The sequence below is a fragment of the Carcharodon carcharias genome (assembly GCF_017639515.1).
Source record: "Carcharodon carcharias isolate sCarCar2 chromosome 27 unlocalized genomic scaffold, sCarCar2.pri SUPER_27_unloc_1, whole genome shotgun sequence".
Taxonomy (NCBI): Eukaryota; Metazoa; Chordata; class Chondrichthyes; order Lamniformes; family Lamnidae; genus Carcharodon; species Carcharodon carcharias.
This window is the reverse complement of record NW_024470624.1, coordinates 5,762,403-5,832,276: the sequence shown is the minus strand read 5'-3', so window position 1 is coordinate 5,832,276 and position 69,874 is coordinate 5,762,403. Positions and strand designations below refer to the sequence as shown.

At 54.5% G+C, this 69,874-nt stretch overlaps 2 protein-coding genes across 2 annotated transcripts in view; both read right to left on the bottom strand.

Moving 5' to 3' along the window:
- LOC121273663 (ER membrane protein complex subunit 9-like) overlaps nt 1-4,661 on the bottom strand; it is a 21,398-nt gene extending 16,737 nt beyond the window's left edge. The window contains exon 1 of the mRNA XM_041180816.1: nt 4,484-4,661. The gene's annotated coding sequence lies outside the window, so the exon portion shown is untranslated. The remainder of the gene's footprint in view (nt 1-4,483) is intronic.
- Nucleotides 4,662-11,072: 6,411 nt separating this feature from the next.
- Nucleotides 11,073-67,265, bottom strand: psme2 (proteasome activator subunit 2). Its single transcript, XM_041180803.1, has 11 exons — nt 67,113-67,265; nt 61,532-61,564; nt 60,839-60,901; nt 58,692-58,775; nt 57,769-57,823; nt 56,302-56,399; nt 22,615-22,683; nt 18,431-18,498; nt 16,364-16,418; nt 14,451-14,537; nt 11,073-11,394 (listed from the first exon to the last, which is right to left on the bottom strand). Exons 1-11 carry the CDS (start codon nt 67,152-67,154, stop codon nt 11,311-11,313), a joined length of 738 nt encoding a protein of 245 aa, XP_041036737.1. The 5' UTR covers nt 67,155-67,265; the 3' UTR covers nt 11,073-11,310.
- Nucleotides 67,266-69,874: the final 2,609 nt, after the last annotated feature.

Sequence of the window (69,874 nt, the reverse complement as noted above, 5' to 3'; positions counted from 1 at the left end):
TTTACCAGGATGCTGCCTGGGCTGGAGGGTCTAGGCTATGAGGAAAGGTTGGATAGACTGGGGTTGTTTTCCTTGGAGCACCGAAGGTTGAGCGGGTACCTGATAGAGGTGCATAAGATTACGAGGGGCATAGATAGGGTGAATAGGAAGGCACTTTTTTCCATTAGTAGAGGGGTCAATAACCATAGGGCATAGATTTAATCTAAGAGGTAGAAGGCTAAGAGGGGATAGAGGAGAAATGTTTTCACCCAAAGGGTGATGGGAGTCTGGAACTCACTGCCTGAAATGGTGGTTGAGTCAGAAACTCTTGTAACGTTTAAGAAGTATTTAGATATTCACTTGTGTGAACTATGGGCCGAGTGCTGGAAAATGGGATTAGCAGAGAAACTTAACGTTTACAAAATTGCCCAACTCTATTTCCAATTTCAATGGAAAATAGTGTCAGATGCTGCAGCCAATAAAATCACTTCCCTTGCAAAGATCATTTCTCATTGGCAAAGATGAATGGAATTTAATATTAGACCTAACTCAGAGTAGTAACGAGCAGTTCAGGATGATCTCACATACAGTGAGTCTCACTTAGTGGAATGTCGTAGATCCATTGATCTATGTTGACCGGCGTGGACACGAGGGGCCGAATGGCCTCCTTCTGTGCTGTAGACGTCTATGAGTCTAAGAGTCATTCAGCCCCCTCGAGCCTGTTACACAGGAACAGGAGGAGTCCATTCAGTCCCTATCGAGCCTGCTACACAGGAACAGGAGGAGGCCATTCAGCCCCTCTTGAGCCTGTTACACAGGAACAGGAGGAGTCCATTCAGCCCCTCTCGAGCCTGTTAACACAGGAACAGGAGGAGGCCATTCAGCCCCTCTTGAGCCTGTTACACAGGAACAGGAGGAGGCCATTCAGCCCCTCTCGAGCCTGTTACACAGGATCAGGAAGAGGCTGGGGAAGAGCAAAGTTGACGTTTCGAGTCCTCATGACCCTTCAACAGAACTAAGTAGAAATAGGAAAGGGGTGAAATATAACATTCTGGTCCAGTCCTCCATCACCCCCTACTCCTCAACCCCCACCTATGGCACCTCCCCATGCAAACGCAAAAGATGCAACACCTGCCCCTTCACTTCCTCTCTCCTCACCGTCCAAGGGCCCAAACACTCCTTTCAAGTGAAGCAGCATTTCACTTGCATTTCCCCCAACTTAGTCCACTGTATTCATTGCTCCCAATGCGGTTTCCTCTACATTGGAGGGCCCAAACGCATACGGGTGACCGCTTTGCAGAACACCTTCAGTCTGTCCACAAGCATCACCCAGACCTCCCTGTCGCTTGCCATTTTAACACACCACCCTGCTCTCTTGCCCACATGTCTGTCCTTAGCTTGCTGCATTGTTCCAGTGAAGCTCAACGCAAACTGGAGGAACAGCACCTCATCTTCTGACTAGGCACTTTACAGCCTTCTGGACTGAATATTGAATCAACAACTTTAGATCTTGAACTCCCTCCTCCATCCCCACCCCCTTTCTTTTTCTTCCCCCTCCCTTTTGTTTTTTCCAATAATTTATATAGATTTTTCTTTTCCCACCTATTTCCATGATTTTTAAATCTTTTATGCCCCCCCACCCCCAGGGAGGTCTGGGTCATTCTTGCGGACAGACCGCAGGTGTTCTGCAAAGTGGTCGCCCAGTTTACGTTTGGTCTCTCCAATGTAGAGGAGACCACATTGGGAGCAACGAATGCAGCAGACTAAATTGGGGGAAATGCAAGTGAAAGGAGTGTTTGGGCCCTTGGACGGTGAGGAGAGAGGAAGTGAAGGGGCAGGTGTTACATCTTTTGCGTGGACATGGGGAGGTGCCATAGGTGAGGGTTGAGGATTAGGGGGTGAAGGAGGAGTGGACCAGGGTGTCCCAGAGGGAACGATCCCTACGGAATGCCGACGGGGGGAGGGTGAAGGGAAGATGTGTTTGGTGGTGGCATCATGCTGGAGTTGGCGGAAATGGCAGAGGATGATCCTTTGAATGCGGAGGCTGGTGGGGTGATAAGTGAGGACAAGGGGGACCCTATCATGTTTCTGGGAGGGAGGAGAAGGCGTGAGGGCGGATGCGCGGGAGATGGGCCGGACACGGTTGAGGGCCCTGTCAACGACCGTGGGTGGAAAACCTCGGTTAAGGAAGAAGGAGGATATGTCAGAGGAACTGTTTTTGAAGGTAGCATCATCAGAACAGATGCGACGGAGGCGAAGGAACTGAATGGGATGGAGTCCTTACAGGAAGCAGGGTGTGAGGAGTTGTAGTCGAGGTAGCTGTGGGAGTCGGAAGGCTTGTAATGGATATTGGTGGACAGTCTATCATCAGAGATTGAGACAGAGAGGTCAAGGAAGGGAAGTGTCAGAGATGGACCACGTGAAAATGATGGAGGGGTGGAGATTGGAAGCAAAATTAATAAATTTTTCCAAGTCCTGACGAGAGCATGAAGCAGCACCAAAGTAATCATCGATGTACCGAAGAAAGAGTTGTGGAAAGGGGCCGGAGTAGGACTGGAACAAGGAATGTTCCACATACCCCATAAAGAGACAGGCATAGCTGGGGCCCATGCGGGTACCCATAGCCACACCTTTTATTTGGAGGAAGTGAGAGGAGTTGAAGAAGAAATTGTTCAGCGTGAGAACAAGTTCAGCCAGACGGAGGAGAGTAGTGGTGGATGGGGATTGTTCGGGCCTCTGTTCGAGGAAGAAGCTAAGGGCCCTCAGACCATCCTGGTGGGGGATGGAGGTGTAGAGGGATTGGACGTCCATGGTGAAGAGGAAGCGGATGTTGATGTGACGTAAGGTGTCAGAGGAATCACGGATGTAGGTGGGAAGGGACTGGACAAGGGGAGAGAGAAGGGAGTCAAGATAGCGAGAAATAAGTTCCGTGGGGCAGGAACAGGCTGACACGATCGGTCTGCTGGGACAGTCCTGTTTGTGGATTTTGGGTAGGAGGTAGAAGCGGGCGGTCCGAGGTTGGGCGACTATCAGGTTGGAAGCTGTGGGAGGAAGTGGTGGGGTCATGTTCCAGGGAGAGGTAGGAGGAAGTGTCTGCGAGTTGACACTCAGCCTATATTTCACCCCTTTCCTATTTCTACTTAGTTCTGTTGAAGGGTCATGAGGACTCAAAACGTCAACTCTTTTCTTCTCCGCCGATGCTGCCAGACCTGCTGAGTTTTTCCAGGTAATTCTGTTTTTGTTTTGGATTTCCAGCATCCGCAGTTTTTTGTTTTCATCAGGAGGAGACATTTCAGCCCCTCTTGAGCCTGTTACACAGGAACAGGAGGAGTCCATTCAGCCTCTCTCGAGCCTGTTAACACAGGAACAGGAGGAGGCCATTCAGCCCCTCTTGAGCCTGTTACACAGGAACAGGAGGAGGCCATTCAGCCCCCTTGAGCCTGTTCCATAGAACAGGAGGAGGCTATTCAGCCCCTCGAGAGGCCTGTTACACAGGGAACAGGAGGAGGCCATTCAGCCCCTTGACTCTGCTCGCCGTTCAGTTATTTTCCAGAAACTTCCAAAAATGGTGATCTCCTCCAGAAACTCCAAGTGCCAATGGGTGGAGGAGGATCACCTGGTGGGGTCACCACCGGTTGCCGCCCCTGGACCCCGCCCAGTAATAAATGGAGGGAGGGAGCATTTCCCACCTATGAAAAGCCCCCTTTAACTTTTGCCATTGGGGCTTCCTGCATCCACCTCCCCACCCATTGGGTTCGGTGGAGGGAGTTCAGCTCACTGATTGGCTTACCCGCTGTCCATCTAAACCCTCCCCGGCGTCTGATTGGACAGCTGCGCCGTCGGTCAGGGTGAGGGGGAGGGTCCTGCCACCGATTGGTTCAAAGTCGCGAAGTCCCGCCCACCCCTTACTCCCCAATCAATTCCACCCTCAAATCCCGCCCCCTCGAGGCCACAGTGCTGATTGGTCCAGCTGTGTCACGTCGCCATTGCCCATTGGCTGCGGAGACCTGTCAGTCGGAGCGGTTGGATCGGCCCTCGCGCGAGTGACTGACGAGGGAGCGAGGGGAGGATGGGGGGTGCTGTTGGGTCCTCTCGGCAGGCCCATCGGGGATTAGTTGCCCAGCTGTCAATCCAGCCGCCCCCTGCTGCCTGATTGGATGAGCCCCGGACGCCGGCTGATCGCCGATTGGTGCCGAACCCAGTTTCGCGCGTGCACGCCAACCGCCCGGCGCCCGCCAGCCGGATGCCCCAGCCCTCCTGCGGTCGGATTGGTCGAGCTGTAACACGTTGCGCTCGCCCATTGGCTCCGAAGCGCGTCCCGCGCACCGATTGGTTGCCGCCGCTGCCAATCAATGGCGGAAGGGCAAGAGGGGAGCTGCGAAGGGATAAGCGAGGGGAGAGACCAAGAGTGGCGGCTGCGGGAGCCGAACAAGGGAAGGGCTGCCCGCTAAGGTCGCGTGCGAGCGGCAGACGCACCTTGACGGGCATTTATTCCTTCACTTACTTTTCTTTGCTTTGCAAATTCAAAGCCGGACGCCCGCTTTGTCGTCCGGACGATCGATAGTCTGGAATGGTCGGCGCCGTCAAAATGGCCGCCTAGGATCCGGAGCCGGGGAGAGCAGCCATTTTACCCCATCTGACCTTTGATCCCCCAGTGTCAATCGGGGTTGGGCGGAAGGCCGCCCCCTTCTGTCCTCCTCGTCGACTGGCTCACGGCTCCGTCCATCGTTTGGGCCCCCACCCCTCTTCTATTTCATCGGTTGGCGATTGGCCGAAGGCTGACACGGAATATCCCTTCGATTGGCTGGCCTCCACGTCAATCAGGAGAAAGGGCCGGCGATTGGTCGGGTGGTTCTGTCACTCGAGTGACGTAACAATGGTGCTGGGGGGGTGCTGGCGGGCAGGATGGATAGGAGCCAGCGAACCAATGAGCCGCAGCTGGGGCAAGAATGGCCCTTCGGGCCCAGAGAAGGCACGAGTCTTCCCAAGGGACAAGTGGGAGACCATGAACCTGGGTGAAGCCAACAAGAGGCCATTGGTTGCAGCCAAGGGCTTCTATGTTTGGTCATTAATGGTGCTCAGAGCTTGAGGGGTGGGGGTAGAGACAGAATCATTGAAGGGAATAACATAATAGAGCTCAGATGGAGGTCATTCGTGTCCATGGACGAACTTTCCAGTCCAAAGACCCCCCCTTGTCCAGATCTTGGTTCCTCACCTTGTGGCACCCCATCCACCAACATTCACTCCCTCCACCACCGACGCGCAGTAGCAACAGTGTGTGTACCATCTACAAGATGAACTGCAGCAACTCACCGAGGCTCTTTCGACACAGGGACCACCACCACCCGGAAATTCCCCCTCCGAGCCGCACTCGCCAGCCCGACTTGGGAATATATCGGCCGTTCCTTCACTGTCGCTGGGTCAAAATCCTGGGAGCTCCCTCCCTAACAGCATGGTGGGTTTACCTACACCACAGGGACTGCAGCGGCTCAAGATGGGCAGCTCACCCACCACCTTCTCAAGGGGCAATTGGGGATGGGGCAATAAAGTCTGGCCTGGCCAAGGATGTCCGCATATTGTGAAGGAATAACTAAATTAAATTAAAAATCCAAGTATCTTTTAAATGTGATGCTGGTTTCTGCCCCTTTCAGCCTGTGAGGCAGTGAGTTCCAGATCCCTGCCACTCTCTGGATGAAAGGAATCATTCAACTTCCCTCTCTTGCACTAGAAGCTGGAAGGAGCGAGTGGCTATGGTGGAAAGAAAACTGGGCATGCGGGAGTGACGCTCCTTCTCCATTGTGGGTAAGAACCTGGTCATCAGGTGTGAGGCACTCTCGCTGTTGCTGTACGTGGCGCAGGCCTGGCCCTTTCCAAACTCCTGTGCGATGGCGATCAACTGAGCCATCTTTCGCTTTATCCGGAGGTCGAAGATGGATCATGTCCGCAGGGACACGATGTACAAGCCTCTAGATAAGTGGGGGGGGGAAACTTGCCCAACATCGCCCTCATACCGATGGCCACCTTTGTGTGCGACTGCATCAAGCTGTGTGCCGACCCTCGGTACACAAACACCACGTGTCACTACGTGCTGAGGTTCTACCTGTCCCAGGTGTTATGAAGGATGGGTCTGGCCACGTTGCCGAGGAACGCTCCAAGTAGTCCCTCATGGAAACATTTATGCAGAGAAACACTTTTGACCACAAGTCCATCAGGCAGTGGTCAGCACGTAACGTCTTAAAGGCCCTGAGGGAAAAGGAGAGGGTGGACCCGGTTGGATGGTTCCCCGAGCAGACTGACAAAGTCATTTGGCAGAATGCCTCATCGCCAGAACTTTCCAACAAGCACCAACACGTAGCTTGGCTGGTGGTGAGAAAGGCCCTCCCTGTCAGATCTTTCCTACACGCCAGGAGTCTCACCCCCTCGGCACGTTGCCCTCGAGGTGGCTGTGGTGGGGAAGAGACCGTTGTTCACCTCCTTGTGGATTGTGCCTTTGCAGAGAAGGTCTGGAGAGAGAGAGTGGTTTTTTTGTCGAGGTTCATCCCGAGCAGCGCTGTGACACGGGAGACTGTGCTCTACGGGCTGTTCCCAGGGGGACACACACACACACAAACATCAACTGCAGCTGGAGGATCATCAACTCGGTGATAGTTCTTTGGTCTGCCAGAAACTTGTTGGTCTTCCAGCGCAAAGAGTTGTCCCTGACCGAGTGTTGCAGACTGGCACATTCCAAGGTCCAGGACTAGGTGCTGAGGGACGCACTAAAGCTTGGGGCAGCCACTGCAAAGGCCCAATGGGGAAGGGTCACTGTCCAAGACCTTTCAGCCATGGTGCACCGAGGGGCTGGGAATTGTATAGGCCCCTTGGGCTGTGTGACTCAGAAGGAATGTGTGCAGTGAATATCACATGTATCATAATTGTATTGAAGCACCTCAGAGTGCAACATGATCCATGTAAATAACTTAAATGCCATTGCACTGTCTGTAATGACCATGTTGAAATGTCCACTGATTGTATTGAAGCCCCTCGTGATCCATGTGTAAAAGTTGAATCTGATTGCACTTTCATGTGTTGGCCGTTTTGAAATGTTTTCCAATATTCTTTCAGATATTTTATGAATAAAGTATATTTTTCCAATGAAAAAAAACCTCCCCTCCAACCCTTCTACCAATTTCGTTAGATCCATGTTCCTTGGTGCCGACCTCACTGCTACATGAAATAAGTCTTTCCTGTCCACTCCGTCTTGCCTCCTTGTAACTCTACGAGCCTCAATTGTACCCCCCTCAGCTCTCTTTCCCTCCCCCTCTCCTCCGCACCCCGTCCTAATGAACACTCTCACTTCCCCTTCGCTGTGACCTCTGGGTGAGGGTTTGCCAACCACTTGTTTGGTATTAGCCCAGGAGGCTGAATTATGTGATCTTTGACCCTCTGTGGAATTTGCCAACGTTACTGCACCATTACCAGTGTCTCAGCTTGTTAACTGAGGTAGGGGGGCGGGGGAGGGTGCTTTGGCATCTCGACCGCCCCTGTGCCAGGATGTTCCAGAGTTGATGCCACCGCTGTCAGAGTTTTGTTTTTATTAGCTCCTGGAGAGGGGGGGAAGGTGGTTGGGGAGCAGTGTTCTTTGGCGGCCGGGTCAGCTACAGAACCACAGGATCGTATCGGAGCAGCAGGAGGCCGTTCAGCCCGTCCTGTCTGCAACCCCGGCTCTCCAAACGAGCACCGTGACCTGGAGCCATCACACCCCACCCTATTACCTCCACCCCCCCCTACCCTGTCGCGTCTGTTCAAATGATCATCTGATGCCTTCTTGAACTCCACTGATGGAACCTGCCTCCCCCGCACTCCCAGGCAGCGCGTTCCAGACCCCCAACCGCTTTTGTCGTGCGAGAAAGGTTTTTTCTCTCACATCATGCTCGCTTCCTTTTCGAATCACTTTAAATCTCTACTGCGCCCAACCCCCCCCCCCCTTCATTCTCGATCCTTTTACGAGCAGGAACAGTTTCTCCCTGTTGACTCTGTCCAGCCCCCTCCCTGATTTTGAACGTCTCTGTCAAATCTCCTCTCAGTCCCCATCTCTCCGAGGAGAACAGTCCCGATCTATCCTCGTAACTGAAGTTTTGCAACCCTGGAACCATCCCTGTAAACCTCTTCTGCACTCTCTCCAGTGTGTTCACATCCCTCCCTATAATGTGGTGCCCAGAAGTGTATACAATATTCAGCTGAGGTCTAACCAGTGTCTCATATAAATTCAGCATAACCTCCCTGCTCTTGTACTCTGTGCCCCTATTAATAAAGCCCAGGATACTACATGCTCTATCAACTGCTCTCTCCACCTATCCTGCCACCTTCAATGATCTATGCACACGTACACCCAGGTCCCTCTGCTCCTGCACCCCCTTCAGAATTTCACCCCTTATTTTATATTGTCTATCCATGTTCTTCCTACCAAAATGCATCACCCCACACTTCTCCTCACTAAACTTCATCTGGCGCCTATCCACCTTTCTTGAGCCGCTGCAGTCCCCTGTGGTGTAGGTACACCCACCGCGCTGTTAGGGAGGGAGTTCCCAGGATTTTGACCCGGCGACAGTGAAGGAACGGCTGATATATTCCCAAGTCGGGATGGTGAGTGCGGCTCGGAGGGGAACTTCCAGGTGGGGGTGTTCCCCGTGCGTCTGCTGCCCTCGTCCTTCTAGACGGTAGCGGTGGTGGGTTTGGAAGGTGCTGTTGAAGGAGCCTCAGTGAGTTGCTGCAGTGCATCTTGTAGATGGTACACACACTGCTGCTACTGTGCGTCAGTGGTGGGGGGAGTGAATGTTGGTGGATGGGGTGCTGATCGAGCGGGGGCTGCTTTGTCCTGGACGGTGTTGAGCTTCTCATGTGTTGTGGGAGCCGCACTCATCCAGGCAAGTGGGGGGAGTATCCCATCACACTCCTGACTCGTGCCTTGTCGATGGTGGACAGCCACAAAACATGCACGCGAATGTTAGGCCTTCGCGCCAGAGGTGTTGGACTGGTTCCCTGGCGGGACGTAGGTCAGCCCTCTCCCATGGACACTGCCTCATGTTCATGATACAGCCCCACCTCTCAGATCTCCTCTTCCTTCCTCCATGATGTCGCCCGACTTCACCCTCATTCTCGGCTCATCGGCCGCTGAAGCCCTCGTCCAAGCCTTTTGCCACCTCCGGACCCGACTATTCCAACCCCTCCCGGCTGGCCTCCCCGCATTCCACCCTCCCTAAACTTGTAGCCGTCCACAGCAAGTCCCGTTCCCCCTATCACCTCCCCCCCCAACCCCCGCTGACCTACAGGGGCTCCCAATCCGAGTTTAGAAACTCCCTTAGTTTTCAGATCCCTCTAGGGCCGAGACCCCCTCGAGCCCCCAACCCATTCCCAAAGGCTCCATCCCTCTCGCTCAGGCCTCCGGCACAGCCTCTCTCGCTTCACTCCGCCATTGGCGGCCGTGCCTTCAGCTGGTCTGGAGCCCGAAAGTCCCGAAATCCTCTCCCTGAACCTCTCCCCCTCCCTCTTTTAAGACCCGGCCTTTGACCCGGTCACCCAACAAAGAACAAAGGAAAGTACAGCACAGGAACAGACCCTTCAGCCCTCCAAGCCTGCGCCGATCATATTGCCTGTCAGACTAAAACATCTTGCACTTCCGGGGTCCGTATCCCTCTATTCCCATCCTATTCACGTATTTGTCAAGCTGGCTCTTAAACCCCACTATCCTACCTGCTTCCACCACCTCCTCTGGCGGCGAATTCCAGACACTCACTACCCTCTGCATAAAAAAACTTGTTCTGCACATCTCCTCTATAGTTTTCTCCTCTCACCTTAAATCTATGTCCCCTAGTAATTGACTCTTCCACCCTGGGAAAAAGCTTCTGACTATCTACTCTGTCGACGCCACTCATAAGTTTGTCACCTTCTATCAAGTCGCCCCTCAATCTTCGTCGCTCTAGTGAGAACAATCCGAGTTTCTCCAACCTCTCCTCGTAGCTAATAACCTCCAGACCAGGCAGCAACCTGGTAAACCTCCTCTGCACCCTCTCCAACGCCTCCATATCCTTCTGGTAATGTGGTGACCAGAATTGCATGCAATATTCCAAGTGTGGCCTAACCAAGTTTCTATACAGCTGCAGCGTGACTTCCCAGCTTTTATACTCAATGAAGGCAAGCATGCCATATGCCTTCCTGACTACCTTATCCACTTGCGTTACCACTTTCAGTGACCTGTGGACTTGTACACCCAGATCCCTCTGCCCGTCGATGCACTTAGGGGTTGCAGCTGAGTGACTCTTTGAAGTGACCTTGGGGTCCTTTGCCACGTTTTCTTTTAGGGAATGCGTTCGTCCAGGGGAAGTGTGAAACAGGACACGTGCGCACGTTTGCGCCTGTTTCAGCTGAACAGGCCGAAACACGACACGGACATGCGCAGGCTGCGCCCGTTTCAGCTCAACAAAAGAAGTGACAGCCATTCCCTGGTTCATTCCTCAGGGCGATGCCCTTGACTGATCGGAGTCCAGCCACCTGGGTTTAAATTCAATTCCAAGCGCTGCTGGGCAGTTAACCGTCGGTCGCCATTGACTGGTGCATCCTCCACGGTGGCACCTGCGCCGATCAGATGGGCCCGCTTGCCAGCCGATCGGCGCTCTCTTCCCATGCGGTATAACATTGTTGCGACCCCTCTCCCCGATCTTTTGCCGCTGTCCTGGTGAGTGCAAGGCAGGAACCTTCCGCAAGACGTCGTTCTCCTCAGCAACGCTCGAGCTCTGTTCTACCAAACGGGTAACCGCCCTTCTCCCGATAGCGGCCGCTGGAATCTTTTATGGCGGGGGGTTGGGGGGGGGGGGGGGGGGTGGGGGGTCCCTTGGGCATGACCTCCAATCTGAAAGACAGCCCACACCGGCAGCTCAGCGCTCTGCCCCTCCCCCTCCCCAGTGCAGGCGCCGGGGAGCGTCAGCCGTGGATTACCCGGCGGGAGGCAGGGAGGGGGTCAGGCGGGTGGGCGAGCCGCTGGTGTCGGGGGACACGAAGGCGCGAGCGTGTGAGCCAGAGGCAGCGGCAGACGAGGAAGGCGAGGAGACGGCTGCTCAGCTCCATATTCAAAACATAAATTTATTGTCACCACCCTCGAAACGCGGCACCGGTTTTGACAAAGACGGCGTGTGGGGCCGGGGGGTGGGAATAAGAGCACGGTATCACCAGCCCCCGGTGGATTTCCCGCCGTCCACTCGCGCGCTGAGAGGTGTTAATGCCCCTCGGCGCTGTTACTCCACCCCCACCCCCTCACTCACTAAACCTGCCCCCCCTCCTCGACCATCGCTCCGCTCAGTACATGGAGAGGGCTTTCTCCTCCCCTTTGGGGTTAGTTATCTTCTCGGCATTCTTGATGATGATGTCCAGCAGTTCAACCTGGAGGAGGGAGGGAGAGAGGGAGATAAAATGGGCTCCCAGCAGGTACCGAGTGACCAGTCAGAGAGAGAGTGACCCAACCCCCCCCCGGTCTCCGTATTGAGCTGGGCTTGACCAACGGCAACCCAGTGGGATGTAGGTCAGTCTCTGACCCCCCCACCCCTGAGTCCACACCCGTTTCCAACCCCCATCCCCAGAGCGTGTGTGTCCATAAGTGTCCCCTTCCCAGACCCCCCCCCCCAAAGGGTGTGTGTCAGTAACTGTCCCCCCTTCCGTCACCCGCCAGAGGGCGTGCGTCAGTAAATGACCCCCTCCCCAAAGAGAGTGTGCTTCAGTAACTATCACCCCGTCACCCGCCAGAGGGTGTGCATCAGTAAATGACCCCCCCCCCTTAGAGGGTGTGCTTCAGTAACTATCCCCCCACCCCAGAGGGTGTGCGTCAGTAACTGTCCCCTGTTCCGCCCCCCACCCCAGAGGATGTGAGCATAACATAAGAACCAGGAGGAGGCCATTCAGCCCCTCGAGCCTGCCCCGCCATTCAATACGATCATGGCTGATCTCAATTCGGCCTCAACTCCAATTTTCCGCCCTCTCCCCCACTGAAACTTTTCAACCCGTTAACTAATTAAAAATTTGTCTGTCTCCTTAAATTTATTCAGCGTCCCAGCATCCACTGCGCTCTGAGGTAGTGAATTCCACAGATTCACCACCCTTTGAGAAAAGTAATTCCTCCTCATCTCTGATTTAAATCTATCACCACTTAGCTTAAAACTATGGCCTCTCGTTCTAGAATGCCCCACAAGGGGAAACATCTGCTCCATGTCGACTTTGTCTGTCCCCTTTAGCATCTTATGTACCTCAAATAGATCTCCTCTCATCCTTCTAAACTCGAGCGAGTATAGGCCTAAACTGCTCAATCTCTCCTCATAAGACAAGCCCCACATCTCTGGAATCAATCTAGTGAACCTCCTCTGACCCGCCTCCAGTGCAACTACATCTTTCCTCAAGTAAGGGGACCAAAACTGTGCACAGTACTCCAGGTAAGGTCTCACCAATGCCTTGCACAAATGAAACACTTCCCTATTTTTATGCTTTATTTCTTTAGCAATAAATGCCAAAATTCCATTTGCTTTCCTTATTACCTGCTGTACCTGCACACTAACTTTCAGCGATTCATGCACGAGGACTCCCAGATCTCTCTGCACTGAAGCATTCTGAAGTTTCTCTCCATTTAAATAAAAAGTCGGCTTTTTATTCTTCCGACCAAAATGGATAATCTCACACTTATCCACGTTAAACTCCATCTGCCAAATTTTGGCCCATTCACCTAACCTGTCCATATCCATTTGTAAATTTCTTATTTCTTCATTGCAACTTACTTTCCCACCTATTTTGGTGTCATCTGCAAATTTAGTTATTGTACCTTCTATCCCTGAATCCAAGTCATTAATATAGATTGTAAGTAGTTGGGGCCCAAGGACCGAACCCTGTGGCACTCCACTAGATATAGCTTGCCATCCAGAAAAAGACCCATTTAGCCTGACTCTCTGCTTTCTGTTGATTAGCCAATCCTCTATCCAAGCTAATGTATTACCTACCCCCAACTCCGTGTGATCTTATCTTGTGTATCAATCTTTTGTGCGTCACCTTATTAAAGGCCTTCTGGAAGTCCAGGTATACTACATTTACAGGATCCCCATTATCCACTTTGCTTGTCACATCTTCAAAGAAGTTATTAACTGTCCCCCACCCCAGAGGGTGTGGTTTATTAACAGTCCCCCACCCCAGAGGGTGTGGGTTATTAACTGTCCCCCACCCCAGAGGGTGTGGGTTATTAACTGTCCCCCACCCCAGAGGGTGTGGTTTATTAACAGTCCCCCACCCCAGAGGGTGTGGGTTATTAACTGTCCCCCACCCCAGAGGGTGTGGGTTATTAACTGTCCCCCACCCCAGAGGGTGTGGGTTATTAACTGTCCCCCACCCCAGAAAGTGAGGGTTATTAACTGTCCCCCACCCCAGAGGGTGTGGGTTATTAACTGTCCCCCACCCCAGAGGGTGTGGGTTATTAACTGTCCCCCACCCCAGAGGGTGTGGTTTATTAACAGTCCCCCACCCCAGAGGGTGTGGGTTATTAACTGTCCCCCACCCCAGAGGGTGTGGGTTATTAACTGTCCCCCACCCCAGAGGGTGTGGGTTATTAACTGTCCCCCACCCCAGAAAGTGAGGGTTATTAACTGTCCCCCACCCCAGAGGGTGTGGTTTATTAACAGTCCCCCACCCCAGAGGGTGTGGGTTATTAACTGTCCTCCACCCCAGAGGGTGTGGGTTATTAACTGTCCCCCACCCCAGAGGGTGTGGGTTATTAACTGTCCCCCACCCCAGAGGGTGTGGGTTATTAACTGTCCCCCACCTCAGAGGATGTGGGTCGTTAACTGTCCCCCTTCCCAGAGGGTGTGGGTTATTAACTGTCCCCCCCGCCCCAGAGGGTGTGGGTCATTAACTGTCCCACCCCCCCACCCCAGAGGGTGTGGGTCATTAACTGTCCCCCCCATCCCAGAGGGTGTGGGTCATTAACTGTCCCCTCCCCAGAGGGTGTGGGTCATTAACTGTCCCCCCCATCCCAGAGGGTGTGGGTTATTAACTGTCCCCTCCCCAGAGGGTGTGGGTCATTAACTGTCCCACCCCCCCGACCCCAGAGGGTGTGGGTCATTAACTGTCCCACCCCCCCGACCCCAGAGGGTGTGGGTCATTAACTGTCCCACCCCCCCGACCCCAGAGGGTGTGTTTCATTAATGCCCCCCCCCCAACCCCAGAGGGTGTTGGTCATTAACTACCCTCCATCCCCATAGAGGGTGTCTGTCAGTAACTGATTCCCCCCACCCCCCCAGGGGACGTGTGACAGTGACTCCCCCACCCCTGCCACCCTCCAGAGGGCGTCCGTCAATAACAGTCTGCACGCCTGTGCACCACCCTCCCCCCCCACCACCCCTCAACCCACCGCCCCCTCCCTCACCTGGGCCCCCTCCCCTCTCCTCCCCTCCGTTCCCCCGACTTACGTAGAAGCCCCTGATGTCCATGATCATCGTCCTGAGGTCCACGTAGGCCGCCTCGTCCTTCTCGTGGACCAGCTGGCGGTAGTCCATCTGAAACAGGTAACCGAGGAGGAGAACCGTGAGGGCCTTGCCCATCGGATCAGGCCGTGAGGTGAGGGTAGGACAGCCCTCCCCGGCTCACACAGCCTCCCCCCCACTCCGACACACCATCACCATCACCCACCCCCCGCCCCCCTCACACCCAGCCCCACCCCGATCGCTGGCTGGCAGGGAGGGGGCGATGGTGCTGAGTTGGCAGCCTTGAGAGGGTCAAGGCTGCCCTTACGCGCGGGACTCTTAACATCGAATATCCAGGCTCGGACTGACAAGCGGCTTTAGGAAGCACGTTAGACCCCCGGCCAGGGTGAGGATTTCACAATGTTCAGCACCATTCGCGACTCCTCAGATACTGAAGCAGTCCATGTCCAAATACAGCAAGACCTGGACAATATCCAGGCTTTGGGCTGACAGGTGGCAAGTGACATTCACGCCACACAAGTGTCAGGCAATGACCATCTCCAACAAGAGAGAATCCAACCATCACCCCTTGACGTTCAATGGGCATTACCATCGCTGAATCCTCCACTATCAATATCCTGGGGGTTACCATTGACCAGAAACTGAACCCAGGACCAGCCATATAAATACTGTGGCTACAAGAGCAGGTCAGAGGCTGGGAATCCTGCGGAGAGTCACTCACCTCCTGACCCCCCCCCCCCCAAAGCCTGTCCACCATCTACAAGGCACAAGTCAGGAGCGTGATGGGACACTCCCCCCACTTGCCTGGATGAGGGCGGCTCCCACAACACTCGAGAAGCTCGACACTGTCCAGGACAAAGCAGCCCCCACTCGATCGGCACCCCATCCACAAACATTCACTCCCCCCACCACCGACGCACAGTAGCAGCAGTGTGTGTACCACCTACAAGATGCACTGCAGCAACTCACCGAGGCTCCTTCGACAGCACCTTCCAAACCCACGACCCCTACTGTCTAGAAGGACGAGGGCAGCAGACACACGGGGAACACCACCACCTGGAAGTTCCCCTCCGTGCCACTCACCATCCTGACTTGGAAATATATCGGCCGTTCCTTCACTGTCGCCGGGTCAAAATCCTGGGAACTCCCTCCCTAACAGCACAGTGAGTGTACCTACACCACAGGGGCTGCAGCGGCTCAAGAAGGCGGCTCACCCACCACCTCCTCAAGAGGGCAATTAGGGGGATGGGGCAATAAATGCCGGGCCCGGCCAGAGATGCCCACATCCCCATGAATGAATAATAAAAAGATAAGGCGCAGAAACAGGCCATTCAGCCCTGCCGGCTCATACTGGTGTTTTTGCCCCACCTGAGCCTCCTCCCCAAGTTCCTCCTCCGAATCTACCACCGCGACCCTCCATTCCCCTTTCCCGTGTGTGATTATCCAAGCTTCCCCTTAAAGTGGAAGTGAGTTCTGCATTCTCACCGCTCCCTGGGTGAAGACATTTGTCCTGAATTATCTCCAGGGTTTCCCGTGTGACCACCTTAGAGTGACAGCCTCTAGTTACGCTCTTCCACACCAGAGGAAACATTCTCTCCGAATCCACTCCACCAAAACCTTCCATCGTTTTCAAGAACTCTATTAGGTCAGCCCACCACCAACCCTCATCCCCTCAGCTCCCTCCTAGCACGAGAGAGGAGACCTAGCCTGTCAATCCTTCCCTATGTAAACCCATGCATTCCTGGTAGCGTGCTTGCAGTACAGAAGCTCTTACCCCCAACCCTGCAGATGGTTTGGTGGGGGTGAGGGTTGGATTTAAGCCCGTCGCCAGCCCCAAGCCCCTGCCCACCCCCCCCACCACGGACCCAGCTGCCGATTGGCGCTCCCAATATACTCACCACGTGCGTGTCCTTCGAGGCTTTGGCCACCGCGTCTCCACGCTCAGTGAAGTACCTGCAGAGAGGAGAGGAAAGGTCAGAGGGCGCAGTGCATGCACGCAGGACATCCTGTTATGAAACGGGTGGGCTAGGCAGTGGGATGGCGTGTGTGTGTGTGTTTGCATGCCTGTGAGTGTGTGTGTCCGTTTATGTGTCTGTGTGTGTGAATATGCCTGTGCATGTGTTTGCATGTGTGTGTGTGTACAAGTGTGTGTCTATATGAGCATGTGTGTGTGTGTGTCTCTCTGTGTGAATGTATGTCTGTGTGAGTGTGTGTCTGTCTGTGAGTGTGTGTGTGAGCATGAATATGCCTGTGTATGAATGCGTATGTGTGTGTATGTCTGTGTGTCTGTGCGAGCGAGTGTTGTATGTCTCTGTGTGTGTGTGTGAGTGTGAATATGCCTGTGTGTGAATGCGTATGTGTGTGTATGCCTGTGTGAATGTGTATCTATGCGAGCGTGTGTGTATGTCTCTGTGTGTGTGTATGCATGTGTCCTGAAGGGACGAGGAACTTCAGTGACATGGATAGATGGGAGAAGTCGCCTTCCTCAGGGAAGAGAAGGTTAAGAGGAGATTTGATAGAGGTGTTCAAAAATCACAGTCTGGAGAGAGTTGAGAGGGAAAAACTGTTCCCATTGGTGGAAGGATCGAAAATGAGAAGGCACAGATTTAATCTGATTGGCAGAAGAAGCAACGGAGACACGAGGATAGATTTTTTTATGCAGCGATTGGCTGGGGCCCCAGCCCGTGGGACTGTAGGGACAGGCGGATTCTCAATCCCTGAGCCTGTGAGACTGTAGGGACAAGCGGATTCTCAATCCCCCAGCCTCTGAGACAGGAGGGACAGGCAGATTCTCAAATCCCCCAACCTGTGAGACAGTAGGGACAGGCGGATTCTCAAATCCCCCACCTGTGAGACGATAGGGACAGGCGGATTCTCAAATACCCCGCCTGTGAGACTTCAGGGACAGGCGGGATTCTCAATCCTCCAACCTGTGAGACAGCAGGGACAGGCAGATTCTCAATTCCCCCAACCTGTGAGACTGGAAAGACAGACAGCTTCTCAATCCCCCAATCTTTGAGACTGTAGGGTAAGGCAGATTCTCAAAACCCCCAGCCTGTGAAACTGCAGGGACAGGCAGATTCTCATATCCCCCAGCCTGTGTGTGTGTAGGGACAGGCGGATTCTCAATCCCCCAACCTGTGAGGCTGAAGGGACAGGTGGGTTCTCATTCCCCCAACTTGAGAGACTGTAGGGACAGGTGGATTCTCAATTCCCAACCTGAAAGACTGTAGGGACAGGCAGATTCTCAAATCCCCCAGCCTGTGAGAGGTTAGGGACAGATGGATTCTCAATCCCCCAGCTTTTGGGACTGTAGGGACAGGTGGATTCTCAAATCCCCCAGCCTGCGAGGCTGCAAGGACAGGCGGATTCTCAATCCCTGAGCCTGTGAGACTGTAGGGACAAGCAGATTCTCAATTCTCCAGCCTCTGAGACAGGAGGGACAGGCAGATTCTCAAATCCCCCAACCTGTGAGACTTCAGGGACAGGCGGGATTCTCAATCCTCCAACCTGTGAGACGGTAGGGACAGGCGGATTCTCAAATACCCCGCCTGTGAGACTTCAGGGACAGGCGGGATTCTCAATCCTCCAACCTGTGAGACGGTAGGGACAGGCGGATTCTCAAATACCCCGCCTGTGAGACTTCAGGGACAGGCGGGATTCTCAATCCTCCAACCTGTGAGACGGTAGGGACAAGCGGATTCTCAATTCCCCAGCCTCTGAGACAGGAGGGACAGGCAGATTCTCAAATCCCCCAACCTGTGAGACAGTAGGGACAGGCGGATTCTCAAATACCCCGCCTGTGAGACTTCAGGGACAGGCAGATTCTCAATCCCCCAGCCTGTGAGACTGGAAAGACAGGCAGCTTCTCAATCCCCCAATCTTTGAGACTGTAGGGTAAGGCAGATTCTCAAAACTGCAGGGACAGGCGGATTCTAATTACTCCACCCCTACTGCCGACGTACTTGGTGATGCTGGTCTGGAATCCCTCCACCTTGGTCTTCACTGCTGCCGTCCTCTCCAGAATCTTTTCCTGAGGAAGACAAATCCAACGTCCGTCAGTGTATTGAGGTCCGTCCAGCCTCTCCCACCATCCCCACCTCCACCCGTCTATCTCCCTGCAAGGCTCTTCCAACAAGGGCCGATAAACAGACACAGGGCCACCATCCTCCCCCCCCAACAGCCCCCCTCCCAAACCCCCCCACCCCACCCCCAACCCCCCCAAACCACCCCCTCCCAACCCCCCCACAACTAAACCTCACAGTCCCTCGACACCCGGCCCGATGGCCCCTTGTCCCACCCCACCCCTCAACCCCCAAACCCCGCCCCCAACCCCCACCTCCCCCAGCCCCACCCCACCCCACCCCCACAACCCCTGCTCTCACAAGCCACCCCCTCCTTCGCGCCACAGCGGGACCACCTAGGGAGGAGATGGAAGGCTGCTCAACCTGGAAAGTCCTCACCCTTCACCGATTTAGCCTCCGCCCAAGCTCTACACCATTACCCCCCTCCCGTCCCCTCCCCCTCCCTCCTCCCTCTGCCCTCCTGTAAGGGGGTTGACTTCCAGTTTGTAGGTAGGGGTCATTAGGCACCAGCTGAACCTGGTGACCCGCCTCCCACCCTCTGCAAAGCGGGTAAAGCTGAGGTGAGGAGGGAGTGGGGGGAATCTCTTCACTCAGAGTGGGGGGTTGGAGGGGGGAGGGGAGAGAGGGGTGGAGGGGGGAGGGGAGAGAGGGGTGGAGGGGGGAGGGGAGAGAGGGGTGGAGGGGGGAGGGGAGAGAGGGGTGGAGGGGGGAGGGGAGAGAGGGGTGGAGAGGGGAGGGGAGAGAGGGGTGGAGGGGGGAGGGGAGAGAGGGGGGGAGGGGAGGGAGGGGGGGAGAGGGGTGGAGGGGGGAGGGGAGAGAGGGGTGGAGGGGGGAGGGGAGGGAGGGGGGGGAGGGGAGAGAGGGGTGGAGGGGGGGAGGGGAGGGAGGGGGGGAGGGGAGAGAGGGGTGGAGGGGGAGGGGGCGGGGGATCTTTGGAATTCTCCATCCCCCCCCCTCCTCAAGCACGCCCAAGGGCAGAAATCCAGGGATTGCCGGAGAGGAAGGGGATACGGAGACTGAGCGGGAAAGCCAGCGGTGGGGTGGGTCACCGAGACCCCGGTATAAATAAATATACAGATTCCGGATTTTACTGGTTGGATTCCAAGCTCCAGCCGCCGGCGTTGGCGGGAGTCGAACCCGCGAGAGCGTCAGGGCCCCGGGGATTTACCGGGCCCAGCGGCCTGATCGCTATGCTGCCCCTCTCCTCCCTCGGTGGGGGAGAGGGGGAGAGGAGGAGGAGCCGGGTCCCTGCCTCTTGCCGATTACTCCCGCTGGGCAGGGGGGTGGGGTTAGGGGTGGGGGAGGGGAGGGAGGAGGGGGGAGGGGACGATCCTGAGGGACAGTGCCCCCCCACCCCCCCCTCTCGAGCGCTTGAAGGGCCGACTTAAAGGGGTAACCGGGCAGACAGGCGGGTACGTCGCCATTAGGACGAGGGGTTTGGGGGTCCCTGGTTTCCCCCGGTGGAGAATTCGAGAACCGGGGGGACGTAGATTCAAGATAAGTGGCAGAAGGTGTCGGGGGGAGCATGAGGAAGAACTTTTTTGACACAGAGGGTAGTGGGTGTCTGGGATTCGCTGCCCGAGTTGGTGGTAGAGGCAGAAACTCTAAACTCTTTTTAAAAAGTACCTGGATCTGCACCTTAAAGTGCTGTAAGCTGCAGGGCTATGGGCCGGGTGCAGGGAGGTGGGTTTAGAAAGGGCACCTGGGTATCCTCGGGCTGGCATGGACAAGACGGGCCGAGCGGCCTCCTTCTGTGCTGTGACTTTTCTCTGGTTCTACGGTTCCAAGACATGAGCCGGCAGAAGGGGTCTCGGACGGGTTTGGGAGGAGGTTAAGACACTGGCGCCTGTTCCAAAGCAACGCAGAACGACCAGTCCGAAGCCCAAGGAGAGACACCGCCACCACCCTCCCTCACCCCTGTATAAGGAGGAGGGAGGAGGCCACTCGGCCCCTCCAGCCCGCTCCGCCCTTCGATACAATCGTGGCCGATCTGATTCCGACCTCCCGATAACCTTTCACCCTCCCCCATCCCCCTCCCCCTCGCTTATCAGGAATCCATCCCGCTCCACCTTAAAAATATCCCAAAACTCTGTTCCCACCGCCTTTCGAGGAAGAAATTTCCAAAGACTCGCCGCCCTCCGAGAGAAAAAATTTCTCCTCGTCTCCGTCCTAAATGGGCCACCCCCTTATTTTTAAACAGTGACCCCCTCCCCCCCTCGTTCTAGATTCTCCCACAAGAGGAAACACCCTCTCCACATCCACCCTGTCAAGACCCCCTCAGGATCTTAAAGGTTTCAATCAAATCACCTCTCACTCTTCTAAACTCCAGCGGATACAAGCCCGGCCTGTCCAACCTTCCCACATACGACAGGCTGCCCATCCCTGGTATTGATCTGGTTAACCTTTTCTGAACTGTTTCTAATGCACTTACATCCTTCCTTAAATAAGGAGACTGATACTGTGCACAGTGCTCCAGATGTGGTCTCAATAGTGCCCTGTACAACTAAGGCATTTTTTTAAATTATGAGGGGCACAGACAGGGTGGATAGGGAGCAGCTGTTTCCCTTCGTGGAAGGGTCAGTCACAAGGGGGGGGCATAAGTTCACGGTGAGGGGCAGGAGGTTTAGGGGGGGATGTGAGGAGAAACTTTTTTACCCAGAGGGTGGTGAGGGTCAGGAATGTGCTGCCTGGGAGGGTGGTGGAGGCGGGTTGCCTCACATCCTTTAAAAAGTACCTGGATGAGCACTCGGCACGTCCTAACATTCAAGGCTATGGGGCCGAGCGCTGGTCAATGGGGTTAGGTAGGTAGGTAGCTCAGGTGTTTCTCACGTGTCGGTGCAGACTCGATGGGCCGAAGGGCCTCTTCTGGACCGTGCCATTCTGTAAATTCATGTCCCCTTGTTCAGAGAGGAGCATTTTTAAGAGTCAGCCACATTGCTGTGTGGGGTCTGGAGTCACGTGTAGGCCGGACCGGGTAAGGACAGCAGATTTTCCCCTTTTCCCTGAAGGGGGCATTAGTATTGTTGACAACAATCATGGTTGCGAGCGGCGATCGAACCCGGGGTCCCTGGGGGTCTCCGAATTAACCGGTCTGGTGGCAAGACTGTCCCTTTGCCCCTCCCCCAGCTGCTGGAATACGAAGGTGGGGGGTCAGGGGGGTGGAAGTTTTAAGTTTCAGCCGTACGGAGCTCTGGTCAGACCCCATTCTGGGGGAACAGCCTTCAGTCCTGGACCCCCCAGCACCTCAGGAAGGATATATCGGCCTCTGAGCTGGCGGGGGGGGGGGGCGGTGGCGTGTAGGGGGCTGAGGGGTAGGGGACAGAGTTGGGGGGGGTACAGGGGTGGGTGGGGGGGGTGCAGGGCGGAAGCAGAGAAGATTCGTGAGAACAATCCAGGGGCTTAAAAAGAGGCTGTTGATAGCGGAGTGGTGATGACTCTGGGGCTAATAATCCAGGGGTCCCGGGCTAATGCTCTGGGGCGGTGGGGAGGGGGTGCTGGAGGGGTAGGGTGGGGTGGGGTGGAGTAGGGAGGCGGGGGATGGACACGGGTTCAAATCCCACCCTACGGCAGCCGGTGGCAATGAATAAGGTCTGGATTTATGAAGCCAGTTTCAGTCACAGGGACCGTCGCCGATGGTGGTAAAAAATCCCATCTGGTTCACTCCTGTTCCCCTTTGAGGGAAGGGGGAAATCTGCCGTCCTTACCCAGGTCTGGCCCTACACATGACTCCAGACACCACCCCCACCCCCCCTCAACCCCACAGGAACGAGGTTCACTCTTAACATGCCCCTCAGGAAATGCCTGGCCAAGACGCTCGGCTCAAGGGGTAATTAGGGACGCGCAAGAAATGCTGGGGAGTGAGCGAGCGACAGTATTTGCGGGGACAGGGTGACTCCTTCATCCAAAGGTGGGGATGATCCCAGCTCAGCAGGAATGGGAAAGGAGGTCCTTCACAAGAACGTACGCCTCGGACGCTCAGCCCTCCCACTGACCCCCAACCCCCACCCGCCACGCACTCGGGACCCCACGGGCTGGTTTGTCTATTTCCCATACCCCCACCTCACCTGAATGGCCACTCCGAAATCATTCCCATCTTCGATCTTGGGCACCATGTACTGGATCCAGGTGGTCAGCTGTGAAAAGGGGAATGGGGAAAAAGGTGAGCAGAGAGAGAGGGGGCGAGAGTGACTGCAGACACTAATAACTGTCTCTGGGAGAGAGAGGGAGCTTGGGGCTGACACTGGGGGAGTGTAGAGGGAGCTCTGTACTGTACATGTCTCTGGGATAGAGAGAGAGAGAGCTCGATGCTAACACTGGGGAGTGTAGAGGGAGCTCTGTATTGTACCACTCTCTGAGTGAGAGAGAGAGAGAGAGAAATCGATGCTGACACTGGGGAGTGTAGAGGGAGCTCTGTATTGTACCTGTCTCTGAGAGAGAGCGAGAGAGCTCGATGCTGACACTGGGGATGTGTAGAGAGAGCTCTGTATTGTACCTGTCTCTGAGAGAGAGCGAGAGAGCTCGATGCTGACACTGGGGAGTGTAGAGGGAGCTCTGTATTGTACCTGTCTCTGAGAGGGAGAGAGAGAGCTCGATGCTGACACTGGGGGAGTGTAGAGGGAGCTCTGTATTGTACCTGTCTCTGGGTGAGAGAGAGAGCTCGATGCTGACACTGGGGAGTGTAGAGAAAGCTCTGTATCGTACCTGTCTCTGAGAGACAGAGAGAGAGAGAATCAATGCTGACACTGGGGAGTGTAGAGAAGCTCTGTATTGTACCTGTCTCTGAGAGAAGAGAGAGAGAGCTCGATGCTGACACTGGGGAGTGTAGAGGGATCTCTGTATTGTACCTGTCTCTGAGAGAGAGAGAGAGAGCTCGATGCTGACACTGGGGGAGTGTAGAGAGAGCTCTGTATTGTACCTGTCTCTGAGAGGGAGAGAGAATTCGATGCTGACACTGGGGAGTGTAGAGGGAGCTCTGTATTGTACCTGTCTCTGAGAGAGAGAGAGAGAGCTCGATGCTGACACTGTGGGAGTGTAGAGGGAGCAATGTATTGTACCTGTCTCTGAGAGAGAGAGAGAGAGCTCGATGCTGACACTGTGGGAGTGTAGAGGGAGCAATGTATTGTACCTGTCTCTGAGAGAGAGAGAGAGAGAGAGCTCGATGCTGACACTGGGCGAGTGTAGAGGGAGCTCTGTATTGTACCTTTCTCTGAGAGAGAGAGAGAGAGAGAATTCGATGCTGACACTGGGGAGTGTAGAGGGAGCTCTGTATTGTACCTGTCTCTGAGAGAGAGAGAGAGAGCTTGATGCTGACACTGGGGGAGTGTAGAGGGATCTCTGTATTGTACCTGTCTCTGAGAGAGAGAGAGAGAGAGAGAGCTCGATGCTGACACTGGGGGAGTGTAGAGGGATCTCTGTATTGTACCTTTCTCTGAGAGAGAGAGAGAGAGAGAATTCGATGCTGACACTGGGGTGTGTAGAGGGAGCTCTGTATCGTACCTGTCTCTGAGAGAGAGAGAGAGAGAGAATTCGATGCTGACACTGGGGAGTGTAGAGGGAGCTCTGTATTGTACCTGTCTCCGAGAGAGAGAGAGAGAGAGCTCGATGCTGACACTGGGGGAGTGTAGAGGGAGCTCTGTATTGTACCTGTCTCTGAGAGAGAGAGAGAGAGAGAGAGAGCTTGATGCTGACCCTGGGGAGTGTAGAGGGAGCTCTGTATTGTACCTGTCTCTGAGAGACAGAGAGAGAGCTTGATGCTGACACTGGGGAGTGTAGAGTGAGCTCTGTATCGTACTGTCTCTGGGTGAGAGAGAGAGCTCGATGCTGACACTGGGGATGTGTAGAGAGAGCTCTGTATTGTACCTGTCTCTGATATAGAGAGAGAGAGAGAGAGAGAGAGAATTCGATGCTGACACTGGGGAGTGTAGCGGGAGCTCTGTATTGTACCTGTCCCTGAGAGAGAGAGAGAGAGAGCTCGATGCTGACACTGGGGGAGTGTAGAGGGAGCTCTGTATTGTACCTGTCTCTGAGAGGGAGAGAGAGAGAGAGAGAGAGCTCGATGCTGACACTGGGGGAGTGTAGAGGGAGCTCTGTATTGTACCTGTCTCTGAGAGAGTGAGAGGGAGCTCGATGCTGACACTGGGGAGTGTAGAGAGAGCTCTGAATCGTACCTGTCTCTGAGAGAGGTAGAGAGAGAGCTTGATGCTGACACTGGGGAGTGTAGAGGGAGCTCTCTATTGTACCTGTCTCTGAGAGAGAGAGAGAGAGAGAGAGAATTCGATGCTGACACTGGGGAGTGTAGAGGGAGTTCTGTATTGTACCTGTCTCTGAGAGAGAGAGAGAGAGCTCGATGCTGACACTGGGGAGTGTAGAGGGAGCTCTGTATCGTACCTGTCTCTGGGTGAGAGAGAGAGCTCGATGCTGACACTGGGGGAACGTAGAGGGAGCTCTGTATTGTACCTGTCACTGAGAGAGAGAGAGAGAGAGAGCTCGATGCTGACACTGGGGGAGTGTAGAGGGAGCTCTGTATTGTACCTGTCTCTGAGAGAGAGAGAGAGAGCTCGATGCTGACACTGGGGATGTGTAGAGAAAGCTCTGTATCGTACCTGTCTCTGAGAGACAGAGAGAGAGAGAATTCAATGCTGACACTGGTGAGTGTAGAGGGAGCTCTGTATTGTACCTGTCTCTGAGAGAGAGAGAGAGAGCTCGATGCTGACACTGGGGGAGTGTAGAGGGAGCTCTGTATCGTACCTGTCTCTGAGAGAGAGAGAGAGAGCTCGATGCTGACACTGGGGAGTGTAGAGAAGCTCTGTATCGTACCTGTCTCTGAGAGGAGAGAGAGAGAATTCAATGCTGACACTGGTGAGTGTAGAGGGAGCTCTGTATTGTACCTGTCTCTGAGAGAGAGAGAGAGAGCTCGATGCTGACACTGGGGAGTGTAGAGGAGCTCTGTATTGTACCTGTCTCTGAGAGAGAGAGAGAGAGAGCTCGATGCTGACACTGGGGATGTGTAGAGGAGCTCTGTATGTACCTGTCTCTGAGAGAGGAGAGAGAGAGCTCGATGCTGACACTGGGGAGTGTAGAGGGAGCTCTGTATTGTACCTGTCTCTGAGAGGGAGAGAGAATTCGATGCTGACACTGGGGAGTGTAGAGGGAGCTCTGTATTGTACCTGTCTCTGAGAGAGAGAGAGAGAGAGAGCTCGATGCTGACACTGGGGAGTGTAGAGGGAGCTCTGTATTGTACCTGTCTCTGAGAGAGAGAGAGAGAGAGAGAGCTCGATGCTGACACTGGGGGAGTGTAGAGGGAGCTCTGTATTGTACCTGTCTCTGAGAGGGAGAGAGAATTCGATGCTGACACTGGGGAGTGTAGAGGGAGCTCTGTATTGTACCTGTCTCTGAGAGAGAGAGAGAGAGCTTGATGCTGACACTGGGGGAGTGTAGAGGGATCTCTGTATTGTACCTGTCTCTGAGAGAGAGAGAGAGAGAGAGCTCGATGCTGACACTGGGGGAGTGTAGAGGGATCTCTGTATTGTACCTTTCTCTGAGAGAGAGAGAGAGAGAGAATTCGATGCTGACACTGGGGGAGTGTAGAGGGAGCTCTGTATTGTACCTGTCTCTGAGAGAGCTCGAGAGAGAGAGCTCGATGCTGACACTGGGGGAGTGTAGAGGGAGCTCTGTATTGTACCTGTCTCTGAGAGAGAGAGAGAGAGCTCGATGCTGACACTGGGGAGTGTAGAGGGAGCTCTGTATTGTACCTGTCTCTGAGAGAGAGAGAGAGAGCTCGATGCTGACACTGGGGGAGTGTAGAGGGAGCTCTGTATTGTACCTGTCTCTGAGAGAGAGAGAGAGAGAGAGCTCGATGCTGACACTGGGGATGTGTAGAGGGAGCTCTGTATTGTACCTGTCTCTGAGAGAGAGAGAGAGAGCTCGATGCTGACACTGGGGAGTGTAGAGGGAGCTCTGTATTGTACCTGTCTCTGAGAGAGAGAGAGAGAGCTCGATGCTGACACTGGGGAGTGTAGAGGGAGCTCTGTATGGTACCTGTCTCTGAGAGAGAGAGAGAGCGCGATGCTGACACTGGGGAGTGTAGAGAGAGCTCTGTATTGTACCTGTCTCTGAGAGAGAGAGAGAGAGAGAGCTCGATGCTGACACTGGGGAGTGTAGAGGGAGCTCTGTATTGTACCTGTCTCTGAGAGAGAGAGAGAGAGCTCGATGCTGACACTGGGGAGTGTAGAGGGAGCTCTGTATTGTACCTGTCTCTGAGAGAGAGAGAGAGAGCTCGATGCTGACACTGGGGGAGTGTAGAGGGAGCTCTGTATTGTACCTGTCTCTGAGAGAGAGAGAGAGAGCTCGATGCTGACACTGGGGGAGTGTAGAGGGAGCTCTGTATTGTACCTGTCTCTGAGAGAGAGAGAGAGAGAGCTCGATGCTGACACTGGGGAGTGTAGAGGGAGCTCTGTATTGTACCTGTCTCTGAGAGAGAGAGAGAGAGCTCGATGCTGACACTGGGAGTGTAGAGGGAGCTCTGTATTGTACCTGTCTCTGAGAGAGAGAGAGAGAGAGAGCTCGATGCTGACACTGGGGAGTGTAGAGGGAGCTCTGTATTGTACCTGTCTCTGAGAGAGAGAGAGAGAGAATTCGATGCTGACACTGGGGAGTGTAGAGGGAGCTCTGTATTGTACCTGTCTCTGAGAGAGAGAGAGAGAGCTTGATGCTGACACTGGGGAGTGTAGAGGGGATCTCTGTAATGTACCTGTCTCTGAGAGAGAGAGAGAGAGAGCTCGATGCTGACACTGGGGAGTGTAGAGGGAGCTCTGTATTGTACCTGTCTCTGAGAGAGAGAGAGAGAGCACGATGCTGACACTGGGGAGTGTAGAGGGAGTCTGTATTGTACCTGTCTCTGAGAGAGAGAGAGGAGAGCACGATGCTACACTGGGAGAGCTCTGATCCCCCACCCACAGGGGGGGGGGGGGACTGTAGAGGGAGCTCTGTATTGTACCTGTCTCTGAGAGAGAGAGAGAGAGCTCGATGCTGACACTGGGGAGTGTAGAGGGAGCTCTGTATTGACCTGTCTCTGAGAGAGAGAGAGAGAGAGAATTCGATGCTGACACTGGGGAGTGTAGAGGGAGCTCTGTATTGTACCTGTCTCTGAGAGAGAGAGAGAGAGAGCTCGATGCTGACACTGGGGAGTGTAGAGGGAGCTCTGTATTGTACCTGTCTCTGAGAGAGAGAGAGAGGAGAGCTCGATGCTGACACTGGGGGAGTGTAGAGGGAGCTCTGTATTGTACCTGTCTCTGAGAGAGAGAGAGAGAGCTCGATGCTGACACTGGGGAGTGTAGAGGGAGCTCTGTATTGTACCTGTCTCTGAGAGAGAGAGAGAATTCGATGCTGACACTTTGGAGTGTAGAGGGAGCTCTGTATTGTACCTGTCTCTGAGAGAGAGAGAGAGAGCTCGATGCTGACACTGGGGGAGTGTAGAGGGAGCTCTGTATTGTACCTGTCTCTGAGAGAGAGAGAGAGAGCTCGATGCTGACACTGGGGGAGTGTAGAGGGAGCTCTGTATTGTACCTGTCTCTGAGAGAGAGAGAGAGAGAGCTCGATGCTGACACTGGGGAGTGTAGAGGGAGCTCTGTATTGTACCTGTCTCTGAGAGAGAGAGAGAGAGCTCGATGCTGACACTGGGGAGTGTAGAGGGAGCTCTGTATTGTACCTGTCTCTGAGAGAGAGAGAGAGAGCTCGATGCTGACACTGGGGAGTGTAGAGGGAGCTCTGTATTGTACCTGTCTCTGAGAGAGAGAGAGAGAGCTCGATGCTGACACTGGGGAGTGTAGAGGGAGCTCTGTATTGTACCTGTCTCTGAGAGAGAGAGAGAGAGCTCGATGCTGACACTGGGGAGTGTAGAGGGATCTCTGTATTGTACCTGTCTCTGAGAGAGAGAGAGAGAGAGAGATTCGATGCTGACACTGGGGGTGTAGAGGGAGCTCTGTATTGTACCTGTCTCTGAGAGAGAGAGAGAGAGAGCTCGATGCTGACACTGGGGAGTGTAGAGGGAGCTCTGTATTGTACCTGTCTCTGAGAGAGAGAGAGAGAGAGCTCGATGCTGACACTGGGGAGTGTAGAGGGAGCTCTGTATTGTACCTGTCTCTGAGAGAGAGAGAGAGAGAGCTCGATGCTGACACTGGGGAGTGTAGAGGGAGCTCTGTATTGTACCTGTCTCTGAGAGAGAGAGAGAGAGAGCTCGATGCTGACACTGGGGAGTGTAGAGGGAGCTCTGTATTGTACCTGTCTCTGAGAGAGAGAGAGAGAGAATTCGATGCTGACACTGGGGAGTGTAGAGGGAGCTCTGTATTGTACCTGTCTCTGAGAGAGAGAGAGAGAGCTCGATGCTGACACTGGGGAGTGTAGAGGGAGCTCTGTATTGTACCTGTCTCTGAGAGAGAGAGAGAGAGCTCGATGCTGACACTGGGGAGTGTAGAGGGAGCTCTGTATTGTACCTGTCTCTGAGAGAGAGAGAGAGAGAGATTCGATGCTGACACTGGGGAGTGTAGAGGGAGCTCTGTATTGTACCTGTCTCTGAGAGAGAGAGAGAGAGAGAGCTCGATGCTGACACTGGGGAGTGTAGAGGGAGCTCTGTATTGTACCTGTCTCTGAGAGAGGAGAGAGAGCTCGATGCTGACACTGGGGAGTGTAGAGGGAGCTCTGTATTGTACCTGTCTCTGAGAGAGAGAGAGAGAGCTCGATGCTGACACTGGGGGAGTGTAGAGGGAGCTCTGTATTGTACCTGTCTCTGAGAGAGAGAGAGAGAGAGAGCTCGATGCTGACACTGGGGGAGTGTAGAGGGAGCTCTGTATTGTACCTGTCCCTGAGAGAGAGAGAGAGAGAGAGCTCGATGCTGACACTGGGGATGTGTAGAGGGAGCTCTGTATTGTACCTGTCTCTGAGAGAGAGAGAGAGAGCTCGATGCTGACACTGGGGAGTGTAGAGGGAGCTCTGTATTGTACCTGTCTCTGAGAGGGAGAGAGAGAGCTCGATGCTGACACTGGGGAGTGTAGAGGGAGCTCTGTATTGTACCTGTCTCTGAGAGAGAGAGAGAGAGAGAATTCGATGCTGACACTGGGGAGTGTAGAGGGAGCTCTGTATTGTACCTGTCTCTGAGAGAGAGAGAGAGAGAGAGCTCGATGCTGACACTGGGGAGTGTAGAGGGAGCTCTGTATTGTACCTGTCTCTGAGAGAGAGAGAGAGAGCTCGATGCTGACACTGGGGAGTGTAGAGGGAGCTCTGTATTGTACCTGTCTCTGAGAGAGAGAGAGAGAGCTCGATGCTGACACTGGGGGAGTGTAGAGGGAGCTCTGTATTGTACCTGTCTCTGAGAGAGAGAGAGAGAGCTCGATGCTGACACTGGGGAGTGTAGAGGGAGCTCTGTATTGTACCTGTCTCTGAGAGAGAGAGAGAGAGCTCGATGCTGACACTGGGGAGTGTAGAGGGAGCTCTGTATTGTACCTGTCTCTGAGAGAGAGAGAGAGAGCTCGATGCTGACACTGGGGAGTGTAGAGGGAGCTCTGTATTGTACCTGTCTCTGAGAGAGAGAGAGAGATTCGATGCTGACACTGGGGAGTGTAGAGGGAGCTCTGTATTGTACCTGTCTCTGAGAGAGAGAGAGAGAGCTCGATGCTGACACTGGGGAGTGTAGAGGGAGCTCTGTATTGTACCTGTCTCTGAGAGAGAGAGAGAGAGAATTCGATGCTGACACTGGGGAGTGTAGAGGGAGCTCTGTATTGTACCTGTCTCTGAGAGAGAGAGAGAGAATTCGATGCTGACACTGGGGAGTGTAGAGGGAGCTCTGTATTGTACCTGTCTCTGAGAGAGAGAGAGAGAGCTCGATGCTGACACTGGGGAGTGTAGAGGGAGCTCTGTATTGTACCTGTCTCTGAGAGAGAGAGAGAGAGAGCTCGATGCTGACACTGGGGAGTGTAGAGGGAGCTCTGTATTGTACCTGTCTCTGAGAGAGAGAGAGAGAGAGCTCGATGCTGACACTGGGGAGTGTAGAGGGAGCTCTGTATTGTACCTGTCTCTGAGAGAGAGAGAGAGAGAATTCGATGCTGACACTGGGGAGTGTAGAGGGAGCTCTGTATTGTACCTGTCTCTGAGAGAGAGAGAGAGAGCTCGATGCTGACACTGGGGAGTGTAGAGGGAGCTCTGTATTGTACCTGTCTCTGAGAGAGAGAGAGAGAGAGAGCTCGATGCTGACACTGGGGAGTGTAGAGGGAGCTCTGTATTGTACCTGTCTCTGAGAGAGAGAGAGAGAGCTCGATGCTGACACTGGGGAGTGTAGAGGGAGCTCTGTATTGTACCTGTCTCTGAGAGAGAGAGAGAGAGAGAGCTCGATGCTGACACTGGGGAGTGTAGAGGGAGCTCTGTATTGTACCTGTCTCTGAGAGAGAGAGAGAGAGCTCGATGCTGACACTGGGGAGTGTAGAGGGAGCTCTGTATTGTACCTGTCTCTGAGAGAGAGAGAGAGAGCTCGATGCTGACACTGGGGGAGTGTAGAGGGAGCTCTGTATTGTACCTGTCTCTGAGAGAGAGAGAGAGAGAGCTCGATGCTGACACTGGGGAGTGTAGAGGGAGCTCTGTATTGTACCTGTCTCTGAGAGAGAGAGAGAGAATTCGATGCTGACACTGGGGAGTGTAGAGGGAGCTCTGTATTGTACCTGTCTCTGAGAGAGAGAGAGAGAGCTCGATGCTGACACTGGGGAGTGTAGAGGGAGCTCTGTATTGTACCTGTCTCTGAGAGAGAGAGAGAGAGAGCTCGATGCTGACACTGGGGAGTGTAGAGGGAGCTCTGTATTGTACCTGTCTCTGAGAGAGAGAGAGAGAGAGAGAATTCGATGCTGACACTGGGGAGTGTAGAGGGAGCTCTGTATTGTACCTGTCTCTGAGAGAGAGAGAGAGAGAGCTCGATGCTGACACTGGGGAGTGTAGAGGGAGCTCTGTATTGTACCTGTCTCTGAGAGAGAGAGAGAGAGCTCGATGCTGACACTGGGGGAGTGTAGAGGGAGCTCTGTATTGTACCTGTCTCTGAGAGAGAGAGAGAGAGCTCGATGCTGACACTGGGGAGTGTAGAGGGAGCTCTGTATTGTACCTGTCTCTGAGAGAGAGAGAGAGAGCTCGATGCTGACACTGGGGAGTGTAGAGGGAGCTCTGTATTGTACCTGTCTCTGAGAGAGAGAGAGAGAGCTCGATGCTGACACTGGGGGAGTGTAGAGGGAGCTCTGTATTGTACCTGTCTCTGAGAGAGAGAGAGAGAGCTCGATGCTGACACTGGGGGAGTGTAGAGAGAGCTCTGTATTGTACCTGTCTCTGAGAGGGAGAGAGAATTCGATGCTGACACTGGGGAGTGTAGAGGGAGCTCTGTATTGTACCTGTCTCTGAGAGAGAGAGAGAGAGCTCGATGCTGACACTGTGGGAGTGTAGAGGGAGCTCTGTATTGTACCTGTCTCTGAGAGAGAGAGAGAGAGAGAGCTCGATGCTGACACTGGGGAGTGTAGAGGGAGCTCTGTATTGTACCTGTCTCTGAGAGAGAGAGAGAGAGAGAATTCGATGCTGACACTGGGGAGTGTAGAGGGAGCTCTGTATTGTACCTGTCTCTGAGAGAGAGAGAGAGAGCTTGATGCTGACACTGGGGGAGTGTAGAGGGAGCTCTGTATTGTACCTGTCTCTGAGAGAGAGAGAGAGAGAGAGAGCTCGATGCTGACACTGGGGAGTGTAGAGGGAGCTCTGTATTGTACCTGTCTCTGAGAGAGAGAGAGAGAGAGAATTCGATGCTGACACTGGGGGAGTGTAGAGGGAGCTCTGTATCGTACCTGTCTCTGAGAGAGAGAGAGAGAGAGAATTCGATGCTGACACTGGGGAGTGTAGAGGGAGCTCTGTATTGTACCTGTCTCCGAGAGAGAGAGAGAGAGAGCTCGATGCTGACACTGGGGAGTGTAGAGGGAGCTCTGTATTGTACCTGTCTCTGAGAGAGAGAGAGAGAGAGAGAATTCGATGCTGACACTGGGGAGTGTAGAGGGAGCTCTGTATTGTACCTGTCTCTGAGAGAGAGAGAGAGAGCTTGATGCTGACACTGGGGAGTGTAGAGTGAGCTCTGTATCGTACTGTCTCTGGGTGAGAGAGAGAGCTCGATGCTGACACTGGGGATGTGTAGAGAGAGCTCTGTATTGTACCTGTCTCTGATATAGAGAGAGAGAGAGAGAGAGAGAATTCGATGCTGACACTGGGGAGTGTAGCGGGAGCTCTGTATTGTACCTGTCTCTGAGAGAGAGAGAGAGAGAGAATTCGATGCTGACACTGGGGACTGTAGAGAGAGCTCTGTATCGTACCTGTCTCTGAGAGAGAGAGAGAGAGAGCTCGATGCTGACACTGGGGGAGTGTAGAGGGAGCTCTGTATTGTACCTGTCTCTGAGAGAGAGAGAGAGAGAGAGCTCGATGCTGACACTGGGGGAGTGTAGAGGGAGCTCTGTATTGTACCTGTCTCTGAGAGAGAGAGAGAGAGCTCGATGCTGACACTGGGGAGTGTAGAGGGAGCTCTGTATTGTACCTGTCTCTGAGAGAGAGAGAGAGAGCTCGATGCTGACACTGGGGAGTGTAGAGGGAGCTCTGTATTGTACCTGTCTCTGAGAGAGAGAGAGAGAGCTCGATGCTGACACTGGGGAGTGTAGAGGGAGCTCTGTATTGTACCTGTCTCTGAGAGAGAGAGAGAGAGCTCGATGCTGACACTGGGGAGTGTAGAGGGAGCTCTGTATTGTACCTGTCTCTGAGAGAGAGAGAGAGAGAGAGCTCGATGCTGACACTGGGGAGTGTAGAGGGAGCTCTGTATTGTACCTGTCTCTGAGAGAGAGAGAGAGAGCTCGATGCTGACACTGGGGAGTGTAGAGGGAGCTCTGTATTGTACCTGTCTCTGAGAGAGAGAGAGAGAGCTCGATGCTGACACTGGGGAGTGTAGAGGGAGCTCTGTATTGTACCTGTCTCTGAGAGAGAGAGAGAGAGAGCTCGATGCTGACACTGGGGAGTGTAGAGGGAGCTCTGTATTGTACCTGTCTCTGAGAGAGAGAGAGAGAGAGAATCGATGCTGACACTGGGGAGTGTAGAGGGAGCTCTGTATTGTACCTGTCTCTGAGAGAGAGAGAGAGAGCTCGATGCTGACACTGGGGAGTGTAGAGGGAGCTCTGTATCGTACCTGTCTCTGAGAGGGAGAGAGAGAATTCGATGCTGACACTGGGGAGTGTAGAGGGAGCTCTGTATTGTACCTGTCTCTGAGAGAGAGAGAGAGAGAGCTCGATGCTGACACTGGGGAGTGTAGAGGGAGCTCTGTATTGTACCTGTCTCTGAGAGAGAGAGAGAGATTCGATGCTGACACTGGGGAGTGTAGAGGGAGCTCTGTATTGTACCTGTCTCTGAGAGAGAGAGAGAGAGCTCGATGCTGACACTGGGGAGTGTAGAGGGAGCTCTGTATTGTACCTGTCTCTGAGAGAGAGAGAGAGAGAGAGCTCGATGCTGACACTGGGGAGTGTAGAGGGAGCTCTGTATTGTACCTGTCTCTGAGAGAGAGAGAGAGAGCTCGATGCTGACACTGGGGAGTGTAGAGGGAGCTCTGTATTGTACCTGTCTCTGAGAGAGAGAGAGAGAGCTCGATGCTGACACTGGGGAGTGTAGAGGGAGCTCTGTATTGTACCTGTCTCTGAGAGAGAGAGAGAGAAGCTCGATGCTGACACTGGGGAGTGTAGAGGGAGCTCTGTATTGTACCTGTCTCTGAGAGAGAGAGAGAGAGCTCGATGCTGACACTGGGGAGTGTAGAGGGAGCTCTGTATTGTACCTGTCTCTGAGAGAGAGAGAGAGAGAGAGCTCGATGCTGACACTGGGGGAGTGTAGAGGGAGCTCTGTATTGTACCTGTCTCTGAGAGAGAGAGAGAGAGAGCTCGATGCTGACACTGGGGAGTGTAGAGGGAGCTCTGTATTGTACCTGTCTCTGAGAGAGAGAGAGAGAGCTCGATGCTGACACTGGGGGAGCGTAGAGGGAGCTCTGTATTGTACCTGTCTCTGAGAGAGAGAGAGAGAGAGAGCTCGATGCTGACACTGGGGAGTGTAGAGGGAGCTCTGTATTGTACCTGTCTCTGAGAGAGAGAGAGAGAGAGAGCTCGATGCTGACACTGGGGAGTGTAGAGGGAGCTCTGTATTGTACCTGTCTCTGAGAGAGAGAGAGAGAGAATTCGATGCTGACACTGGGGAGTGTAGAGGGAGCTCTGTATTGTACCTGTCTCTGAGAGAGAGAGAGAGAGCTCGATGCTGACACTGGGGAGTGTAGAGGGAGCTCTGTATTGTACCTGTCTCTGAGAGAGAGAGAGAGAGCTCGATGCTGACACTGGGGAGTGTAGAGGGAGCTCTGTATTGTACCTGTCTCTGAGAGAGAGAGAGAGAGAGCTCGATGCTGACACTGGGGAGTGTAGAGGGAGCTCTGTATTGTACCTGTCTCTGAGAGAGAGAGAGAGAGCTCGATGCTGACACTGGGGAGTGTAGAGGGAGCTCTGTATTGTACCTGTCTCTGAGAGAGAGAGAGAGAGCTCGATGCTGACACTGGGGAGTGTAGAGGGAGCTCTGTATTGTACCTGTCTCTGAGAGAGAGAGAGAGAGCTCGATGCTGACACTGGGGAGTGTAGAGGGAGCTCTGTATTGTACCTGTCTCTGAGAGAGGAGAGAGAATTCGATGCTGACACTGGGGAGTGTAGAGGGAGCTCTGTATTGTACCTGTCTCTGAGAGAGAGAGAGAGAGCTCGATGCTGACACTGGGGAGTGTAGAGGGAGCTCTGTATTGTACCTGTCTCTGAGAGAGAGAGAGAGAATTCGATGCTGACACTGGGGAGTGTAGAGGGAGCTCTGTATTGTACCTGTCTCTGAGAGAGAGAGAGAGAGCTCGATGCTGACACTGGGCAGTGTAGAGGGAGCTCTGTATTGTACCTGTCTCTGAGAGAGAGAGAGAGAGAGAGCTCGATGCTGACACTGGGGAGTGTAGAGGGAGCTCTGTATTGTACCTGTCTCTGAGAGAGAGAGAGAGAGCTCGATGCTGACACTGGGGAGTGTAGAGGGAGCTCTGTATCGTACCTGTCTCTGAGAGAGAGAGAGAGAGAGCTCGATGCTGACACTGGGGGAGTGTAGAGGGAGCTCTGTATTGTACCTGTCTCTGAGAGAGAGAGAGAGAATTCGATGCTGACACTGGGGGAGTGTAGAGGGTTCTCTGTATGGTACCTGTCTCTGAGAGAGAGAGAGAGAGAGCTCGATTCTGACACTGGGGAGTGTAGAGGGAGCTCTGTATTGTACCTGTCTCTGAGAGAGAGAGAGAGAGCTCGATGCTGACACTGGGGAGTGTAGAGGGAGCTCTGTATTGTACCTGTCTCTGAGAGAGAGAGAGAGAGCTCGATGCTGACACTGGGGAGTGTAGAGGGATCTCTGTATTGTACCTGTCTCTGAGAGAGAGAGAGAGAGAGAGAGCTCGATGCTGACACTGGGGGAGTGTAGAGGGATCTCTGTATTGTACCTTTCTCTGAGAGAGAGAGAGAGAGAGAGCTCGATGCTGACACTGGGGAGTGTAGAGGGAGCTCTGTATTGTACCTGTCTCTGAGAGAGAGAGAGGGAGAGAGAATTCGATGCTGACCCTGGGGAGTGTAGAGGGAGCTCTGTATTGTACCTGTCTCTGAGAGACAGAGAGAGAGCTCGATGCTGACACTGGGGAGTGTAGAGTGAGCTCTGTATCGTACCTGTCTCTGAGAGAGAGAGAGAGAGCTCGATGCTGACACTGGGGAGTGTAGAGGGAGCTCTGTATTGTACCTGTCTCTGAGAGAGAGAGAGAGAGAGCTCGATGCTGACACTGGGGAGTGTAGAGGGAGCTCTGTATTGTACCTGTCTCTGAGAGAGAGAGAGAGAGAGCTCGATGCTGACACTGGGGAGTGTAGAGGGAGCTCTGTATTGTACCTGTCTCTGAGAGAGAGAGAGAATTCGATGCTGACACTGGGGAGTGTAGAGGGAGCTCTGTATTGTACCTGTCTCTGAGAGAGAGAGAGAGCTCGATGCTGACACTGGGGGAGTGTAGAGGGAGCTCTGTATTGTACCTGTCTCTGAGAGAGAGAGAGAGAGCTCGATGCTGACACTGGGGAGTGTAGAGGGAGCTCTGTATTGTACCTGTCTCTGAGAGAGAGAGAGAGAGCTCGATGCTGACACTGGGGAGTGTAGAGGGAGCTCTGTATTGTACCTGTCTCTGAGAGAGCTCGAGAGAGACAGCTCGATGCTGACACTGGGGAGTGTAGAGGGAGCTCTGTGTTGTACCTGTCTCTGAGAGAGAGAGAGAGAGAGAATTCGATGCTGACACTGAGGAGTGTAGAGAGAGCTCTGTATTGTACCTGTCTCTGAGAGAGAGAGAGAGAGCTCGATGCTGACACTGGGGAGTGTAGAGGGAGCACTGTATTGTACCTGTCTCTGAGAGAGAGAGAGAGAGAGAGCTCGATGCTGACACTGGGGAGTGTAGAGGGATCTCTGTATTGTACCTGTCTCTGAGAGAGAGAGAGAGAGCTCGATGCTGACACTGGGGAGTGTAGAGGGAGCTCTGTATGGTACCTGTCTCTGAGAGAGAGAGAGAGAGAGAATTCGATGCTGACACTGGGGAGTTTAGAGGGAGCTCTGTATTGTACCTGTCTCTGAGAGAGAGAGAGAGAGAATTCGATGCTGACACTGGGGAGTGTAGAGGGAGCTCTGTATTGTACCTGTCTCTGAGAGAGAGAGAGAGAGAGCTCGATGCTGACACTGGGGAGTGTAGAGGGAGCTCTGTATTGTACCTGTCTCTGAGAGAGAGAGAGAGAGAGAATTCGATGCTGACACTGGGGAGTGTAGAGGGAGCTCTGTATTGTACCTGTCTCTGAGAGAGAGAGAGAGAGCTTGATGCTGACACTGGGGAGTGTAGAGGGAGCTCTGTATTGTACCTGTCTCTGGAGAGAGAGAGAGAGCTCGATGCTGACACTGGGGAGTGTAGAGAGAGCTCTGTATTGTACCTGTCTCTGATAGAGAGAGAGAGAGAGAGAGATTCGATGCTGACACTGGGGAGTGTAGAGGGAGCTCTGTATTGTACCTGTCTCTGAGAGAGAGAGAGAGAGAGAATTCGATGCTGACACTGGGGAGTGTCGAGGGAGCTCTGTATTGTACCTGTCTCTGAGAGAGAGAGAGAGAGAGCTCGATGCTGACACTGGGGGAGTGTAGAGGGAGCTCTGTATTGTACCTGTCTCTGAGAGAGAGAGAGAGAGCTCGATGCTGACACTGGGGGAGTGTAGAGGGAGCTCTGTATTGTACCTGTCTCTGAGAGAGAGAGAGAGAGAGAGAGAGCTCGATGCTGACACTGGGGGAGTGTAGAGGGAGCTCTGTATTGTACCTGTCTCTGAGAGAGAGAGAGAGAGCTCGATGCTGACACTGGGGAGTGTAGAGGGAGCTCTGTATTGTACCTGTCTCTGAGAGAGAGAGAGAGAGCTCGATGCTGACACTGGGGAGTGTAGAGGGAGCTCTGTATTGTACCTGTCTCTGAGAGAGAGAGAGAGAGAGAATTCGATGCTGACACTGGGGAGTGTAGAGGGAGCTCTCTATTGTACCTGTCTCTGAGAGAGAGAGAGAGAGAGAGAGCTCGATGCTGACACTGGGGAGTGTAGAGGGAGCTCTGTATTGTACCTGTCTCTGAGAGAGAGAGAGAGAGCTCGATGCTGACACTGGGGAGTGTAGAGGGAGCTCTGTATTGTACCTGTCTCTGAGAGAGAGAGAGAGAGCTCGATGCTGACACTGGGGAGTGTAGAGGGAGCTCTGTATTGTACCTGTCTCTGAGAGAGAGAGAGAGAGAGAGCTCGATGCTGACACTGGGGAGTGTAGAGGGAGCTCTGTATTGTACCTGTCTCTGAGAGAGAGAGAGAGAGAGCTCGATGCTGACACTGGGGAGTGTAGAGGGAGCTCTGTATTGTACCTGTCTCTGAGAGAGAGAGAGAGAGCTCGATGCTGACACTGGGGAGTGTAGAGGGAGCTCTGTATCGTACCTGTCTCTGAGAGAGAGAGAGAGAATTCGATGCTGACACTGGGGAGTGTAGAGGGACTCTGTATTGTACCTGTCTCTGAGAGAGAGAGAGAGAGCTCGATGCTGACACTGGGGAGTGTAGAGGGAGCTCTGTATTGTACCTGTCTCTGAGAGAGAGAGAGAGAATTCGATGCTGACACTGGGGAGTGTAGAGGGAGCTCTGTATTGTACCTGTCTCTGAGAGAGAGAGAGAGAGCTCGATGCTGACACTGTGGGAGTGTAGAGGGAGCAATGTATTGTACCTTTCTCTGAGAGAGAGAGAGAGAGAGAATTCGATGCTGACACTGGGGAGTGTAGAGGGAGCTCTGTATTGTACCTGTCTCTGAGAGAGAGAGAGAGAGCTCGATGCTGACACTGGGGAGTGTAGAGGGAGCTCTGTATTGTACCTGTCTCTGAGAGAGAGAGAGAGAGAGCTCGATGCTGACACTGGGGAGTGTAGAGGGAGCTCTGTATTGTACCTGTCTCTGAGAGAGAGAGAGAGAGCTCGATGCTGACACTGGGGGAGTGTAGAGGGAGCTCTGTATTGTACCTGTCTCTGAGAGAGAGAGAGAGAGAGCTCGATGCTGACACTGGGGAGTGTAGAGAGAGCTCTGTATTGTACCTGTCTCTGAGAGGAGAGAGAATTCGATGCTGACACTGGGGAGTGTAGAGGGAGCTCTGTATTGTACCTGTCTCTGAGAGAGAGAGAGAGAGCTCGATGCTGACACTGGGGAGTGTAGAGGGAGCTCTGTATTGTACCTGTCTCTGAGAGAGAGAGAGAGAGAGCTCGATGCTGACACTGGGGAGTGTAGAGGGAGCTCTGTATTGTACCTGTCTCTGAGAGAGAGAGAGAATTCGATGCTGACACTGGGGAGTGTAGAGGGAGCTCTGTATTGTACCTGTCTCTGAGAGAGAGAGAGAGAGAGAGAGCTCGATGCTGACACTGGGGAGTGTAGAGGGAGCTCTGTATTGTACCTGTCTCTGAGAGGGAGAGAGAATTCGATGCTGACACTGGGGAGTGTAGAGGGAGCTCTGTATTGTACCTGTCTCTGAGAGAGAGAGAGAGAGAGAGAATTCGATGCTGACACTGGGGGTGTAGAGGGAGCTCTGTATTGTACCTGTCTCTGAGAGGAGAGAGAATTCGATGCTGACACTGGGGAGTGTAGAGGGAGCTCTGTATTGTACCTGTCTCTGAGAGAGAGAGAGAGAGAATTCGATGCTGACACTGGGGAGTGTAGAGAGAGCTCTGTATTGTACCTGTCTCTGAGAGAGAGAGAGAGAGAGAGATCGATGCTGACACTGGGGAGTGTAGAGGGAGCTCTGTATTGTACCTGTCTCTGAGAGAGAGAGAGAGAGAGCTCGATGCTGACACTGGGGAGTGTAGAGGGAGCTCTGTATTGTACCTGTCTCTGAGAGAGAGAGAGAGAGAGAATTCGATGCTGACACTGGGGAGTGTAGAGAGAGCTCTGTATTGTACCTGTCTCTGAGAGAGAGAGAGAGAGAGAGAGAATTCGATGCTGACACTGGGCAGTGTAGAGGGAGCTCTGTATTGTACCTGTCTCTGAGAGAGAGAGAGAGAGCTCGATGCTGACACTGGGGAGTGTAGAGGGAGCTCTGTATTGTACCTGTCTCTGAGAGAGAGAGAGAGAGCTCGATGCTGACACTGGGGGAGTGTAGAGGGAGCTCTGTATTGTACCTGTCTCTGAGAGAGAGAGAGAGAGCTCGATGCTGACACTGGGGAGTGTAGAGGGAGCTCTGTATTGTACCTGTCTCTGAGAGAGAGAGAGAGCTCGATGCTGACACTGGGGGAGTGTAGAGGGAGCTCTGTATTGTACCTGTCTCTGAGAGAGAGAGAGAGAGAGCTCGATGCTGACACTGGGGAGTGTAGAGGGAGCTCTGTATTGTACCTGTCTCTGATATAGAGAGAGAGGGAGCTCGATGCTGACACTGGGGGAGTGTAGAGGGAGTTCTGTATTGTACCTGTCTCTGAGAGAGAGAGAGAATTCGATGCTGACACTGGGGAGTGTAGAGGGAGCTCTGTATTGTACCTGTCTCTGAGAGAGAGAGAGAGCTCGATGCTGACACTGGGGGAGTGTAGAGGGAGCTCTGTATTGTACCTGTCTCTGAGAGAGAGAGAGAGAGATTCGATGCTGACACTGGGGAGTGTAGAGGGAGCTCTGTATTGTACCTGTCTCTGAGAGAGAGAGAGAGAGCTCGATGCTGACACTGGGAGTGTAGAGGGAGCTCTGTATTGTACCTGTCTCTGAGAGAGAGAGAGAGAGCTCGATGCTGACACTGGGGAGTGTAGAGGGAGCTCTGTATTGTACCTGTCTCTGAGAGAGAGAGAGAGAGAGCTCGATGCTGACACTGGGGAGTGTAGAGGGAGCTCTGTATTGTACCTGTCTCTGAGAGAGAGAGAGAGAGAGCTCGATGCTGACACTGGGGAGTGTAGAGGGAGCTCTGTATTGTACCTGTCTCTGAGAGAGAGAGAGAGAGAGAGCTCGATGCTGACACTGGGGAGTGTAGAGGGAGCTCTGTATTGTACCTGTCTCTGAGAGAGAGAGAGAGAGAGCTCGATGCTGACACTGGGGAGTGTAGAGGGAGCTCTGTATTGTACCTGTCTCTGAGAGAGAGAGAGAGAGAGCTCGATGCTGACACTGGGGAGTGTAGAGGGAGCTCTGTATTGTACCTGTCTCTGAGAGAGAGAGAGAGAGAATTCGATGCTGACACTGGGGAGTGTAGAGGGAGCTCTGTATTGTACCTGTCTCTGAGAGAGAGAGAGAGAGCTCGATGCTGACACTGGGGAGTGTAGAGGAGCTCTGTATTGTACCTGTCTCTGAGAGAGAGAGAGAATTCGATGCTGACACTGGGGAGTGTAGAGGGAGCTCTGTATTGTACCTGTCTCTGAGAGAGAGAGAGAGAGCTCGATGCTGACACTGGGGAGTGTAGAGGGAGCTCTGTATTGTACCTGTCTCTGAGAGAGAGAGAGAGAGCTCGATGCTGACACTGGGGAGTGTAGAGGGAGCTCTGTATTGTACCTGTCTCTGAGAGAGAGAGAGAGAGAGAGCTCGATGCTGACACTGGGGGAGTGTAGAGGGAGCTCTGTATTGTACCTGTCTCTGAGAGAGAGAGAGAGAGCTCGATGCTGACACTGGGGAGTGTAGAGGGAGCTCTGTATTGTACCTGTCTCTGAGAGAGAGAGAGAGAGAATTCGATGCTGACACTGGGGAGTGTAGAGGGAGCTCTGTATTGTACCTGTCTCTGAGAGAGAGAGAGAGAGCTCGATGCTGACACTGGGGAGTGTAGAGGGAGCTCTGTATTGTACCTGTCTCTGAGAGAGAGAGAGAGAGAATTCGATGCTGACACTGGGGAGTGTAGAGGGAGCTCTGTATTGTACCTGTCTCTGAGAGAGAGAGAGAGAGAGCTCGATGCTGACACTGGGGAGTGTAGAGGGAGCTCTGTATTGTACCTGTCTCTGAGAGAGAGAGAGAGAGCTCGATGCTGACACTGGGGAGTGTAGAGGGAGCTCTGTATTGTACCTGTCTCTGAGAGAGAGAGAGAGAGCTCGATGCTGACACTGGGGAGTGTAGAGGGAGCTCTGTATTGTACCTGTCTCTGAGAGAGAGAGAGAGAGCTCGATGCTGACACTGGGGAGTGTAGAGAGAGCTCTGTATTGTACCTGTCTCTGAGAGAGAGAGAGAGAGAGAATTCGATGCTGACACTGGGGAGTGTAGAGGGAGCTCTGTATTGTACCTGTCTCTGAGAGAGAGAGAGAGAGCTTGATGCTGACACTGGGGAGTGTAGAGGGATCTCTGTATTGTACCTTTCTCTGAGAGAGAGAGAGAGAGAGAGCTCGATGCTGACACTGGGGAGTGTAGAGGGAGCTCTGTATTGTACCTGTCTCTGAGAGAGAGAGAGAGAGAGAATTCGATGCTGACACTGGGGTGTGTAGAGGGAGCTCTGTATCGTACCTGTCTCTGAGAGAGAGAGAGAGAGAGAATTCGATGCTGACACTGGGGAGTGTAGAGGGAGCTCTGTATTGTACCTGTCTCTGAGAGAGAGAGAGAGAGAGCTCGATGCTGACACTGGGGGAGTGTAGAGGGAGCTCTGTATTGTACCTGTCTCTGAGAGAGAGAGAGAGAGAGAATTCGATGCTGACACTGGGGAGTGTAGAGGGAGCTCTGTATTGTACCTGTCTCTGAGAGAGAGAGAGAGAGCTTGATGCTGACACTGGGGAGTGTAGAGTGAGCTCTGTATCGTACCTGTCTCTGAGGAGAGAGAGAGAGCTCGATGCTGACACTGGGGAGTGTAGAGAGAGCTCTGTATTGTACCTGTCTCTGATATAGAGAGAGAGAGAGAGAGAGAATTCGATGCTGACACTGGGGAGTGTAGAGGGAGCTCTGTATTGTACCTGTCTCTGAGAGAGAGAGAGAGAGAGAATTCGATGCTGACACTGGGGAGTGTAGAGAGAGCTCTGTATCGTACCTGTCCCTGAGAGAGAGAGAGAGAGAGCTCGATGCTGACACTGGGGGAGTGTAGAGGGAGCTCTGTATTGTACCTGTCTCTGAGAGGGAGAGAGAGCTCGATGCTGACACTGGGGAGTGTAGAGGGAGCTCTGTATTGTACCTGTCTCTGAGAGAGAGAGAGAGAGAGAGAGAGAGCTCGATGCTGACACTGGGGGAGTGTAGAGGGAGCTCTGTATTGTACCTGTCTCTGAGAGAGAGAGAGAGAGCTCGATGCTGACACTGGGGAGTGTAGAGAGAGCTCTGAATCGTACCTGTCTCTGAGAGAGGTAGAGAGAGAGCTCGATGCTGACACTGGGGAGTGTAGAGGGAGCTCTCTATTGTACCTGTCTCTGAGAGAGAGAGAGAGAGAGAGAGAATTCGATGCTGACACTGGGGAGTGTAGAGGGAGCTCTGTATTGTACCTGTCTCTGAGAGAGAGAGAGAGAGCTCGATGCTGACACTGGGGAGTGTAGAGGGAGCTCTGTATCGTACCTGTCTCTGAGAGAGAGAGAGAGAGCTCGATGCTGACACTGGGGGAACGTAGAGGGAGCTCTGTATTGTACCTGTCTCTGAGAGAGAGAGAGAGAGAGAGCTCGATGCTGACACTGGGGGAGTGTAGAGGGAGCTCTGTATTGTACCTGTCTCTGAGAGAGAGAGAGAGAGCTCGATGCTGACACTGGGGAGTGTAGAGAAAGCTCTGTATCGTACCTGTCTCTGAGAGACAGAGAGAGAGAGAATTCAATGCTGACACTGGTGAGTGTAGAGGGAGCTCTGTATTGTACCTGTCTCTGAGAGAGAGAGAGAGAGCTCGATGCTGACACTGGGGAGTGTAGAGGGAGCTCTGTATCGTACCTGTCTCTGAGAGAGAGAGAGAGAGCTCGATGCTGACACTGGGGAGTGTAGAGGGAGCTCTGTATCGTACCTGTCTCTGAGAGAGAGAGAGAGAGCGCGATGCTGACACTGGGGAGTGTAGAGAGAGTTCTGTATCGTACCTGTCTCTGAGAGAGTGAGAGAGAGAGAATTCGATGCTGACACTGGGGAGTGTAGAGGGAGCTCTGTATTGTACCTGTCTCTGAGAGGGAGAGAGAATTCGATGCTGACACTGGGGAGTGTAGAGGGAGCTCTGTATTGTACCTGTCTCTGAGAGAGAGAGAGAGAGCTCGATGCTGACACTGGGGAGTGTAGAGGGAGCTCTGTATTGTACCTGTCTCTGAGAGAGAGAGAGAGAGAGCTCGATGCTGACACTGGGGAGTGTAGAGGGAGCTCTGTATTGTACCTGTCTCTGAGAGAGCTCGAGAGAGAGAGCTCGATGCTGACACTGGGGAGTGTAGAGGGAGCTCTGTATTGTACCTGTCTCTGAGAGGGAGAGAGAATTCGATGCTGACACTGGGGAGTGTAGAGGGAGCTCTGTATTGTACCTGTCTCTGAGAGAGAGAGAGAGAGCTCGATGCTGACACTGTGGGAGTGTAGAGGGAGCTCTGTATCGTACCTGTCTCTGAGAGAGAGAGAGAGAATTCGATGCTGACACTGGGGAGTGTAGAGGGACTCTGTATTGTACCTGTCTCTGAGAGAGAGAGAGAGAGAGAGCTCGATGCTGACACTGGGGGAGTGTAGAGGGAGCTCTGTATCGTACCTGTCTCTGAGAGAGAGAGAGAGACCTCGATGCTGACACTGGGGAGTGTAGAGGGAGCTCTGTATTGTACCTGTCTCTGAGAGAGAGAGAGAGAGCGCGATGCTGACACTGGGGAGTGTAGAGAGAGCTCTGTATCGTACCTGTCTCTGAGAGAGTGAGAGAGAGAGAATTCGATGCTGACACTGGGGAGTGTAGAGGGAGCTCTGTATTGTACCTGTCTCTGAGAGAGAGAGAGAGAGCTCGATGCTGACACTGGGGAGTGTAGAGGGAGCTCTGTATTGTACCTGTCTCTGAGAGGGAGAGAGAATTCGATGCTGACACTGGGGAGTGTAGAGGGAGCTCTGTATTGTACCTGTCTCTGAGAGAGAGAGAGAGAGCTCGATGCTGACACTGGGGGAGTGTAGAGGGAGCTCTGTATTGTACCTGTCTCTGAGAGAGAGAGAGAGAGAGAGCTCGATGCTGACACTGGGGAGTGTAGAGGGAGCTCTGTATTGTACCTGTCTCTGAGAGAGAGAGAGAGAGCTCGATGCTGACACTGGGGGAGTGTAGAGGGAGCTCTGTATTGTACCTGTCTCTGAGAGAGCTCGAGAGAGAGAGCTCGATGCTGACACTGGGGAGTGTAGAGAGAGCTCTGTATTGTACCTGTCTCTGAGAGAGAGAGAGAATTCGATGCTGACACTGGGGAGTGTAGAGGGAGCTCTGTATTGTACCTGTCTCTGAGAGAGAGAGAGAGAGAGAGAGCTCGATGCTGACACTGGGGAGTGTAGAGGGAGCTCTGTATTGTACCTGTCTCTGAGAGAGAGAGAGGGAGAGAGAATTCGATGCTGACCCTGGGGAGTGTAGAGGGAGCTCTGTATTGTACCTGTCTCTGAGAGACAGAGAGAGAGCTCGATGCTGACACTGGGGAGTGTAGAGTGAGCTCTGTATTGTACCTGTCTCTGAGAGAGAGAGAGAGCTCGATGCTGACACTGGGGAGTGTAGAGAGAGCTCTGTATTGTACCTGTCTCTGAGAGAGAGAGAGAGAATTCGATGCTGACACTGGGGATGTGTAGAGAGAGCTCTGTATTGTACCTGTCTCTGATATAGAGAGAGAGAGAGCTCGATGCTGACACTGGGGAGTGTAGAGGGAGCTCTGTATCGTACCTGTCTCTGAGAGAGAGAGAGAATTCGATGCTGACACTGGGGAGTGTAGAGGGAGCTCTGTATTGTACCTGTCTCTGAGAGGGAGAGAGAATTCGATGCTGACACTGGGGAGTGTAGAGGGAGCTCTGTATTGTACCTGTCTCTGAGAGAGAGAGAGAGAGCTCGATGCTGACACTGGGGGGTGTAGAGGGAGCTCTGTATTGTACCTGTCTCTGAGAGGGAGAGAGAATTCGATGCTGACACTGGGGAGTGTAGAGGGAGCTCTGTATTGTACCTGTCTCTGAGAGAGAGAGAGAGAGCTCGATGCTGACACTGGGGGAGTGTAGAGGGAGCTCTGTATTGTACCTGTCTCTGAGAGAGAGAGAGAGAGAGCTCGATGCTGACACTGGGGAGTGTAGAGGGAGCTCTGTATTGTACCTGTCTCTGAGAGAGAGAGAGAGAGAGAATTCGATGCTGACACTGGGGAGTGTAGAGGGATCTCTGTATTGTACCTGTCTCTGAGAGAGAGAGAGAGAGAGAGAATTCGATGCTGACACTGGGGAGTGTAGAGGGAGCTCTGTATTGTACCTGTCTCTGAGAGAGAGAGAGAGAGCTCGATGCTGACACTGGGGAGTGTAGAGGGAGCATGTATTGTACCTGTCTCTGAGAGAGAGAGAGAGAGCTCGATGCTGACACTGGGGGAGTGTAGAGGGAGCTCTGTATTGTACCTGTCTCTGAGAGGGAGAGAGAGCTCGATGCTGACACTGGGGGAGTGTAGAGGGAGCTCTGTATGGTACCTGTCTCTGAGAGAGAGAGAGAGAGAGAGCTCGATGCTGACACTGGGGAGTGTAGAGGGAGCTCTGTATTGTACCTGTCTCTGAGAGAGAGAGAGAGAGAGAGAGCTCGATGCTGACACTGGGGAGTGTAGAGGGAGCTCTGTATTGTACCTGTCTCTGAGAGAGAGAGAGAGAGCTCGATGCTGACACTGGGGAGTGTAGAGAGAGCTCTGTATTGTACCTGTCTCTGAGAGAGAGAGAGAGAGCTCGATGCTGACACTGGGGAGTGTAGAGGGAGCTCTGTATTGTACCTGTCTCTGAGAGAGAGAGAGAGAGCTCGATGCTGACACTGGGGAGTGTAGAGGGAGCTCTGTATTGTACCTGTCTCTGAGAGAGAGAGAGAGAGAGAGAGAGAGAGAGAGAATTCGATGCTGACACTGGGGAGTGTAGAGGGAGCTCTGTATTGTACCTGTCTCTGAGAGAGAGAGAGAGAGCTCGATGCTGACACTGGGGAGTGTAGAGAGAGCTCTGTATCGTACCTGTCTCTGAGAGAGAGAGAGAGAGAGAGAATTCGATGCTGACACTGGGGAGTGTAGAGGGAGCTCTGTATTGTACCTGTCTCTGAGAGAGAGCGAGAGAGCTCGATGCTGACACTGGGGAGTGTAGAGGGAGCTCTGTATTGTACCTGTCTCTGGGTGAGAGAGAGAGCTCGATGCTGACACTGGGGGAGTGTAGAGGGAGCTCTGTATTGTACCTGTCTCTGAGAGAGAGAGAGAGAGAGAGCTCGATGCTGACACTGGGGAGTGTAGAGGGAGCTCTGTATTGTACCTGTCTCTGAGAGAGAGAGAGCGAGCTCGATGCTGACACTGGGGAGTGTAGAGGGAGCTCTGTATCGTACCTGTCTCTGAGAGAGAGAGAGAGAGAGAATTCGATGCTGACACTGGGGGAGTGTAGAGGGAGCTCTGTATTGTACCTGTCTCTGAGAGAGAGAGAGAGAGCTCGATGCTGACACTGGGGGAGTGTAGAGGGAGCTCTGTATCGTACCTGTCTCTGAGAGAGAGAGAGAGACCTCGATGCTGACACTGGGGAGTGTAGAGGGAGCTCTGTATTGTACCTGTCTCTGAGAGAGAGAGAGAGAGCGCGATGCTGACACTGGGGAGTGTAGAGGGAGCTCTGTATCGTACCTGTCTCTGAGAGAGTGAGAGAGAGAGAATTCGATGCTGACACTGGGGAGTGTAGAGGGAGCTCTGTATTGTACCTGTCTCTGAGAGGGAGAGAGAATTCGATGCTGACACTGGGGAGTGTAGAGGGAGCTCTGTATTGTACCTGTCTCTGAGAGAGAGAGAGAGAGAGAGCTCGATGCTGACACTGGGGGAGTGTAGAGAGAGCTCTGTATTGTACCTGTCTCTGAGAGAGAGAGAGAGAGAGAATTCGATGCTGACACTGGGGAGTGTAGAGGGAGCTCTGTATTGTACCTGTCTCTGAGAGAGAGAGAGAGAGCTCGATGCTGACACTGGGGAGTGTAGAGGGAGCTCTGTATTGTACCTGTCTCTGAGAGAGAGAGAGAGAGAGAGCTCGATGCTGACACTGGGGAGTGTAGAGGGAGCTCTGTATTGTACCTGTCTCTGAGAGAGAGAGAGAGAGCTCGATGCTGACACTGGGGAGTGTAGAGGGAGCTCTGTATTGTACCTGTCTCTGAGAGAGCTCGAGAGAGAGAGCTCGATGCTGACACTGGGGGAGTGTAGAGGGAGCTCTGTATTGTACCTGTCTCTGAGAGGGAGAGAGAATTCGATGCTGACACTGGGGAGTGTAGAGGGAGCTCTGTATTGTACCTGTCTCTGAGAGAGAGAGAGAGAGCTCGATGCTGACACTGTGGGAGTGTAGAGGGAGCTCTGTATTGTACCTGTCTCTGAGAGAGAGAGAGAGAGAGAGCTCGATGCTGACACTGGGGGAGTGTAGAGGGAGCTCTGTATCGTACCTGTCTCTGAGAGAGAGAGAGAGACCTCGATGCTGACACTGGGGAGTGTAGAGGGAGCTCTGTATTGTACCTGTCTCTGAGAGAGAGAGAGAGAGCGCGATGCTGACACTGGGGAGTGTAGAGAGAGTTCTGTATCGTACCTGTCTCTGAGAGAGTGAGAGAGAGAGAATTCGATGCTGACACTGGGGAGTGTAGAGGGAGCTCTGTATTGTACCTGTCTCTGAGAGAGAGAGAGAGAGCTCGATGCTGACACTGGGGAGTGTAGAGGGAGCTCTGTATTGTACCTGTCTCTGAGAGGGAGAGAGAATTCGATGCTGACACTGGGGGAGTGTAGAGGGAGCTCTGTATTGTACCTGTCTCTGAGAGAGAGAGAGAGAGCTCGATGCTGACACTGGGGAGTGTAGAGGGAGCTCTGTATTGTACCTGTCTCTGAGAGAGAGAGAGAGAGAGAGAGCTCGATGCTGACACTGGGGAGTGTAGAGGGAGCTCTGTATTGTACCTGTCTCTGAGAGAGAGAGAGAGAGCTCGATGCTGACACTGGGGGAGTGTAGAGGGAGCTCTGTATTGTACCTGTCTCTGAGAGAGCTCGAGAGAGAGAGCTCGATGCTGACACTGGGGGAGTGTAGAGAGAGCTCTGTATTGTACCTGTCTCTGAGAGGGAGAGAGAATTCGATGCTGACACTGGGGAGTGTAGAGGGAGCTCTGTATTGTACCTGTCTCTGAGAGAGAGAGAGAGAGAGCTCGATGCTGACACTGGGGGAGTGTAGAGGGAGCTCTGTATTGTACCTGTTTCTGAGAGAGAGAGAGGGAGAGAGAATTCGATGCTGACCCTGGGGAGTGTAGAGGGAGCTCTGTATTGTACCTGTCTCTGAGAGACAGAGAGAGAGCTCGATGCTGACACTGGGGAGTGTAGAGTGAGCTCTGTATCGTACTGTCTCTGGGTGAGAGAGAGTGCTCGATGCTGACACTGGGGATGTGTAGAGAGAGCTCTGTATTGTACCTGTCTCTGATATAGAGAGAGAGGGAGCTCGATGCTGACACTGGGGAGTGTAGAGGGAGTTCTGTATTGTACCTGTCTCTGAGAGAGAGAGAGAGAGAGCTCGATGCTGACACTGGGGAGTGTAGAGGGAGCTCTGTATCGTACCTGTCTCTGAGAGAGAGAGAGAATTCGATGCTGACACTGGGGAGTGTAGAGGGAGCTCTGTATTGTACCTGTCTCTGAGAGGGAGAGAGAATTCGATGCTGACACTGGGGAGTGTAGAGGGAGCTCTGTATTGTACCTGTCTCTGAGAGAGAGAGAGAGAGAGCTCGATGCTGACACTGGGGGGTGTAGAGGGAGCTCTGTATTGTACCTGTCTCTGAGAGGGAGAGAGAATTCGATGCTGACACTGGGGAGTGTAGAGGGAGCTCTGTATTGTACCTGTCTCTGAGAGAGAGAGAGAGAGAGCTCGATGCTGACACTGGGGAGTGTAGAGGGAGCTCTGTATTGTACCTGTCTCTGAGAGAGAGAGAGAGAGAGAATTCGATGCTGACACTGGGGAGTGTAGAGGGAGCTCTGTATTGTACCTGTCTCTGAGAGAGAGAGAGAGAGAGAGAATTCGATGCTGACACTGGGCAGTGTAGAGGGAGCTCTGTATTGTACCTGTCTCTGAGAGAGAGAGAGAGAGAGAGCTCGATGCTGACACTGGGGAGTGTAGAGGGAGCTCTGTATTGTACCTGTCTCTGAGAGAGAGAGAGAGAGCTCGATGCTGACACTGGGGAGTGTAGAGGGAGCTCTGTATTGTACCTGTCTCTGAGAGAGAGAGAGAGAGCTCGATGCTGACACTGGGGAGTGTAGAGGGAGCTCTGTATTGTACCTGTCTCTGAGAGAGAGAGACAGCTCGATGCTGACACTGGGGAGTGTAGAGGGAGCTCTGTATGGTACCTGTCTCTGAGAGAGAGAGAGAGAGCGCGATGCTGACACTGGGGAGTGTAGAGAGAGCTCTGTATTGTACCTGTCTCTGAGAGAGAGAGAGAGAGAGAGCTCGATGCTGACACTGGGGAGTGTAGAGGGAGCTCTGTATTGTACCTGTCCACTGAGAGAGAGAGGAGAGAGAGAGCTCGATGCTGACACTGGGGAGTGTAGAGGAGCTCTGTATCGTACCTGTCTCTGAGAGAAGAGAGAGAGCTCGATGCTGACACTGGGGGAGTGTAGAGGGAGCGCTGTATTGTACCTGTCTCTGAGAGAGAGAGAGAGAGTGCTCGATGCGACACTGGGGAGTGTAGAGAGAGCTCTGTATTGTACCTGTCTCTGAGAGAGAGAGAGAGAGCTCGATGCTGACACTGGGGAGTGTAGAGTGAGCTCTGTATTGTACCTGTCTCTGAGAGAGAGAGAGAGAGAGAGAGTCGATGCTGACACTGGGGGAGTGTAGAGGGAGCTCTGTATTGTACCTGTCTCTGAGAGGGAGAGAGAGAGCTCGATGCTGACACTGGGTGAGTGTAGAGGGATCTCTGTATTGTACCTGTCTCTGAGAGAGAGAGAGAGAGCTCGATGCTGACACTGGGGGAGTGTAGAGGGAGCTCTGTATTGTACCTGTCTCTGAGAGAGAGAGAGAGAGAGCTCGATGCTGACACTGGGGAGTGTAGAGGGAGCTCTGTATTGTACCTGTCTCTGAGAGAGAGAGGGAGAGAGAATTCGATGCTGACCCTGGGGAGTGTAGAGGGAGCTCTGTATTGTACCTGTCTCTGAGAGACAGAGAGAGAGCTCGATGCTGACACTGGGGAGTGTAGAGAGAGCTCTGTATCGTACTGTCTCTGGGTGAGAGAGAGTGCTCGATGCTGACACTGGGGATGTGTAGAGAGAGCTCTGTATTGTACCTGTCTCTGATATAGAGAGAGAGGGAGCTCGATGCTGACACTGGGGGAGTGTAGAGGGAGCTCTGTATTGTACCTGTCTCTGAGAGAGAGAGAGAGAGAGCTCGATGCTGACACTGGGGAGTGTAGAGGGAGCTCTGTATCGTACCTGTCTCTGAGAGAGAGAGAGAATTCGATGCTGACACTGGGGAGTGTAGAGGGAGCTCTGTATTGTACCTGTCTCTGAGAGAGAGAGAGAGAGCTCGATGCTGACACTGGGGGAGTGTAGAGAGAGCTCTGTATTGTACCTGTCTCTGAGAGGGAGAGAGAATTCGATGCTGACACTGGGGAGTGTAGAGGGAGCTCTGTATTGTACCTGTCTCTGAGAGAGAGAGAGAGAGCTCGATGCTGACACTGGGGAGTGTAGAGGGAGCTCTGTATTGTACCTGTCTCTGAGAGAGAGAGAGAGAGAGAGCTCGATGCTGACACTGGGGAGTGTAGAGGGAGCTCTGTATTGTACCTGTCTCTGAGAGAGAGAGAGAGAGAGAATTCGATGCTGACACTGGGGAGTGTAGAGGGAGCTCTGTATTGTACCTGTCTCTGAGAGAGAGAGAGAGAGCTCGATGCTGACACTGGGGGAGTGTAGAGGGAGCTCTGTATTGTACCTGTCTCTGAGAGAGAGAGAGAGAGAGAGAGCTCGATGCTGACACTGGGGAGTGTAGAGGGAGCTCTGTATTGTACCTGTCTCTGAGAGAGAGAGAGAGAGAGAATTCGATGCTGACACTGGGGTGTGTAGAGGGAGCTCTGTATCGTACCTGTCTCTGAGAGAGAGAGAGAGAGAATTCGATGCTGACACTGGGGAGTGTAGAGGGAGCTCTGTATTGTACCTGTCTCCGAGAGAGAGAGAGAGAGAGCTCGATGCTGACACTGGGGGAGTGTAGAGGGAGCTCTGTATTGTACCTGTCTCTGAGAGAGAGAGAGAGGGAGAGAGAATTCGATGCTGACCCTGGGGAGTGTAGAGGGAGCTCTGTATTGTACCTGTCTCTGAGAGACAGAGAGAGAGCTTGATGCTGACACTGGGGAGTGTAGAGTGAGCTCTGTATCGTACTGTCTCTGGGTGAGAGAGAGTGCTCGATGCTGACACTGGGGATGTGTAGAGAGAGCTCTGTATTGTACCTGTCTCTGATATAGAGAGAGAGAGAGAGAGAGAATTCGATGCTGACACTGGGGAGTGTAGCGGGAGCTCTGTATTGTACCTGTCTCTGAGAGAGAGAGAGAGAGAGAGATTCGATGCTGACACTGGGGACTGTAGAGAGAGCTCTGTACTGTACCTGTCCCCTGAGAGAGAGAGAGAGAGAGCTCGATGCTGACACTGGGGGAGTGTAGAGAGCTCTGTATTGTACCTGTCTCTGAGAGGGAGAGAGAGAGCTCGATGCTGACACTTGGTGGAGTGTAGAGGGAGCTCTGTATTGTACCTGTCTCTTGAGAGAGAGAGAGAGAGAAGCTCGATGCTGACACTGGGGGATGTGTAGAGGAGCTCTGTATTGTACCTGTCTCTGAGAGAGAGAGAGAGAGCTCGATGCTGACACTGGGGAGTGTAAGAGAGAGCTCTGAATCGTACCTGTCTCTGAGAGGTAGAGAGAGAGCTCGATGCTGACACTGGGAGTGTAGAGGGGAGCTCTCTATTGTACCTGTCTCTGAGAGAGAGAGAGAGAGAGGAGAATTCGATGCTGACACTGGGGAGTGTAGAGGGAGTTCTGTATTGTACCTGTCTCTGAGAGAGAGAGAGAGAGAGCTCGATGCTGACACTGGGGGAGTGTAGAGGGAGCTCTCTATTGTACCTGTCTCTGAGAGAGAGAGAGAGAGAGAGAGAATTCGATGCTGACACTGGGGAGTGTAGAGGGGCTCTGTATTGTACCTGTCTCTGAGAGAGAGAGAGAGAGCTCGATGCTGACACTGGGGGAGTGTAGAGGGAGCTCTGTATCGTACCTGTCTCTGGGTGAGAGAGAGAGCTCGATGCTGACACTGGGGGAACGTAGAGTGAGCTCTGTATCGTACTGTCTCTGGGTGAGAGAGAGAGAGAGCTCGATGCTGACACTGGGGATGTGTAGAGAGAGCTCTGTATTGTACCTGTCTCTGATATAGAGAGAGAGGGAGCTCGATGCTGACACTGGGGAGTGTAGAGGGAGCTCTGTATTGTACCTGTCTCTGAGAGAGAGAGAGAGAGAGCTCGATGCTGACACTGGGGAGTGTAGAGGGAGCTCTGTATTGTACCTGTCTCTGAGAGAGAGAGAGAATTCGATGCTGACACTGGGGAGTGTAGAGGGAGCTCTGTATTGTACCTGTCTCTGAGAGAGAGAGAGAGAGAGAGAGAATTCGATGCTGACACTGGGGGGTGTAGAGGGAGCTCTGTATTGTACCTGTCTCTGAGAGGGAGAGAGAATTCGATGCTGACACTGGGGAGTGTAGAGGGAGCTCTGTATTGTACCTGTCTCTGAGAGAGAGAGAGAGAGCTCGATGCTGACACTGGGGAGTGTAGAGGGAGCTCTGTATTGTACCTGTCTCTGAGAGAGAGAGAGAGAGCTCGATGCTGACACTGGGGGAGTGTAGAGGGAGCTCTGTATTGTACCTGTCTCTGAGAGAGAGAGAGAGAGAATTCGATGCTGACACTGGGGAGTGTAGAGGGAGCTCTGTATTGTACCTGTCTCTGAGAGAGAGAGAGAGAGAGAATTCGATGCTGACACTGGGGAGTGTAGAGGGAGCTCTGTATTGTACCTGTCTCTGAGAGAGAGAGAGACAGCTCGATGCTGACACTGGGGGAGTGTAGAGGGAGCTCTGTATTGTACCTGTCTCTGAGAGGGAGAGAGAGAGCTCGATGCTGACACTGGGGAGTGTAGAGGGAGCTCTGTATTGTACCTGTCTCTGAGAGAGAGAGAGAGAGAGAGAGAGAATTCGATGCTGACACTGGGGAGTGTAGAGAGAGCTCTGTATTGTACCTGTCTCTGAGAGAGAGAGAGAGAGAGAGAGAATTCGATGCTGACACTGGGGAGTGTAGAGAGAGCTCTGTATTGTACCTGTCTCTGAGAGGGAGAGAGAATTCGATGCTGACACTGGGGAGTGTAGAGGGAGCTCTGTATTGTACCTGTCTCTGAGAGAGAGAGAGAGAGCTCGATGCTGACACTGGGGGAGTGTAGAGGGAGCTCTGTATTGTACCTGTCTCTGAGAGAGAGAGAGCTCGATGCTGACACTGGGGGAGTGTAGAGGGAGCATGTATTGTACCTGTCTCTGAGAGAGAGAGAGAGAGAGAGCTCGATGCTGACACTGGGCAGTGTAGAGGGAGCTCTGTATTGTACCTGTCTCTGAGAGAGAGAGGGAGAGCTCGATGCTGACACTGGGGAGTGTAGAGGGAGCTCTGTATGGTACCTGTCTCTGAGAGAGAGAGAGAGAGCTCGATGCTGACACTGGGCGAGTGTAGAGGGAGCTCTGTATTGTACCTGTCTCTGAGAGAGAGAGAGAGAGAGCTCGATGCTGACACTGGGGGAGTGTAGAGGGAGCTCTGTATTGTACCTGTCTCTGAGAGAGAGAGAGAGAGAGAGCTCGATGCTGACACTGGGCGAGTGTAGAGGGAGCTCTGTATTGTACCTGGTCCTCCTGAGAGAGAGAGAGAGAGACAGCTCGATGCTGACACTGGGATGTGTAGAGGGAGCTCTGTATTGTACCTGTCTCTGAGAGAGAGAGAGAGAGAGAATTCGATGCTGACACTGGGGATGTGTAGAGGGAGCTCTGTATTGTAACTGTCTCTGAGAGAGAGAGAGAGAGCTCGATGCTGACACTGGGGGAGTGTAGAGGGAGCTCTGTATCGTACCTGTCTCTGAGAGAGCTCGAGAGAGAGAGCTCGATGCTGACACTGGGGGAGTGTAGAGAGAGCTCTGTATTGTACCTGTCTCTGAGAGAGAGAGAGAGAGAGCTCGATGCTGACACTGGGGAGTGTAGAGAGAGCTATGTATCGTACCTGTCTCTGAGAGGGAGAGAGAATTCGATGCTGACACTGGGGAGTGTAGAGGGAGCTCTGTATTGTACCTGTCTCTGAGAGAGAGAGAGAGAGAATTCGATGCTGACACTGGGGAGTGTAGAGGGAGCTCTGTATTGTACCTTCTCCTGAGAGGGAGAGAGAATTCGATGCTGACACTGGGGAGTGTAAGAGGGAGCTCTGTATTGTACCTGTCTCTGAGAGAGAGAGAGAGAGCTCGATGCTGACACTGGGGGAGTGTAGAGGGAGCTCTGTATCGTACCTGTCTCTGAGAGAGCTCGAGAGAGAGAGCTCGATGCTGACACTGGGGGAGTGTAGAGAGAGCTCTGTATTGTACCTGTCTCTGAGAGGGAGAGAGAGCTCGATGCTGACACTGGGGGAGTGTAGAGGGAGCTCTGTATTGTAACTGTCTCTGAGAGAGAGAGAGAGAGCTCGATGCTGACACTGGGGAGTGTAGAGGGAGCTCTGTATTGTACCTGTCTCTGAGAGAGCTCGAGAGAGAGAGCTCGATGCTGACACTGGGGGAGTGTAGAGGGAGCTCTGTATTGTACCTGTCTCTGAGAGAGCTCGAGAGAGAGAGCTCGATGCTGACACTGGGGGAGTGTAGAGAGAGCTCTGTATTGTACCTGTCTCTGAGAGAGAGAGAGAGAGAGAGAATTCGATGCTGACACTGGGGAGTGTAGAGGGAGCTCTTTATTGTACCTGTCTCTGAGTGATCACCCTGTGACCTTTCCCTCGGCCCATGGCACTCACCGTGATGCATGTTTCCTTCAGGAGTCTCAGCTGTGGCTTGACGTGTTGGAGCAGCATCAGGATCTTCTGGTTAGCCTTCTGCAGGCCGCATTTTGGGGCTGCGCATGATAGGGAGGCAAAGGATTAGCTGCCGGGGGTGCTAGCACTTTGTGTTTTCCCCACCACCCCACACACACACACCCCCTTCCTCGGTGTCAGGCACATCGCAGAAGGCCCACGGAGAGCAGGAAGAGACCAGGGTCCACCTGCCCCACCCCCTCCGGCGCCCAGGGTAACGCTCCGAGGACCCCAGTTCAAATCCCACCACGGGCAGATGGTGACCTTTTTAATTCAGCGAAACAATTTGGAATTAAAAGTCCAATTGTGACCCCAAAGCCGTGTCCCCCTCGTGTCCCCTTACCCTGGGTCTGGGCCTACTTGGGTCTCCAATCCCACCGCCCCACGGCTGACTCCGAAATGGCCTGTTCACAGAATCACAGTGACCAGAAGAGGCCCTTCGGCCCATCGAGTCTGCACCGACACCTGACCTACCTACCTACCTCACCCCATTGACCAGCGCTCGGCCCCATAGCCTTGAATGTTAGGACGTGCCGAGTGCTCATCCAGGTACTTTTTACAGGATGTGAGGCAACCCACCTCCACCACCCTCCCAGGCAGCGCATTCCAGACCCTCACCACCCTCTGGGTAAAAAAGTTTCTCCTCACATCCCCCTAACACCTCCCTAAACCTCCTGCCCCTCACCTTGAACTTATGCCCCCTCGTGACTGACCCTTCAACTCAGGGGAACAGCTGCTCCCTATCCACCCTGTCCGTGCCCCTCATAATCTTGTACACCTCGATCAGGTCGTCCCTCAGTCTTCTCTGCTCCAACGAAAACAACCCAAGTCTATCCAACCTCTCTTCATGACTTTAAATGTTTCATCCCAGGCAACATCCTGGTGAATCTCCTCTGCACCCCCTCCAGTGCAATCACATCCTTCCTATAATGTGGCGACCAGAACTGCACACAGTACTCCAGCTGTGGCCTCACCAAGGTTCTGTACAACTCCAACATGACCTCCCTACTTTTGTAATCTATGCCTCGATTGATAAAGGCAAGTGTCCCATATGCCTTTTTCACCAGCCCCACTAACATGCCCCTCTGCCTTCAGAGATCTATGGACACACACACCAAGGTCCCTTTGTTCCTCAGAACTTCCTAGTGCCATGCTGTTCATTGAATACTTCCTTGTCAAATTACTCCTTCCAAAGTGTCTCACCTCACACTTTTCAGGGTTAAATTCCATCTGCCACTTATCTGCCCATTTGACCATCTCGTCTATATCTTCCTGCAGCCCAAGACACCCAACCTCACTGTTAACCACCCGGCCAATTCAGCCAAGTGAGTGATGGGCAGCAAATGCTGGCACTGCTGGCGGGGCCCACATCCCCGTGAAGGAATATGAACGACGGGAAAAATCACTCACGTTTCTCCTTTTTCTCCTTCCCGTCTTCCGTCTCCGATGTCTGGTCGTCGTTCTCCTGCGGAAGGACAAAGGGCAGGATTGAAGGGGCTGGTCACCTCGGAGCCGGTGGGGGTGGGGGTGGGGCTGGGGGTGTGTGCGGGCTCCGGGGTGGGGGTGGGGGTGGGGGTGGGTGGGGAGAGCGACTCAGCGAAGGCCTGAGGATTCACCCGGCAGCCATTTTGAGGGAGGCCCGATTGAAATGGCGGCGCGTGCAGAGGGTCGGGGGCGGGGGGGGGGGCCCATTCAGCCCCTTCGCGAGCCTGTTATGCAGGGACAGGAGGAGGCCATTCAGCCCCTTCGCGTGCCTGTTACGCAGGGACAGGAGGAGGCCATTCAGCCCCTTCGCGAGCCTGTTACGCAGGAACAGGAGGAGGCCATTCAGCCCCTTCGCGAGCCTGTTACGCAGGAACAGGAGGAGGCCATTCAGCCCCTTCGCGAGCCTGTTACGCAGGAACAGGAGGAGGCCATTCAGCCCCTTCGCGAGCCTGTTACGCAGGAACAGGAGGAAGCCATTCAACGCTCTGAGGTGGTGTGTGGCGCTACAGAAAGGTAACCTATTGATCTTGCGCTCCACCCTTCACACCCCACACCCCACCCCCCCTGCACTGGTCAAATTGCTTGACCAACAATATCGCCCACCCCCTCCCCCCAACAGCCATGGGCTTCAAATGGACGATTTTTTTTTTTTTTGCTGAAGTCCTAATCCAAGAGGTCAAGGAGCCCAGGGCCTGGCTTGGCGTGAAAGCCACCGACAGCACCCCCGCCCCCACCCTCCCAACCCCCCCCCCCCCCCCCCCGCCCCACACACACACACACACCCCCCCGCCCACTCCCCACCCCCCACACTCCCCAACCACCTCTGCCGCCCCTTGAGCCTCTCTCACCTCCTCCTTCTTGGGGGGGTCCGGGATGGGGATGTCCAGCTCTCCGTGAATCTGCGATAAATCCGTCAGGTTCAGGATCTCCTCCTGCAACCGACAGGAACAAGATGGATCAAGACCATATTAGGAGCAGGAGGAGGCCATTCGGCCCCTTGGACCTGCTCTCCCCCCCCCCCCCCCAACCCGCCACCCCCTCGTTCGATAAGATCGCGGCTGATCTGATTGTGGCCTCGACTCCACTTTTCCTGCCCCTGCCTCCTCTCCCTCCCCCATAACCCTCGACTCCCTCATCGATCGAAACTCCATCTAACTCGGCCTCGGATATATTCAGTGACCCGGCCTCCGCCGCTCTCTGGGGGGGAGAGAATCCCACAGACTGACCCCCTATCCCCCCCGAGAGAAGAAATTCCTCCTCATCTCCGTCTTCAATGGGAGACCCCCTCCCCACCTTATTTTTAAACTGTGTACCCCTCGTTCTAGATTCCCCCCCCCCCACGAGGGGGGAAACATCCTCTCAGCATCCACCCTGTCAAACCCCCTCTCCCCCCACCTCAGGATCTTATCTGTCTCAATAAGATCCCCTCTCGTTCTTCTAAACCCCAATGGGTACCGGCCCCGACCTGCTCAACCTTTCCCCATGAGACAAACCCCCCCCCTTCATCCTGGGAATCGGCCAAGTGAACCTTCTCCGAACTGATTCTAACGCAAGTACGTCCCTCCTTAAGTAAGGAGACCAGAACTCTACGCAGTACTTCGGCTGCAGACTCGCCAACGCCCCGTCCAGTTGGAGCAAGACTTCCCGACTTTTATACTCCACACCACCCCCCCCCCTCCCCTTTGCAATAAAGGCTGACACTCCTTCCTCACCGCTTGCTGTACCTGCAGGTGAACAATTTGTGATTCATGTGCACAGACACCCAGATCCCTCCGCACCCACAGCCTTCTGCAGTCTGCCTCCTTGAGGGACCAATGTCGAACAGCTCACCCACCCTCCAATCTGTCCCCCCCACAATCCCCCCACCGGCCCCCAGGCCAAACCTCCGCAAAAGCCCAGGCCCAAGAGACCCTCGTTCATCTACTCACAGCACGGCAGCAGTCCGTTCGGCCCCATCAGCCCGTGCTGGTGTTTATGCTCCACCCCCACTTCGTCTCCTCCCCATTAACACATCCTTCGACTCCTCTCTCCCTCTCGTCCAATTTATCCAGCTTCCCCTTTCAAATGTGTCTGCCCTTTTCCCCAATCGCTCCCCATGGTCCCGAGTCCCACATTCTTTTCTTATTCTCTCAGGGGGATGTGGGCCTCGCTGGGCCGGGCCCAGTATTTATTACCCCAATCCTAATTGCCCCCCTTGAGACAGTGGTGGCGGGTGAGCCACCTTCTCGAGCCGCTGCAGTCCCCTGCAGTGTAGGTACACCCACCGTGCTGTTAGGGAGGGAGTTCCCAGGATTTTGACCCGGCGACAGTGAAGGAACGGCCGATATATTTCCAAGTCAGGATAGCGAGTGCGGCTCGGAGGGGAACTTCCAGGTGGTGGTGTTCCCCGTGTGTCTGCTGCCCTCGTCCTTCTAGACGGTAGCGGTCGTGGATTTGGAAGGTACTGTCGAAGGAGCCTCGGTGAGTTACTGCAGTGCATCTTGTAGATGGTACACACACTGCTGCTACTGTGCGTCGGTGGTAGAGGGAGAGAATGTTGGTGGATGGGGTGCCGATCGAGCGGGGCTGCTTTGTCCTGGACGGTGTCGAGCTTCTCGAGTGTTGTGGGAGCTGCACTCGTCCAGGCAAGTGGAGAGTATTCCATCACACTTATGTGTGTTTGTTTGTGTGTGCATGTGGGTGTGCATGTGTGTGATTGTGCGTGTGTATTTTGTGTGTGTGTGTCGTGTGTGTGTATCTTGTGTGTGTGTGTCGTATGTATGTGTGTCGTATGTGTGTGTGTCGTATGTGTGTGTGTCGTGTGTGTGTGTGTGTGTCTTGTGTGTGTGTGTGTCTTGCGTGTGTGTGTGTCTTGCGTGTGTGTGTGTCGTGTGTGTCCTGTAGATGGTGGACAGGCTTTGGGGAGTCAGGAGGTGAACTACTCGCTGCAGGATTCCCAGCCTCTCTGACCTGCTGCCCTGTAATGCCTTGGAGGGTTTGGAAGGGACATATTTACCTGGAGTAATTTATTCAGCTCCTGAATTTTGCTTGGCAACTGACTGGAGATCAGAAGAACAGCCTTTGGGAAGAGAGGAAGAAGATGAGAGCGGCAAATACGCACACATCCCACTGAACATGTGGACAAACACCCGCTCACACACACACACACATACACACACACATGGAAACACAGACACACACACACGGACAAACACACACAAGTTTACACACCTTGCAGACATAAACACAGGAACACACAAACACACAAGTCATACCGACACACACACACACAAATATGCACACACACAAAGACACAGACACACCCACACACGTGCACACACACACGCACAGACACACCGACATGCACAGGCACACCCACATGTACAGGCACAGACACACACTCACACACACAAATATGCACACACGCACGCACACACACAAGCAGACAGACAAACATACACACACACACAAACTCTGCAATGCATAGGCACACCTCCTTGTGATAATTATAAAACGAAAATAAGACACTAAGCTGCATGCGGAGATACTTAGATGACAAACAGGTTGGTTTCCGGCAGCATCTTAAAGGAAGAGAGAGGTAGAGAGATGGAGAAAATCAGTAGGAATAGCGTCCCATCCTTACATACACACACACTCGCGCACACACAGGAGAATGTGCACACGCATATTTCACATCTTTATTGCTTACCTCAGAGGAGACCTGATGTCTGAATTCCTGCACCTGGGGAGAGAGAGAGAAACACACACACATTAAAACCAGCATCACACTTCACAACAGAGACACTGCTAGATCTGGTAACATCGTTTACACCACAGAGTTAGATACAGAGTAAAGCTCCCTCTACACTGTCCCCATCAAACACTCCCAGGACAGGTACAGCACGGGGTTAGATACAGAGTAAAGCTCCCTCTACGCTGTCCCCATCAAACACTCCAAGCACAGGTGCAGCACGAGGTTAGATACAGAGTAAAGCTCTCTCTGCACTGTCCCCATCAAACACTCCCAGGACAGGTACAGCACAGGGTTAGATACAGAGTAAAGCTCCCTCTACACCGTCCCCATCAAACACTCCCAAGACAGGTGGAGTACGGGGTAAGATACAGAATAAATCTGCCTCTACACCGTCCCCATCAAACACTCCCACAACAGGTACAGCACGGGGTTAGATACAGAGTAAAGCTCCATCTACACCGTCCCCATCAAACACTCCCAAGACAGGTGGAGTACGGGGTAAGATACAGAATAAATCTGCCTCTACACCGTCCCCATCAAACACTCCCAGTACAGGTACAGCACGGGGTTAGATACAGGATAAAGCTCCGTCTACACTGTCCCCATCAAACAATCCCAGGACAGGTACAGCACGGGGTTAGATACAGAGTAAAGCTCCCTCTACACTGTCCCCATCAAACAATCCCAGGACAGGTACAGCATGGGGTTAGATACAGAGTAAAGCTCCCTCTACACTGTCCCCATCAAACAATCCCAGGACAGGTACAGCTCGGGGTTAGATACAGAGTAAAACTCCCTCTGCACTGTCCCCATCAAACACTCCCAGGACAGGTACAGCACGGGGTTAGATACAGAGTAAAGCTCCCTCCACACTGTCCCCCATCATACATTCCCAGGACAGGTACAGCACGGGGTTAGATACAGGATAAAGCTTCTTCCCTGTTGCCCTGTATGGGGAGATATGTTGACTGTTGTTAGGTCAGGAAACTAGTGTGAGACGGAGAGACCAGAAGACTCAAGGCTGGACTCTTAATGAAAGGGAATTTCCTGCTCCCTCAACCCTCACCTCTGCTCTGTCGTTTTGCCAGTGGCGACTTGATACATTAGGTCATCTTCATCCTTGTTTCCAAATCCCTCTGTGGCCTCACACAGACCCTCCCCTCACCCTCCCTGTCTCTGTAACCTCCTCCAACCTCCGAGATTTCCGAGCTGCACTAATCCCGACCTCTCAAGCGTTCAGACACCCCCCCACCGATTTTAATCACTCCGCCATTGGCGGTCGTGCCTTCAGCTGCCCGGGTCCCCCCCACGAGCTCTGGAATTCCCTCCCTCAACTCCCCCCCCACCCCCTCCCCCGCCTCTCTCTCTCCTTCTTTCAGACGCTCCTTAAAAACTGACCCCTTTGACCAAGCTGTTGGTCACCTGCCCCTAATTTCTTGGAGGAGACAGCGGCGGAGTGGAATTGTTGCTGGACTGGTAATCCAGAGGCCCAGGTTAACGCCGGGAGGGGAGGGGATACGGGTTCGAATCCCACCCACGACAGCCGGTGGAACTTAAATTCAATTCGCAAAAGCTGGAATTAGGAAGCCAGTTTCAGTCATCGATCGTTGTTTTTAAAAAAAATCCCCATCTGGTTCACTCATGTTCCCCTTTAGGGTAGAGAAATGTGCCGTCCTTACCTGGTCTGGCCCTACATGTTACTCCAGACCACCCACCACCACCGCCCCCCCCCCCACGCCCCCCACCCCCACACATCCAGCAATGTGGTTGCCTCTAAACCTAGCCCCCTCTGAAATGGCCAAGCAAGACACTCAGCTAATGGGGGCAATTAGGGATGGTGGTGGGGGGGGTGGGGGGGTGCGGGGGGATGGGAACAACAACTGCCAGGGCCTTGCCAGCGACACCTACATCTCACGGAAGAATAAAGGGCTTGTGTTCGATAATCACTCAGGTGAAAGGGTTTTTAATACACATTGTTGTTGAGATGGGAAAAGCGGAGCAACAGCAGAATGAAGAGAGGGGTGAGGGGTGTGGGGTAAGAGGTTATCGGTTGGAGGGAGGGGGTCGGTTGGGGGGAAGGGTCCGGTTTGGGGGAGTTGTTGGGGGGTGGGGGGGGTCGGTTGGGGTTTGGTTGAGGGAGGGAGTGGCTCTTTTGGGGTTGGGGTGGCGGTTGGGGGGTTCAGTTGGGGGGAGGGGGTGGGTTGGGTTTACGGGGGGTCAGTTGGGGATTGGGGGGGCAGGTTGGGGGTTGGGGGGGGTGGTCGGATAGGGGAAGGGGGGTCGGTTGGGGGGGAGGGGGTGTCAGTTGGGGTGGGAGGAGGGGGTGTCGTTTGGGGGGAGGGGTGGGGGGGGGTCGGTTGGGAGGAGGGGTGCTTCGGTTGGGGCTGGGGGGGTCGGTTGGGGGGGAGGGGAGTCGGTTGGGGGCGAGGGGGTCGGTTGGCGGGGCGGGGGGGATCGCTTGGTATGGAGGGGGATTGGGGGGAGGGGACGGGGAGGTTGGTGTTGAGAGAGTCCGGTTAGGGGGAGGGGGTTGTCGGTTGGAGGGGGGGTGGTCAGTTGGGGTTTGGGTTGGGGTTGGGGGGGCCGGTTGGGGGGAGGGGGGTTCCTTTGAGGTTGGGGGGAAGGGGGAGTCGTTTGGGGGGTTGGGGGGAGGGGGGTTCAGTTGGGGTGTTGCAGGGGGTCGTTTGAGGGGAGGGGGGAGGGTTGTCGGTTGGGGGGGTTGGGGGGGAGGAGGGATCAGTGGAAGCCAGAAACCGTTCTGGGGAACTGTCAACCAGCGCCTGGCTCGGAACCCCACTGCCCCCTCCACCTCCCCCTCGCCTCACCCTCACCCTCATCCTCACCCTCCCTCACCTCACACTCACCCTCATCCTCACCCTCCCTCACCACACACTCACCCTCATCCTCATCCTCACTCACCTCACACTCACCCTCATCCTCACCCTCCCTCACCTCACACTCACCCTCATCCTCACCCTCCCTCACCACACACTCACCCTCATCCTCACCCTCCCTCACCTCACACTCACCCTCATCCTCACCCTCCCTCACCCTCACACTCACCCTCATCCTCACCCTCACCCCCACCCCCTCACCCTCATCCTTATCCTCACCCTCCCTCACCTCACACTCACCCTCATCCTCATCCTCACCCTACCTCACCTCACACTCACCCTCATCCTCACCCTCCCTCACCTCACACTCACCCTCATCCTCATCCTCACCCTCCCTCACCTCACACTCACCCTCATCCTCACCCTCCCTCACCTCACACTCACCCTCATCCTCATCCTCACCCTCCCTCACCTCACACTCACCCTCATCCTCACCCTCCCTCATCTCACACTCACCCTCATCCTCACCCTCCCTCACCTCACACTCACCCTCACCCTCACCCTCCCTCATCTCACACTCACCCTCACCCTCCCTCACCTCACACTCACCCTCATCCTCATCCTCACCCTCCCTCACCTCACACTCACCCTCACCCTCACCTCACACTCACCCTCCCTCACCTCACACTCACCCTCCCTCACCTCACACTCACCCTCACCCTCACCTCACACTCACCCTCCCTCACCTCACACTCACCCTCACCTCACACTCACCCTCACCTCACACTCACCCTCACCTCACACTCACCCTCATCCTCACCCTCCCTCACCTCACACTCACCCTCACCTCACACTCACCCTCACCTCACACTCACCCTCACCTCACACTCACCCTCCCTCACCTCACACTCACCCTCACCTCACACTCACCCTCATCCTCACCCTCCCTCACCTCACCCTCACCCTCATCCTCACCCTCACCCTCACCCTCCCTCACCTCACACTCACCCTCATCCTCACCCCCACCTCACCCTCATCCTCACCCCCACCTCACCCTCACCCTCCCTCACTCCTTCCCCTCCTCAACATCACCCTCCACCTCCCCGCTCCCCACTCCCCACCCATCCTCACCCTCCCTCACCTCACACTCATCCTCACCTCACCCTACCCCTCGCCCCAACCTTACCTCCCCGCCTCACCCTCACCCTCACTCACCACACACTCACACTCGACCTCACCCTCACCTCACCCTACCCCTTGCCCCAACTTCACCTCCCCGCCTCACCCCCCCATTCCCAGCCAAATCCCATCTCCCACGCCTCACCCCCACCTCACCCAACCACTCCCCTACCTCACCCTCACCCTCCCGCTCCCCCACCCCTGGCTGGGATTGGCTCACTCGTTCAGCGCCGGCCGAAGAGGGGTGTGTGGGGTGGGGGGGTGGGGGAAGGGGTGGTGACGGGGTGTAGTTGCCAGGGATTCTGGGATCTTCCTGTGCTTTCAGCGGGGCTCAGGACCACGGATGGATGGTGGGGCCCGGAAACAAAACCCACCCCTTCCTCCCCACACGGCCCACACCCCAACACAACCCCCCCATACCCTCCACGCCCCTCATGCCATGCCCCCACCCCACAAACACCCACAACCCCACCATCTTACCCCTCACTGAGACGGCTCCCTCTTTCTCACTCTCAGTCCCTCTTGAGAAGGTTGAATGGCCTCCTCCTGTTCCTGTGTAACAGGTTCGAGGGTCTGAATGGCCTCCTCCTGTTCCTGTGTAATAGGCTCGGATGGGCTGAATGGCCTCCTCCTGTTCCTGTGTAACAGGCTTGAGGGGGCTGAATGGCCTCCTCCTGTTCCTGTGTAACAGGCTTGACGGGGCCGGAACTTACTCCTCCTGTTCCTGTGTCACAGACTCGAGGGGCTGAATGGCCTCCTCCTGTTCCTGTGTCACAGACTCGAGGGGCTGAATGGCCTTTCTGACATTTTACCCATTTTTCTCTCTCTTTTCCTTTCACTCCCTCTTCACGCTCCCTCTCCGCCTCCTCTTCTGTCACTCAGACCATCAACCCTCACCTCTCCATCACTCGCTCTGCTCTCGCTCCCTCTCTCCCATTTCTCCATCATCCCTCCTCTTCCCCCCATCCACCAGCTTTCTTGACACCCCCCCCCCCCCCGCCCCCCGCCGGCATCTCTTTCCTTCTTTCTGCATTTCAGCACACTCATTCCTTCCGCACCAACCCTATCTTTTCTCTCTATCGCATCCCAATTCTTTTTCTAATTCTCTCTCTCCCTCAACCTTCAGTCCCTTTTCTCCCTTCAGCCTCTTGCTTCTATCTCTCCTTTTCTCTTTCGTTTTTGCCTTTCTCTCTCTCTGTCCCTCTCTCTCTGTCCCTCTCTCTCTGCCTCTCTCTTTCTCTTTCTCCCTCTCTCTGTCTCTCTCTCTCTCTGTCTCTCTCTCTCTCTCTGTCTCTCTCTCTCTCTCTGTCTCTCTCTCTCTCTCACTCACTCCCTCTCTGTCCCCATCCATCAGACCCTTTTCCCCCTTCTGATCTCTCTCTGCCTTTCTCTTTCGTTTCTCTCTCTCTCTCTTTCTCTGCGTCTGCCGGTTGCTGCTGTTATCTCCTCTTCACATTGCCTGGCTGTTGCAAAACTACCCCACACACACTCACACACACTCATCGCTTTATTTTCCACCCTACCTTTTGCTGGTTAGCAGTGTTGACCCTTAGTACCGTAGCCATTTGCCTGTCCTTGTAGTGCAGAGCGTTCCTGTAGCCTTCAACCAGGTCTTCCTGCTCGGACTCAAAACTCCCCTCACACAATACTTTCACTTTCTGTCACTGGAAGTTACCCGCCTCCCACCTTTTTCTGATTGGCCCTGACCGGCCTGTCAATCACCGTCCCCAGGGACGGAGAGCAAGTCCCAGCCTCGGACAGGGCTCTCCTCTCCCCACCCCACCCCACCCTCCCCCTCACCCTCTGCCCACCCCACCCTCCCCCTCACCCTCTCCCCGCCCCACCCTACACCCCATCCCCACCCCCACCTCCAACCTCACCCTCACCCCCACCCCCACCCCCCCCCACCCCCACCCTCACCCTCCCCTCTCCACCCACCCCCACCCTCACCCTCCCCTCTCCACCCACCCCACCCCCACCCTCACCCTCCCCTCTCCACCCACCCCCACCCTCACCCTCCCCTCTCCACCCACCCCACCCCCACCCTCACCCTCCCCTCACCCTCCCCTCTCCACCCACCCCCACCCCCAACCCCACCCTCCCCTCACCCCCACCCCCACCCCCAACCCCACCCTCCCCTCTCCACCCACCCCCACCCCCACCACCACCCCCACCCTCCCCTCTCCACCCACCCCCACCCCCACCACCACCCCCACCCTCCCCTCTCCACCCACCCCCACCCCCACCACCACCCCCACCCTCCCCTCTCCACCCACCCCCACCCCCACCCCCACCCTCACCCTCCCCTCTCCACCCACCCCCACCCCCACCCCCACCCTCACCCTCCCCTCACCCTCACCCCCACCCCCACCCTCACCCTCCCCTCACCCTCCCCTCTCCACCCACCCCCACCCCCAACCCCACCCTCCCCTCACCCCCACCCTCACCCCCACCCCCACCCTCCCCTCTCCACCCACCCCCACCCCCAACCCCACCCTCCCCTCACCCCCACCCTCACCCCCACCCCCACCCTCCCCTCTCCACCCACCCCCACCCCCACCCCCACCCTCCCCTCTCCACCCACCCCCACCCTCCCCTCTCCACCCACCCCCACCCTCCCCTCTCCACCCACCCCCACCACCACCCCCACCCTCCCCTCTCCACCCACCCCCACCCCCACCCCCACCCTCCCCTCTCCACCCACCCCCACCCCCACCCCCACCCTCCCCTCTCCACCCACCCCCACCCCCACCCTCACCCTCCCCTCTCCACCCACCCCCACCCCCACCCCCACCCTCCCCTCTCCACCCACCCCCACCCTCCCCTCTCCACCCACCCCCACCCCCACCCCCACCCTCCCCTCTCCACCCACCCCCACCACCACCCCCACCCTCCCTGAGCTATCTCCCTGTCCAAGATGGGTGGGTGGTGGGTGGTGGGGGTGGGGGTGGGTGTGTTTGGGACGGGCTGGGTCAGGGGGACTTGGGAAGAGCCAGCCCCCTCGCCCGATTTTAAAATTCTCCTCCCTCCGAGGCCTCGCCCTCCCCGGGCCCCTCCGTACCTCCGGAATCTCCTCCCCCCCCCCCCAACAGAGCCTCCCGGACCCCCTCCCACTCCAGGCCCCTCCAGTGTTCCCCGGATTCGAATCGCTCCGCCGTTTTTGGCCGTGCCTTCAGCTGCCCGGGAACCCGCCCCCCCCCCGGCCCCCCATCGAACCCGGGCCCTGGAATGCACCCCCCCCCCCCCCCCCCCCACCCCCCGAACCGATCCACCCCCACCCCACATTGCCCGTCCTCCCTGAAGCCGCTCCTTCCAGGCCACCTCTTCGGAAAGCCCAGCGTCTGACCGCGTCAAGTTGTGTCTGATGACCGCTGCAGCGGAGCAGCTGGGGATCCTTTTCTGTGAAGGGCGCTATATAAATGCAAGTTGTGGCAAAAGGGAAACAGGAGGAGGCCATTCAGCCCCTCTCGAGCCTGTGACAGAGGAACAGGAGGAGGCCATTCAGCCCCTCTCGAGCCTGTGACAGAGGAACAGGAGGAGGCCATTCAGCCCCTCGAGCTTGTGACACAGGGAACAGGAGGAGGCCATTCAGCCCCTCTCGAGCCTGTGACAGAGGAACAGGAGGAGGCCATTCAGCCCCTCTCGAGCCTGTGACAGAGGAACAGGAGGAGGCCATTCAGCCCCTCGAGCTTGTGACACAGGGAACAGGAGGAGGCCATTCAGCCCCTCTCGAGCCTGTTGCGCCCATTCAGCTCGATCCCGGTGAGGCTGCCTCCAAAGCTTGAGCGGCTGCCGCTGCTCCCTCATCCCCCGTCAGACAGAGCCGCCCCCACCCAGCCCCCCACAACGCCAACCCCCTCCGATCGCCTCTAACCCCAGCTTTCACATCGCCCCCCCCCAGCTTCCGGAGCGTTTTTACAGGAGAGACGGTTTCCAGCTTTCCACTGCCCTCCCTTGAGAAATCGATCTTAAAGCGAAGCCATCAGCCCCTCCCCCCCCACCTCAACCACCCCCCCCACCTGCCCCTCACCCTCTCCACCCCCCACCTGCCCCTCACCCACCCCAACCCCACCCCTCACCCCCTCACAGCCTCTTCATCACCCCACCCCCTCAATCCCCAAACCCCCCTCACTCACACCCCTCACCCACCCCACCCACCACCCCCCACACCCCCCTCCTCCACCCCACTCACCCACCCCCAAACCCCCCTCACTCACACCCCTCACCAACCCCACCCCCACCCCCCACACCCCCACCAACCCCTACACCTCCCTCACCCCCCACA

Coding starts and splice junctions, on each gene's coding strand:
- psme2 (XM_041180803.1), bottom strand. CDS start 67,154: ATGGCTACGGTACTAAGGGTCAACACTGCTAACCAGCAAAAG. Junction 56,400..57,768: donor GAAGGAGAAAAAGGAGAAAC/GTGAGTGATTTT, acceptor TATCATGCGCAG/CCCCAAAATGCGGCCTGCAG. Junction 14,538..16,363: donor CCTCGAAGGACACGCACGTG/GTGAGTATATTG, acceptor TACCTGTTTCAG/ATGGACTACCGCCAGCTGGT.